General features: G+C 40.8%; 2 protein-coding genes across 2 annotated transcripts; one reads left to right on the forward strand and one right to left on the reverse strand.

Annotated features, from left to right (window-relative positions):
• Positions 1–17,893: 17,893 nt before the first annotated feature.
• Positions 17,894–38,097, reverse strand: fam120b (family with sequence similarity 120B). The gene is made up of 15 exons (XM_034680928.1): positions 37,965–38,097; positions 37,614–37,733; positions 35,847–36,037; positions 35,494–35,627; positions 35,174–35,296; positions 34,808–34,999; positions 34,417–34,681; positions 34,139–34,322; positions 33,736–33,837; positions 33,282–33,454; positions 30,911–31,003; positions 25,418–25,624; positions 25,183–25,330; positions 20,346–20,625; positions 17,894–19,913 (listed from the first exon to the last, which is right to left on the reverse strand). The coding sequence occupies exons 2-15, from the start codon at positions 37,729–37,731 to the stop codon at positions 19,883–19,885; spliced, it is 2,241 nt and encodes a 746-aa protein (XP_034536819.1). The 5' UTR covers positions 37,732–37,733; positions 37,965–38,097; the 3' UTR covers positions 17,894–19,882.
• Positions 38,098–47,679: 9,582 nt separating this feature from the next.
• On the forward strand, positions 47,680–56,183 carry dld (deltaD). Its single transcript, XM_034679567.1, has 12 exons — positions 47,680–48,147; positions 48,315–48,620; positions 49,349–49,409; positions 50,328–50,585; positions 52,025–52,085; positions 52,176–52,306; positions 52,414–52,583; positions 52,681–52,897; positions 53,008–53,181; positions 53,269–53,989; positions 54,095–54,446; positions 54,555–56,183. The coding sequence occupies exons 1-12, from the start codon at positions 48,094–48,096 to the stop codon at positions 54,558–54,560; spliced, it is 2,511 nt and encodes an 836-aa protein (XP_034535458.1). The 5' UTR covers positions 47,680–48,093; the 3' UTR covers positions 54,561–56,183.
• The last annotated feature ends 11,317 nt before the right edge of the window (positions 56,184–67,500 follow it).

Genomic DNA, 67,500 nt, shown 5'->3' on the forward strand with positions numbered 1-67,500 from the left:
AACTGTGGTGTGACAGACCTCTAAAGGTCAGTTTAATTACTGCTTCTCCAGTTTTTCCTTTTTTTTGTGATATGTTGTAGTTCTGTGACATTTGTGCCATTAATCAGTGTTCCCTCCGCAACCCAGCACACTGACAATGAAATCGTGATTACATAGAAATAATATAATGAGTTTTCTGTCATGGTTTGGACTCTTGTATGTACTGTTTTTTGGTTGTCTTTGGTAGTGTTTATGTTACAGTGCTGCAGTGGCTGGTGGAGATGTGGTGTGCAGGTGTGTCTCTCATCAGGGGCAATCAGCAGCTGCTCTTAAGTTCCTTTTCTTTCTTTCTTTCTTTCTTTAAACAGGTAAAAGACTCATTGAGATTTAAAACCCCTTTTTCAACAGTGACCTGGCCAAGACGGGAGCACAAAGTAGGTTACAACACACAACATGCACACAAAACAACACAAATAGAATAAGGTCACAGTTTCACATGGTTACATGATTACACAGTGCAATCACAAGATCCAATTGAGCTTTTTTCTCTGTCTTTTATGATTGACTTGAATTCCCCCAGAGTTACAAGATGTGTCAGTTTCAAGTCCTTCTGCACATCATTCCAGGTAAACTGGGCTGAAAATTTAAAAGCCGTTCCAGCCCTGGCTCATGTAAACTGCCAGTTTATACCTGCTTCTCTGTGTGCAATCCACGTACCCTCAGCACCTCCTCCACCGCTCTGCAGCTCACCTCTGTCTGACATTTTTTGTTCTCTAAATTCTCTAACAACATCTGCAATAAATCCCCATTTACCTCCTTTTGCCTTGTCTGTGCCTCGCTTTTGGGTCTTACTGAGTTACGTCATACTTTCTGTCATATGATAATCCAAAACTCTAAACTTAAACATGCTCACAAAGAGACTAACACAAGAGTTCAATGTGTACTGCATCCAGATAAAAACCTCACATATCTTATTCATAAGAAAATTACATGATGAAATGAGATTTTTGGTGTGCAATTGAGGTTAAAAAAAAGGCTCGAAAACACAAACATTGTATCTCCAGCATGTCTTCATTTTCTGTTTCATTAGCTTTATAGTATTCAATCTTAGTTCAATATTATATATGTAGTTAAATCTAAGTTATACATTTGAGCTGCATTTCCACAGCAGAAGCTTTTCTCTGGGTCAAGGGACTTTTGTATGACCTCTGTGTTCCACAGCAGAGAAGCAGAAACCAAATGCAGCCGTGTATACTTTATTGAAACCCTCTCTGACTTTAATTTGAACTTTGAGGTGGGCCTAAAAGTCCATGAAATGAATGAAAGGTTCTTTTGGTGGAGAAGAAGTTTTTGCTTACATTGTTGCACATTATTGCTGAAGACTTGTATGTCTTTTACTGAGTTGCACCTATTGAGTAGACACCACCTGTTGCTTTTCCTGATATTGCTGTAAATGCGAGTGACAGACAGATCTCTCATTCATAAAAAGAATAAATTATCAACTTTACCGATAGGTGTAGGACTGTATGCCTCTGGATGCTATAACCATTTATAGTAACCAGGAATGTGACTAATACCCTTTTCACACACGTGGTCCTGACATGTCTAGATATCCTCAGAACACTCAGAACAGATATTTTCAGGAACTTGCAGTTCAGATCTGACCTCACAGTGTCTGTCATACATTCTCACAACTCAAAATACTTCATTTGATTTAGCTCCAAAATAAAAACACAACCAGTTAAAAAAACACACTGACTACTGAGGCAAGCAGTACCGAGTACAGAGCACAGAAACTCTGCTTAGCTCAAAGGATGTGATCCCTCACACGCTTGGTGAATGTTCCTGTGTTAGAGCGGCTTTAGTGAGAATCTGCTGGGCGTGATGGATCTTTCCAACATCCAATCCATATGTTTCCACATATTAAACAGATGTTCAGCATGACAGTAGATCATCGGCTGTAGCGTTAACAATTAAACAACACAGAGGATTTTTATGTCTATGAATATGTATTAACAGGCCTTTGTCACCTGTTGAAGTAGTTGGTGGAAAGGTTGCAGATCAAAGCTCTTTACTGAAATAAACATCCCTCAGGGAGATGAATGTCCTCGCAATGAGCTCTGGGATTTCCATGTTATTGTGATCTATGAACTCAACCCCTCATCCTCACCTCCCAAACCTGCCTGCTTGTTAACCTGGTCGTCATGCATGTGACCCAGCAGCACTTCAGAGGAAGTCCCAACGCACAGTCATCTGTGGAGGGTTAAACCGTAGAGAGAGAGAAAGAGAGAGAGTTAGGGAAGAGAGAGAGAGAGAGAGAGAGAGAGAGAGAGAGAGAGAGAGAGAGAGAGATAGAGAGAGAGAGAGAGAGAGAGAATGATGTGAATGAGAGTGAGGAAGAGGAAGAAAGAGTAGTCAAAGTGTCATGATTCATGCATTAACACAGGAATGCCATTGAGCCGTGGAACAAGATTGTTTCCAGTGGAGGGAGGGTTGGTGGATGGGGGTCTTTGGTGGGCAAGCACACCAGTGATGATCCATTTAACGGAGAATCCATGGCAAAAATAAACACATATGTGCTGTAATTCCTCTGAAGCTCAAAAGATGCAAAAGAAAACAACCAAAGTTTAGTATGACACAACATAACTACTTTTATTTATTGCAACTTATGGAGCTTATTTAACTGATTGGACCATTATTTGTGGAAATGACAGCGCATACACAACACATAAAAGAAAGAGTGAAAGACTATCAAGTGCAACCCAAAAACACAATGCAAAATGCCAGTGAGTTAGTCACTTGAGGTGCCCAAGTATCTGATGTTACCTGGTAGTCTTAGGTTTAGTCTGATGGATATAGATAACATAAATTGATGAAAAAGATAAATTTCTACAGTGCTGTCAGTCCTTGCATTGTCTCACTTCAGGGCTCACAGCATCAAGAAGAAAAGCAATATGATTCAATCCTAAATTAAGAAAATAGAGGTCACTCGATACTTACGAATATCTAGCATGGATTCTGAGTTTTTTGTTTTAAAATCCACCTGAGCCAATGAGAAGCACACAAGACCACTATGTTGAGGCCCGGGTCACAAGAAAGGAGCAAGAAAACAGTGTCTGGTTTTCGAAACAGCCTGCTACATATACCTACTAATGAAGTAGGCAGTTGGTACTGCCTAATACTATGTTTGAATTTAGTCTGTAGTATGACTGTTCTGTTCGATCTGTGTTGCAGTACGCTGGGCCAGACGTCACTGAATTTCCGGTTTGGGAAAGTGGAAGTAAACAATCGCCAAACTGATAGAGAAACTGCTTCTTTAGCATCACTTATGATTTGAAAAGCTAGGAAGTGGTTTTATTTGGAATTTAATAATTTTCACAGCGCCTAAAATGGAGATTCCCCCGTCCAAAAAATAAGAGAAAAGAAAAAGTGTAACGAGCGCTGTGCATTGTGGGAGACACTGCACAAGGCAGACTGGTCCGATGCATACTGTGTTTAGCAGTTTTGACATACTGCAGATTTTGCTCTTGTTCACATTCTACTTACTACATACTGAGTTTTGGCCAAATCAATACGTACTGCTAGTAGGCAGTTTCGAAAACAGCCAATGTCTTAACAGCAAATTGTACCTGCTTGGTAGGGTCATTATCATGTGTGCTGCTGGCTTGCTAGCTATAGCATAGGTATTTGATATGGTTGTAATGTAAACATTAATTATGCATGTCATTTAAACTTTCTTTCATTACTTGCCCCTCCATATTAAGTCCTAACTGTCTTGTCCCCCTGTCTTGACCATCTCTGCCAGATGCTGTGAGATTGTTGTTGTACTGTCTGAATTCAGTAGAACTTGAATCCGTGGTTGGAATATCAGCTCTGACAACCAACCACAAAACAACTATACATTTCTGAGCTGGTAACAGTTTTGGTTTAGTGTTGAAAGTTTGCTAACTCAACAAAATGAATGAAGCTAACACCACTTCTGTTGCAGAGATGCGTACACATATTTTGGATGATGTTTGCTGTGAGTGTGTATAGCAGCTCTAAAGATCTCTAAGAGCTCTATCAGCTTATCACATGAACCCTTTTTCTTTAATTTACTAGCACCTTATACTCAGCGCTATACTGAAACTCACTGCCTCTGAGTTTAAAACATGGAATTCAGAGCATGATATTACAAATTAAGTTTTACATCTGAGCCATTTTCCCACTGTTGTCAAAAGACACATACACACCACATTTAGAAACTTTCTTAAAAATATTGCGGGTTATAACTGTGGAAGAAAATCCCACAGACATCTGTTCTGAGCATGGCTGTCTCACTGTCAAAGACAAAACAATGGGTGTTTCTATTTCATTATAAGGGTGAACACAAAGTAGCTGCAGATGGAAGCAGTGTGTAGACGCGTACACTGCACTCACACACTGCGGCTCCCTGTTTCAAGAATAACAGACTAATAAAGTAAATAGGTAAAAATGATGACAAAAAAACAAGCAGGCGAAAAAAAATGTGTATGTGTATGGTGTGTGTGTGTGTGTGTGTGTGTGTGTGTGTGTGTGTGTGTGTGTGTGTGTGTGTGTGTGTGTGTGTGTGTGTGTTTGCTTTGTAATTGTGAGTGTTGGTGGTTTTAAATGTTATAACATGTGTCTAAGACCTCATGGGATGTCAAATCAATAATATACTAAGAGACGGGCAGGTACACATAGACAAACATTCCTTTCTTGACCCTGATGGCCATAAATAATGTTAAAACTCTCTTCCAACCATAACTAAAGACTTTTATTTATAGCTGCAGGGAGGGAGGAGAGTTGTATGCACAGTTGTCAGGACAGTACAACTGCACTAAATGCCACAATAAAAGCTGCTTGATAAAAACAGAAGTGAACAGGAAAAAAAAGCTGGGGATGAATGGATTAAAAGAAAGATAGAAGAAGAAAATGATGAGACTGAACCGAGAAAAGAGAAAATAAAAGAAAGACCTCGAGAGAAAAAGACAGAAATAAAAAAAAGGTTGAAAGTGGTTTGAGGTTTATGAGTTTGCAGCTGAAAAGGTTCACAATCACACACACACACACACACACACACACACACACACACACACACACACACACACACACACACACACACACACACACACACACACACACACACACACACACACACACACACACACACACACACACACACTTCCAGATGTACCACACAACTTTACCATAGTTTACATGTGCACTTACAGAATGCAGAGAGACGTCTTGGTTAACCATAACTTGCTGTAGATGTTGTGGTCAGTAATGCTGTGTTTGCTGAATATTTTCTATCATTCAATTGTTGTTGCACAATATTAAACCCCCAGCATACAAAGAGCTATATTGTGCTCATCATCTGTCAGCAAAGATAACCTCACATCAGCTCAAGACAGAGCTGAAAAACAAGAAGCAGAAGCTTCAGAATAATAACCGTGGGATGAAAATGGGTGTGTACTGAGACTCTAAACAGGCAGCAGTCTACAGGAGGCATAAATAGGAAACAGTACAGCCAAGGAGACAACTTTTTAGATGAATTAAAATCTTACTTGGAGGTAAACCTGAAAGAGATTACACAGTTTAACACCTATAGTGATATATTACGTCCATTGTGAGTCCTAATGTCATAGGATAGGTCATTTGAATATCTCCCTAAATTTGAGCAATACAATGTGTTTCATGTCACTTTCACATACTTTCATTAAGTGCTTTTAAATTGTTAAAGAAAAAGACAGATCCATGGATTTTGTCTAGAGGCTCTGCAGCATAAGGAGTTGTCTTTCTCATAAATAAAGCTAGCTAAATGTCAGGCTGATACAGGACACACATCAAATATCATTACAACCTGGAAAATGATTGTTATTAATGTTATATCACTGATGCGAGACGAAAAACTAACTGACTGATTACAACGCCTAGTGTAAGCAAATTTTGGTAAATTGAGAAAGCAGATCTTTAAATGCTAACCAACAAGAAATATGTCTCTTCTGTGAATCATCCTCCAACTGCAAATGATTTTCTGGTTATTGTGCAAAATAAATCAATTTCAAACACTCCTTTAAACTCTCAAATCTAAACACAAAGCCATCTGACCACAAACACACACTTAAAACAGTCACACACCCACAGAAAATGTACACGACTGTCAAAACATTGATGTCGAACATGACGTTTGAATTTGAAACATCTATTTGTTTCTGTCTTTTATTGTGGATGAAACAGACTGAACTCTGTCTTCCTCTAAGTGTTTAGTCTCATTAATCAAGAAGCAGTTGTCTTGTGGTACGAATAATACACAACATGATTCTTTCAATAACCACCAACTAGCATTAACACTAATAACGACGCACTTCTGGAAAAATCAGCAGTACATATTCAGGGATTGTCTGATTGATCGTGGAGACAGTGGTGAGAGACTGACAAAATGGGAAAGAATTTGGGTGGTTGACATCAAACCAAGATCATAATTTTGGGTTCAAACACAAAACCCCACAACATGGAATGAGCCTCAGCTGCTAAGAACTACAACACTCCAGTAAGTCCCATATTGTTTGGTTGGAGGGGGACCCCCTGTTTTTTTTTTAATACCGTACCGCAAGTCTTCACGTCTGACAAATGTAACACAGTTTACAATACCACCATGTTGACATAATGAACGGAAATGATGCATTAAAACACTAAGCAAATATTCAGTAAGTAGCAGGCAGTGTTGGGCAAGTTACTTCTGAAATGTAATACATTATATATTACTAGTTACTGTCATTTGAAAGTAATTAGTTACATTACAATATTACAGTCTCTGAATTATAATGCGTTCCACTACTTGAGTTACTTTCACCAAAATAACCGCTGAAGCATTCTAAAATGCTAAAATCTAGTTTATTGCAGCTGATTATAAATCCAGTGAAGGGTGATGTGGTATAGCATGATGACTGTGTAGGCCCTAAGGCCACTAACAACTTAATATAATAGGCACAGTTAAGGCTCATGTCACAATACAATAAGTAACAATGACCGTCAGAATCACAAAAGCAGACAAAGTCAAAATCTGGTAAGTTGTGATGAAGATATCGTAAATATTTAAAGTCTAGGTCTAGTCATATGAAACACAATAGAGCTAGAGACCACTATAATGTAACCTATAGCCTTAACAAATTCCTTCTTCTTCTTGTAATTTTAGGGCGCAAATTTCAGAAACAGGAAATACTCTTATTCACTGTAATTTATTCTGTCAGCGGAACATCCTGCGGAGTCGTGGTGTTGATGAATTCTTAAAAAACAACACAAATCAGGTTAAAATGCGTTGTAACGTGTGTTACTGAGACTTGTAATGGGTATAATATTACCGAAAGTTTATTAGTAATGCATTATATTACTGTCTTGCAGCAAAATGTAATACATTACTGTAATTGCGTTACTTTTGTAGCGCGTTACTCCCAACACTGGCAGGCATCCATTCAACATGTAGTCTGAAGATCAGATCTTGGCCTCAGTGGCAGCAGTTAAACAACCAGCCCAGATGGTCCTCTCTTCAGCCACAGTGTGCAGCTCTTTGTAAAAGATGCAGAGGTGTTCTCAAGACAGATGGCAAATGATCTCTGGGTCACCATCTATTCTGAATACCATCACATGAAGACTTCTTCTTCTACTCTATTTTTTAAACCTGGACTTACGTACATCCTCAGTGATCAGATCACTAGTGGACAGACTCAAGAATTGGTTTTAACATACCCAGAATACACCGATGGGACATTGGGATTGGATCAATAAGGTTACATTCGTAGGTGGTCTGGAATACATTCTGTTAGGAGCACGTGCACACATGTCCTGACCAACACTGAAGGACCACCCACTCATCAAAGGTAATGATTTCGAGGAGACAGACTACTCCCCTTCTGTTGTGGAATTTTCATAGTCTTATATATGCTAGATTGATTTAACAGTGCTGTGTGAAGTATTTCACTGCATTTAGGAATACAGACTTGGTGGAAATTTAATTAAATATTCTCAATTATTTTCAAATTAGTGTATAATCACCTACATTTTAAAAAAGTTTGCTTTTTGTTTACTTAGAGGAAGGCTTTATAGCTACATACCAAGGAGTCCCCTTTCACAAAGGCAGCCATCTTGCACCGCCATGTTTCTACTGTAGCATAGAACAAACTAGTGACATATTGACATATGTGTTTTTGTATTTAGTGAGTGGCTGTGTGAAATTCACTGGTTGTAAGACAAAGAAGTTGTCGTTGTTGTTTTGCGCTGAAGAATTTATATTGATAGATAATTTTGAAGGTAGAAATTCAACAATTGGATGATCATATTTATATATATATAAAGCATCCCAGCAGTTTCTTGTCCTCGAAGGCCACCGTTGCTTTACAGATGGGAGCAATATTATGTGTCTGCAGAGCCCAAGGCTTCAGTTTCAGAACCCTTGTGTTGTTACCACAGTAACTTGGGGTTAGGGTTGGGGTTATGGTTAAACACTAAACATGGTTATGTTACACACTACAAATGGGGTCCTTGATTATACAATGCACAAGGGTCTTAGAATTGTGGACCCAGAAATGCAGGGCCACCACGTCAACAAACACTATTGTATGCATTACAGTGGACTATACAGGGAAATATGGAGCAAATCAAACCCACTTATGATTTCATAAAAGACAGAGCATGTAATATTTCAACAATGGACAACAGGAAACCCCACAGGTGGGGTAAGGGATGTGATGAGCAGAATTGTGCCTGGAGACAAGTGAGAGATGTGACCAATGAGCAGATTATCGTAGTTCACAATAATACAGGGCAGTGAGGATACAGATCATTTTCATTTTGAATGTAAGACATATTTTGGCTAGTGAGACAAACACTGAGTAAGATTTGAATCTGTGTATTTCTCTCTCTCTGTAGTTTTTTCCTACTTGAATTCCTCTGATGATGCAGGTGATGCAGGTGAACCGGTCTGGTGTGATGGATGAAAAGACACCAGAGTTATAGTGACAGGAGATGGGAAAAACATGAGAGGACACACACGTACAGACACAGACACACAGCTCAAACGTACATATACAAAAGAGGTGGAGGTCCCAGGAGAGGTGTCTCAGAGGAGATGGACTGACATATGGCCAGCAGACCAAGGCACTGGGTGGAGCAGGGTGTGTGTGTGTGTGTGAGAGAGAGAGAGAGAGAGAGAGAGAGAGAGAGAGAGAGAGAGAGAGAGAGAGAGAGAGAGAGAGAGAGAGAGAGAGTCTAACTGAGGGTGCTGATGAATGTACCAGTGTTTAGAGACCGTTGAAACTGAATGTTCATCTTCACTGTTACCGCGCATGTTTGTGTCTGTGTCAGTTTACAGTATAAACACAGAACTCGTGTCTGCCTTTTTTGCTAATGAACTAATTGCAAAGAGTTGAAAATAGATGGAAAGAAAAAGATGGAAATAAAACCAGACACACTCAGTATAAATTGTCTCTATTACTTTTTTTCTCTTTAACTTTCATGGATTCAAAATGAAAAAAATAATTTGTGTACATATAATACGATGTAATGATTTTTTAAAGCTCTCTTATACACCTTTGTGTTGACTAAATATGACAGTGTTTTCTTCAGTGTGTATAAATGGTCTTGTGGTGTTGTTACGTCTCTCAGAGACAATGTCGTCAGTCAGCTACAGTATTTCAAGAAACCTGTATGAACCTGGAGACCAAAGAACCAAGAGGAAAATGTAGGAGAGAGTTGTTGTGGAGGGTCAACCTCATTTCATTTCATCAACATGTGGGAATTCCTCCACACTGCTGGTTAATTCCTAAACATCAACACGTACACACACACACAAACACGTACACACACACACACACACACACACACACACACACACACACACACACACACACACACACACACACACACACACACACACACACACACACACACACACACAGCCAGGGGTTGTTTGATGGGCTATTTGACTGAATGGCCTATTGCCATGGCAACAGCAGCACTCCATCAGTCCATTCAAGGAACAGATGGCCGATGTGCAACAGGAGGCATATGTTTCAATGAACACACTCACACACACATTCTCACACACACAGTTGTATTCACACAGGGACAAACACACATACACACTAAAAACATTCTCTGTTGCACACATGCACCTACACACACACACACACACACACACACACACACACACACACACACACACACACACACACACACACACACACACACACACACATATGCATGGATGCAGCCTTGCACAGAGGGAGGGCATTGGACAACCAGCAGCATATGTTCCACTGGTCAGAGAGCATTCAATCAAAAAGTGTGTGTGAGAGAGAGAGAGGGGGGGGGTTGGGGGGGCTATAGAAGGAGGAGATGAAGATAGGGGAATGACAAGAGAATGAGAGAGGGATGGGGTGAAAGAAAAAGAAGGAGGAGAAAGGCAAGGGAGAGAGAGGTGATAGGAGGAGGGAAGTGAAGGAGAAGGAAGAAGTGAGGAAGCGCTTCTCGTCCTTGGTGAAGTCAAACATTCTCTGAGGGTAAATGTTGACCGGGTGATGAAGAAGACGTCCACACCTTTGTGTTTCAGTAATGCCTATTGGGGTTGAAGAGCTAAGATTTCTACATGCAAGTGATTAGGAAGTCTGCCTACAAGCAAATCAACATGAAGTGACCAGTAACAAATAAACAGTGCACTTAATACGGTGGCCCTGAGGAGCAAAACACAACGGCTTTACAGAAAACACAACAACATTCCACAAAACACAACACTTCACAAAATGCAACGACATTAGAGAAACAACAACAACTTTTGTTTTGTGAAATGTTGTGGTGTTTTGCCCTTCAGGGCCACTGTAAATTACAAATACTTGAGTTTATGATAAAATGATCTGACATGTACATCTTACACTAACAGTCACTTCTGGAGGTATGAAAGTATATTTTCAGAGTTTTCAAAAATCCTCTATTTAAAAAGAAACTCAAAATTTTAGGATATACACATAACAGCACCCAACTGTTGTTCATCAAGACAAAGTCATAGCATGAAACTTTCAACATGAATTGTCATTTTCACTCATCTGTTTGTTTTAGAGCTACTTGAAGTGGATTATACATTTTTGGCATGGAAACACTGCAAATCCATTTGAAGTTCATCTAAAACTGCACTCGTTTTTAGCATTACATTTTAATTCATGCTTATAGGACAGACAGAGATTCCTTCCTTTAAGTAGATTTAAGTTCCCTCTTCTGTTCCAACCAGAGAATAGACTGTTTATTAACATGGACGCCATATGAGCTCTTTTGCCTTGAGGCCAAAACATTTAGAGCTCTGTCTGCTGACTGGTTACAGTATAGGTCATAAACCCTGCCTCCATAATGTAAACAGATGGAAAAGAAGCCAAACCATAAAATGAAAAATACATATTAAACATTTTCTGTATTATTCTGTCACTTCTTCATATGCTGATTTATGTCTAAGTGCTTATTTTTCTTAGAAGTAGTTTGTATTGGTTGTTTTTCAGCTCTGTTGACTCCTGCAGTGTTCTGTGTTTGATTAGCAGAACAGAGGAGGAACAGTGAGAGAAAAACTAAGGGAACACTACCACAAAAGCAATTGAACTTCCTAAAGCCATAAGTGTCTCAAATCAACACAAGAATCTGCTCTGAACTGTTTCTTGGTATAAGTTTAATAGATTTTTTGGTCAGCGTTGCAGGTGTGCTGTCAGTGTTGCTAACATGACAGGTTGCAATATGTCAGCACCCATGGAAGGGGCCTTTTAGCTTCAGAACTCACAATGGGAAGAAATTAAGTGATGTTGTCCGTTCTATATACGGTCAGTGGTACAAAGATGGGGTTCTACTGCTGGTAGTCAGATTTATTTTTGTTGCCATGTTGGATATCAAAATAGCAGTAGGATGGTGCTGTGTCAGTGCCAAGATTGAAAAAGATAAAATGACACTGGGATCCTATCTCACCCCCCACCTCCCCATCACATGCTTTAACTTTCGCTGTCCCATTGAAAGTTACTAACCATAGATCTCTCTGGAGTCCCTGAGCTTCATTGTCTCGTAGGTTCCTCTGAGTCGTTGCCGTAAACGTCCTGCTGCTGTGGACGTTCCAGACTCCAGCTGATACAGACGTGCTGGACTCCAGCGCCAACAGCTACTAGTACTACTACTATTCATCTCATTACTATCATAGCTCTCCCTTACTCTTATTCTCCTCTCTCCCTCTTTCCAACCCCAACTCAGTTGAGACAGATGGCTGTCTAACATGAGTCTGGTTCTGCTCGAGGTTTCTGCCTCTTAAAAGGAAGTTTTTCCTTACCGCTGTAATTAGCTAAATACTGCGAGGTGCAATGCTCATGGTGGATTACGATGAGATAAGATCGAGTCCTGTCAGTAAAAAGGGACTGGATCATATACTGTTTTGGTGGTGGGTCTTTGTTAATACTTTGACATAGAATATGGTCTAGACCTCCTATGTTTGTAAAGAGATAACGTTTGTTGTGATTTGGCGCTGTACAAATAAAGATTGATTGAATGATTGATTAATAAATCTTTTATGTTAACATGAAATGTAAGTATTATAACAGAGTAGCCTCTTCCACAGAGAACATCAGTTTTTTTTGTTAGTTAGTTAGTTATCTAGTTAATTAGTTAGTTAGTAAGTAAGTATGTAAGTAAGTTAGTAAGTTAGTAAGTAAGTAAGTAAGTAAGTTAGTAAGTAAGTAAGTAAGTTATTAAGGAAGGAAGGAGGGAAATAGATTGCTAAATAAATAAATGAATGAATTAATGAATAAATAAAGAAACATAATAATTTAATTTGAATATTCAAAGTCAGCCAGATTTCTATTCTGAAATTGTGTTTGTTCAGTTCCTTCAGTTTTATAATGGCCTTATTTTTTTAGTAGTGCAGAGTGCACTCAGATCGGTTTCACACACACACACACACACACACACACACACACACACACACACACACACACACACACACACACACACACACACACACACACACACACACACACACACACACACACAGCGCTCTGGGAGTTGTTCCCTCTGTGTCTTGGCCTCAGTTAAAGAAAGCAGTTTATATTTATAGTCTCTGGTGTAAATACAGAAGGGTTATATTTGGTCACTATGGCTCTGTGTATTTTTGGACGTCTGTGTCACTTTGGTGCGTGCGTCTGTTAAATCAACGCAAAAACAACAAAATAACAGAGCTCTCTCTGTGGCCAGGATTCTTTTTTGTGTGTGCATAAATACACACACAAACACGGACACTCAACTATGAAGACAAACAGACCCTTGTCTTGCAGGTCTATCACGTTGTAACAACAGTCTGCATGAATAAAGATGCATCATTGTATGTTTATTCCTGTTTGTAAAATGTATTCTCAAAAATGGGATTTGTCATAAACTGTGTTTCACAGTTTTTTTTACTTCAATCATCTCACCATCCATGTAAGAAAGTGAAAACTGCAATTGTGAGGTTTTACATAGCAACACTTGAATCTAAAGGTACTTCTTAGCAGACTAACATGTGTTTAACACCATGTAATGATAACAATTATGTTCTGTAACAGCAGGCTCCCCAAGTGTTAACAATCAGTGTTGTGGTCAAAGTAAAATTGGAGTTCACCTTGAGTACTGTAATATAACGTCACTCTGAGTTTAAACAAACAAGGGAGCATCATGCAATTTGTCCATTTCACATCATTTTAACTTTTAACCAGTGCAGGTATATTTTCTGTGAGGCTGTACTGAAGCAGAGACGTGTTTTGAGCTAAGTTGTGAAATCAACATGCTAACAACGACAATGATAAGACACTGATGCTAAAGAAGTATAATGCTAGCAATGATAATCATCTTTATGTGGGTTGATGCTGATAAAAGTAGTTAGTCAGCCTTTGTCTTATTTCTTTATTTGACCCTTAACAGACATATCACTAAAGATGGAAAACAAGAGTTCATCCACTTCATTAAAAGACTTGACAAGCAGATTACCCAATGAATGTGACGCAGACCTTCACCACATGTAGATATTTAACCCTCCTGTTATGTTGCGGATCAAATTGACTCTTTTTAAAGTCCATTTTAGGCAATATATGCCTTCCAAACCAGCTAAATGCAGCATAAAAATCTGGGCAGCATTTGACAGAAGAGGTGTTGTGTTAATTTATTAACATCACTTCATTAAAAAAATAAATAAAATAAAATAAAATAAACAGCAATCTATGTCATGTAAAACTATTGTATTTACTTTTAATGGCTTTCCATCGTACATTAAAACAGTTTTAACATGAATTTTAATGAAAAACGAGTTATCCTCGTTGAACTATGATCTGTGAGAATTAAAGAACACCAATGGACCAAATCTTGATTTAAATGGTTAGTTATGGAGCTAAAAATTAGAATTAAAAAAAGTGTATTGGGGTTTTTGGGGTTCTGACACTTTTGGATAATTGAATATGCCCCAGGTCAAACTGACCCAGAAAGGGTTAAACCATGACTTAAAGTTCAGATTTAAAGTAACGGATCATCCATAGTCTTAACATTTTAAATCAATTTTAAAATGTGTGTTTTGAGAGGCAGGATAATGCAAAGTGTGAACCAGACAGAAATGTCCTCTTGTCATTGGATCACCCAGCAGGCAGGTTAATACAAGTTCTGAACAACCCGTGGTAGCTGATGAAACATCTAAGCATCACAAAAAAAAAAAAACATTACAGATAAATCATTAAAGCACCAAAGAAAGAGCAAAATCATTAGGATTCATCCACTGGGAACTGTCTGCAACAAGTTTCATTTAAAGCCATCCTTAACTGTTAAAACATCTGAATTTGTAATAATAGTGAGAGGACAGTTCTTAGCTTGCATGTACCAACTTCAAGATGGACTTTTGATCACTACTAGTGCTGTGGTAGACCCATTAAGGGGTTATGTGTATAATTAACACACCAAAGACTGTACAGTATGTTTCTACTGATTCTGTTTGTGATCAATAAAAGCTGTTTGCTCGAAAGCAGTTTAATTCACCAAATGTGTCTTTGACTTAAATAAGGGAGCACCAGTATAGCATCTAAAACACCTGTGACACATACAGCCATGTAACACCTGTACTGAGGTGAGTGTGGAATCACACAACTGCCTCACAGTGGATATTTTCTTTGTGTACAGTTTGTTGGAGTGGTTTGTGGTCAAGATGCGGTCCATTTAAGTGCAGCGCATTGTGGCCAGCACTGGACTTCACCAGGGTTTTAATCAGATGTAGGTCTAGGTAAGCTGACACAAATTGTTGCCTCCACTGATGAGTTCTTCAGGACGAAAACCTCAGAGAAGTTTAGATAAAACATAGAAGAAGTTTAGTACAAAATACATGCATTGAGTGACGAGAACGAGAAAAAGGAAAAGAGGAGGCCATGGAGGAGGCCTCCAGAGGGGGTTTGACTGCTGGAGCGACCTCGCCCAGACCTACACACACACACAGGAAGCTGATCTGTCAGGCAGCCAACAGGGTTTCCTGTGGTCGAAGCAAGACTACAAGCATCTCGTGTTTCTTAACCCTCATGTCTTCTCCTCTCCTTTAAATCGACCACCTCTCTTTTCACTGCTCTTCTCCTGTTTTCTGTTGTTTTCCTCTATTTTTAGACTTCCTTCATCTGGTTTATCTTCTCACTGTTTCTCTCCTCTCTCCTTTACTCTCCTTCATTTCTTTGTTCCACTTTGTTTCTTTCCTTCTTCCTCCCTTTTTAACCCTCCATCCCTTGCTTCCTCTTCACCACAGAAAACATCCCTCCTCCTGTTATTGTTTTTATGAAGAGGGGGCGAATAGACCCAAGTCATGTGTGTGTGTTGTGTGCCCCACCCTTGTTGCCCCTCCTCACATACACACCCACCCCACTTACCGCAGTTACTAACCCAAACACTGACACACACACACACAAACACACACACACACACACACACACACACACACACACACACACACACACACACACACACACACACACACACACACACACACACACACACACACACACAGGCTGTTCCCTCTGATCTGCAGCCTCTGGATGGAGGGAAAAGACAAGTGGTGGGTTCTTACATGTGACTCTAATAACCATTAAGCGGAATGTGTTGCCCTGTAACCCATACAAACTTGGACATATAAAAGCATGACATTTTTCCTTTGTATGTGAAATCAACCTATCATACGTATGAAAAGTAACCTCTTCCATTGTTTTCAGTTAACTTTGCTAACTTTGCTCCTTCCACCTTTATGGCTGAGCTCTTAGCTCTTAGTGGTTTGGTCTCACTCTGAAGGGTTTCCTCCACTATTAAAACCACTCACAGTACATTATTCTGTTTATTACATGACACCTTACTCAAGAAATCAATAGCTGTAGTATGAAAATATATTAGGAAAGGCCTGCTGATTAATAAATGATTGTTTCTTCCACTGAAAATACACTCATAGATGGAGCTGCATCCACAGTAAAGGTTAACTCTGAAGCTTTGGTGAACCTAGCTATTGTTACTCACATTAAACTGAACATTTCTACTGATGGAGTAAAATAAGGGGAACATGAATCACAACTCACCTGAGTGAAGTTTTCTGTCTTGTTGCTGTCAGAGTCTGTACTCTGTAAAAACCATAGACTATATAAAATACGGACAGAGTATCCGTGACGTCACCCATCTGTTTCTGAAGCGCTGTTTTGAGGCCAATCGGCGGCGGCAGCCATTTTGCTGCTGTCAAGCGATTGTGATGTAAAGAGGCGGGCTTTAAGCCTCTTAGCCAACAGCTACAGTGTTCACGCCTGTCAATCAAGTCAGCTGTGCCTCTCATTGGAAGACTCGTAATCTCAATATCTTCGAAATTGCTGCGTTAGAAAAAAATTCCCCCCCCCTACAGTGTGAGCCGATCAAATGAGCTATCCAGACTACACTGGTCTTTTGTACCAGGCTGTAAACATGTTTATTTCTGCTGTCAAGATCGGCTTCTTTGAATTGGTGTGTATGTGACTCTCTGTACTTCCGGAGCCAGCCTCAAGTGGATCCTAGATGAACTGCAGTTTTCAGCACTTCCGCATTGGACTCATTTTTTTAGACCGGAGGTTGCCTCTTGGTAAACACATTACACTGTTTTCAACAAACACTTTGAATGAAGCAATGATCAAAAGGTTTGGGTTGTTCTTAAACTTGTTATTCTGTCATTACTTCTCCGGGATCTTCATTGTCCCTGTTGGATTAAATCTAGTTGATAAGTATCTTCTACCCATGTGAGTCCAATAGATTGCCACAGTTTTAGGCCCAGTTTACAGACTGGATCACTGAAATTCATATCAGGAAATTGGAATAAAATGATGTCATTTTCTGCCCTGCAACACTAAACACTGTCATTTCTGTATCAACACTCTGATTTCCCCCCATTTAAGAAATTCACTCTCTTATCTGCTCTGCTCACACACACACACACACCCACGCACGTACGCACACGCATGGACGGACACGGACACGGACACGGACACACACACACACACACACACACACACACACACACACACACACACACACACACACACACACACACACACACACACACACACACACACACACACACGATAATGGAAACACTCAGTCTGTGGGACTTTCTCTGCATCCTTTTCCTCTCTGGAAGGTTTAACAACATTCACAGAGCTACAGGAAGATTGAAAATGTGGGCTATACATTCCTCATCAAACCTACACACACACACACCCTTTGATTCTCACACACTCACCACAGAGGTGAAAGTGAGCTTCAGGTGGTGTTTCAGATGTATTGTTTGGTCAAAGTTTGGGGTTACACTTTGGTATTTATGAGAAAATGAACATTAGTCATGTTAACTTGACTCATTTCTTTATTAAAGATGTCAAATGTAATCTTGTGCTCAGAAAGTGGTCCAAGCTCATTCAAGAAAAGAAAAACGTTGTTTCAGTCTTTGAGTTTACCAAAATTTACTAACATTGGATTACTGGGAAATATGGATTTGAAGAAATTATCAAAATGTTTGATTTGTTGTTGTGTTTTAACAGCAACATTACACACCTAGATATAAGATATAATGAATGAACAGAAACTTCAGGTTAAAAAAAAATTATGTGTTCATTTATCAAACACGGCTCGGAATCAAGACAATTCATCGACAAAAATGTATAAAACAGTGCAATGTATAAACCGTATACTCTAATTTTAGCCACTTAGATAACTCACAGTCTTCAGTCATTTCTGTCCCTGGTCACTTTTGTATTCAGTTTCTTATGGAGCAGTATTAGAGCTGGGAATGAGAGAAATGAAACTCAATAAAGTTCCCTGACATTAGCAAGAAGCTATTGGTTAATGCTATATGAGCTATGGCAAACACATGCTAGTTAGCAATGTATCATACACTGACATAAGTAACATTTGAGGTGTTAAACAATAATAATTATCCACATATTTAGAAATAACCTTAACATGAGCTGCAGTAAGATACACGGCTTTCATGTAAACCTGTCACAGATAGCAGAGTCTGAGCCCAGGACTTCTCTCTCTGCTGAGGTGATTCACTGCAATGCAGGTATTGTTAGCAACTATAGGAGTGGGGGGTTCTATTTCTTAGCGCACAGCTCAGTTTAGAAAAATGCTCTAAATTTTAAGACTGATCTAAAACAAAATTAAGAAGAAAGACTCAATGAGGGCAACTTTTTTTAACGTTTGTGAACAATTGATATTAGCCCAGATGGTATCAGCTAAGCTAAAATCTCATGCAACTTAAAACCTCTACAGACAGCGCAGGAATGGCATCTTGCCTTTCTAAATGCTTACAATGTGTTTGATGATTTTGAAGCGGCTAAGATTGAAAAGTGACGCTGAGACTAAGTTGGCTCATGTTTCTGACGCGTCTTGCCATAAATCAAAATCAAAGTCCATGGAAAGTTTTCTATTTATTAACAAAAGACTCAAAATAATTTAATATCTAAAAATATCTAAATAAACGATAATAATGGCAATGACGGTGGCGGTCAACAGAAAATATATAACCCCACTCACCCTCTGTGTATGCCTCTCGCCACACAACTGAACAGGTAGATAAGAGGTAAACCACACCCATGAATCCAAAACCAGAAATTAAGTCAACCATCAAAGGAAATAATCATGATTAACAAATAAGACATGAAAAGCAACATTATGGCTCCTTCAAATGTACTGAAGTGTATGATGAAATATAAAAACTCCTTCCATCGATTATTTTTCTCATCCCTGACCCTAATACGTCTCCGTAGTAACAGATCTATTACTGATGCCTTATTTCAGTCAATATTCGATACCAGCATTACTGCTTTTCTTCTTAAAATCACTCTCATGTAAAATGATTATGTTGCTTGAGCCACACCGCTTTCAAGATCTCTTCCCTTTTAATTACTAAGATAAGAGGTAAAAACAGGCTTGGGGATTAGCCATTAATCCACCTCTCTGTGTTTGATGAGGCTCATTCCTGTGTTTGTTCAGAGAGTCCTCATTCCTACGGTCACTGGTTACTCTCCCTGAGATAAACTGATGTTTTGGGTGACTGTCTTTAAAACTTTTCTACAGAGGATTCATTTGAGATGAAAAAAAGAAGCATAATTCAGTTAATACTGGAAAATTAAGTGACCTAATCTCTTCGTTCTCCCTCCTCTTGATCTTCATTCCTTCACTTACTGTATCCAGTAGGTAAACATTCCTCACAGATTATTAACTAATCAGTTTGTTCAGAGAAATGGGATTCCTTCACGCCTTTCATCACATCTTCTCCATCCTCTTAACTCCTCTAATCCTCCTCCTCTCTCCTCTGTAGTTCAGGCTGGAGTTAGGTTCCTGGACCATGAGGCTGAGACCATCTGAAGAGAACGAGAGGAGAGAGGAGAATATAGGATGATACACGACAGTATCAAACAGAAAAATCAGAAGAAAAGGAACATGTTTAGCTAGTCTGATACAGATACCACGATCAGAGAATGCCATTAAACCTGCAAAAAATTTGTCTGCATAAGTCTGCCTCTCTCAAATGCATTAATCTGGCAACTGAAACTGTTAAAACTGCCAAATTAAAAAATGAAGCCCCTCCAAAGCTTCTATCTTCAACAGATAGAAGCCATATAAATAATCAATATTTATTCCCAGATTTATTTGTTGTTTCTTAGTTTTGACTGTCAAAGAATAAAAGAAAGTTAGATTAGAGTATCAGATAAATATAAGTTTGAGTAACGATGCGTAAATTCATTTCTCATACAGAATAAAATGTTATAGGAAAACCTTAACTCTGATATTACCTCGGGGCCAGCTGGTATCTCCCTCTGCTGCTGTAAGATCCTCCTCTGGACTGATATGAACGATGGCTTGTGTTGCGGTGTCCTCCATCCTGAAAGTTAGGATAAGACTCAGGATGAGGGTGAAAATGTTGGCCTCCTCTCATCCCTCCTCTGTGTCCTCCTCTCTGCCACTCTCTGTTTCCATAACCACTTCTTCTTCCTCTCATCTCCTCCCTCTCCCTCCATCCTCCTGTGTTTTCTCCTCTCTGCCTCCAGTTCTCATCACTTTCTGAGGGCCCACCTGAAAGTAAGAGCAGGACATTGAAACATTTGAGCACAACAAACAATCTTTTTCAGCCAGAGTCCAAACAAACTGGACGGGAGTTTTCTGTGTTTTTGTCTCACTGCTCCAAAGCGTACTGGGCTCCTCCAACAGATGAGTGTGATGTCAGGTTAAAAGAATTAACCACTGGGAATATAAGATGGTTAAGAAAACACTCAAATGATGTAGCTAGAATGCAACTGGTAGGTGATTTCACATCTGGCTGCGTGCATCAGGCTGTTGTCCTGCAACCGCTCAGTGAGTGTGAAAGTGTGGAAAATAGGCACATGAAAGGATACTGTGCATGAGTGGATGTGTCATTCGGGCCACAAGCTTGTAAAAACTGTTTGAAGGTCTATTTATGTTGCCTGAGTGTCTGCTGTTTGCAGAAAGGTTAAAAAAACAACAGGAAGACAAATACAATCACAGTATGAGATTCTGCGGTCAGATCCTCATAATGACAATTAACAGAGAACAGTTAAGAGGAGGGAAGATCAGCTGATTTCATAACTGGTCAAATCATAAAGAAGTCAGCACAAGAATGTCAGAAAACTGTCAAGTCATGTCTATCCGACAGAGCATAAATTTAAATGATGGTTCATTTATTTTGGGCAGTCAGCTTCTTTCCCTGGTTAGTTTGATGCCTCTAAAGTTCAGTTCTTAGAGATGAAATAAGTGTTTCTGTTCTAGAGGACAAAGGGGCCAGATTGTGCGTGTAAGTGGTTCAGGACACCAGTTGAATAGGTCTGAAGAAGAACAACATCCACACTCTTAGCCAGAGTGAAATGTACTCTACATGAAGTGTGACCCGATCTGAGAGTGGGCTTGTTTTCATTTTCTCTCTGACAGAAATAAAGTGAGGAGAAGTGAGAAAGCAGCTCCACTGGATCCACTGTCAGAGTGTAATTGTGAGGGCAGGAGGCCAGAGGAGATATTTGCTGAGGAGACTAAACATCAGGCCTGATTCCAAACAAAAACCAAACCAGGCCCTCAACCGTACCACATAGCGCCACCACTACTCTCACGCACACACACACTCCACATCCCCACAGTTCTGAAGTAATGATTGGTGTCTGCGTCTAGCAGAAATGAAACACTGAGGTATAAAGAGTGAACAGCTTTCCATCTATAAAACCAGAAACATCCTCAAGAGACCCACAAGGGTTGACTTGGGCAAAAAGCAGACAGCTCGGCGCACAGAGGAACAATCCCAAAGGTTTAAAAGTCACAGAGTTGATTAAAAACTATGGGTTCACGTTTTGTTTCAACTGCTGCTGAGATGTCTTCTGAGACTGATCACCAAGCAGGACTCTCAACTACAGCTGAGGTTCTCTTCTGGCAGATAGTCTGCACACTGCAGTGAAAAGCACAAATTAAAGACTCTGCCATTTATGGAAACGACCCAAAGTGGGTGAAAACATGTGAAGATGTGAGTGTAACAAAGCCGATGAGGTGTCCGGGGACTGTGACAGCTCTGCACACAGCAGAACAACAGTGAGAAATAAGAACAAGAAACAGAGAAAGGATGAAGAAAACAAAAGGATACAGAGTAAGACAGACGGAGGGAAAAGACTGAGGGGAAGGGGAGCAGAGGGAGGGGGAGACAGAAGAGAGAAGTCTGTAATCAGATCGTCTTGTTGTGTGTCTTAAAATAGAGCTCTCCCAGCCTATAAACAGAAACCTACTATTACTAGTGCACTGACAAAGCAAGTCTTTTCGATGCAATCGTGCACACACACAGTGGTATGTGTTACGGCCGCAGCACACATGGAGCTCGTTACTGCATGGCCCTCTGGGTAATGTGGTTCTGAGGGGCACCAGAGAACTACAACCACAGATGAACTGTCAGATTAAAATGATGCATCTCTGCTTTCTTTCATCAGAATGCTGCATGTTTTTGCCACTGAGATCACTGGAGGCCTTTTCAGTCTTCTGTCTTTTATGCTGTAAGTAGAAACAAAGACAAGCTCTAAAACTTTAAAACTAAACTACTGGAGACTTTAAAATAATAAAGACATCAGAGCATTAATTTTATTTCACTGGTTTTGAGACTTTCTGCTTCTATTCACTGGAAAGTTTACAGTAACAAGGCAGGGAACATGAAGAGAGAGAGAGATATGACGTGCGACTGTGGCGACATGGTATGAATCTAAACCATCATACCGCAAGGGTGCCATAGAAACAACAAAACATTTCTTAATTCAGGTCAAAATGTTTTTCTCTCTCTTGCATTTAGTTAACCAGGGTGGTGAAAAACTGTTTTTACAAAGATTCCTGGACAAAACAGTAGCATAATTATCTTGCATGAATGACTACAGCAACAACATTTACAGGCAGAGTGGCTGTGGAGAGAGAGAAGAAGGGAGTAGAATACAAAGGCATTAAGCTAACTATAGAACACAACGCACCTCAACAAGTAAAGAGTTATTAAAACGACTGATGCTGATCTTGTCAGGACGAGAAAGGCGAGCAGAACCTTTTACTTTTGCTGATTTTGTTGGAAGACAATGCCGTATTTCTAATCTCTCTGCAGATCCTGTAATGTTTTCCTTGGTAGTGTTTTCTGTACAAAAGTCTAAGTTTTATTATCTACAATACACAATTATCAATTGGGTGTTGTAGATAATGAGGTTGTATTGTATTCTTGGTAATGCTGTTTAGCAATTCTGTGCCATTTTGTGTGCTTCATGGATCACATCCATATGGCTACATTCTACCATCACATTTGAAATTGGAGTACTTCTGTGGTACAATGTTTTTCACTGATATGATGCCTTTTTCAATTGCATGTACACACCTTTTTTGTGACTTATCTGACACTGATGTGACACCGCAAAGTTACTTTAGTTTGATGAAGAGCATGTCCACTTGAAATGTCACTAGCCTGATGAAATAAATTGTGTGGAACATTGGAGCCCTGCAGTATTCAAGCAGTATTTTCTAAAATATCTTCCTCTGGTTTAAACATGTTTATGCACAACTCACTGCAACACTTTGTTGGTAATGTAAACACACTTTCTCTCTGCAAGCTGAAAGTTATTATGTCCTAATCAAGCGGCAACCTCCGGTCTCAAACTATGAAGCCCATGTGGAAGTGTTATCAACTGCAATTCATCGAGAATCCGCTTGAGGCTGGCTGCAGAAACACCGGAAACCACATAGACACCGATTCAAAAAAGATGATCTTTGCAGCATTAATAAACATGTTTACAGCCTGGTTCAAAAAACGGCTTCAGTCTGAAGAGCTCATTTCTCTATCGGCACACACTGTACGGGGGTGAATTCTTTTCTAACGCGACGGTTCAGAAGATATTAAGATAATGAGTTTTTGCCAAAATAAGGACATGACTGACTTGACTCCCGGACGGGAACAGATAGCTGTTGGCTAAGAGGCTCAAACCCCGCCCCTTTACGTCACACTATGCCTGGTTGAGTTCCGCATTTCCAATATTCCAAAACAGCGTTCAGGAACAGATGGGGGACGTCATGGATACTGCGTCCATATTTTATACAGTCTATAGTCCTAATCAAGCGGCAACCTTCGGTCATGAGAATTAAAGCCAATGCGGAAGTGTTAAAAACTGCAGTTTCTCGAGTGTCCACTTGAGTCTGGCTCCAGAAATACCGGAAACCACATACACACAAATTCAAAAAGCTGATCTTTACAGCAGAAATAAACATGTTTACAGCCTGGTACAAAAAAAAGTGTAGTCTGGATAGCTCATTTCACTTTCGGCACACAATGTATGGAGGGTGATTTTTTTTCATGACGTGGCAATTTCAAAGATATTGAGATTACAAGTTTTCCATTATGTGAGGCACAGCTGACTTGACTGACAAGCAGGAACACTGTAGCTGCTGGCTAGGAGGCTCAAAGCCCGCCTCTTTACCTCACACTAGCTCAACAGAAGTTAGGTTGAGTTAAGCATTTCCAATATGGCTCCCACTGATGATTGGCTTTAAAACAGCCCTTCAGAAACAGATTGGTGATGTCAGGGATACTACGTCCATTATTTATACAGTCTACTGTCCTAATCAGAGTGCAGTAGAGTACTGTAGAGTACAGCAGAGACAGGTATGAAAAATAACTTAAAAATACTCAATTTTCATGTTGATCTACTACTAGCTTAATTCTGTAGGTTGTATAGAGACATTCGTATTAAACTCAGACTGTTTCATAACTGTCATCAACTCTTCATAGTACTTTAAAATGATGGTTTTGTGTTTTTCATCAACCACGACAAGGTGAGACTATGCAAAAAATGTTAAGTTTAAACATGCTTTTAAATTACTGTTATCTGTTATGGAGTATTCTGATCCTTCTTGTGTGTTTCGATTATATCTGTTGGTGATTGTGTTATTTTTGGATGATAGCAGCAACATCTTTAACAACAAGAGATTGATAAGTGCCCCATAGAAAGCACCAGGGATGGATCAACAACAGTTCCAAGTAGAAAAACAGAGTTTACTTTTACTGAGAAGAAAGCTGGCGATGTAAGTAAGAAGTGTTTGATGATAAAGGGAGTCAGATCGCACCTGAGTGTCTCTCTCTGTATCTGGGTCCTGGTGTGGTTTTATGACTTTGCTCTGGTGGTTTGGGTCTGGACTGAAGGACTCTGCCTCGATTCCTGCAAGTTTCTGTGAGTTTTTCTCTCAAGCGAAGAAACAGATTCAGACAGGATGACTGGAGGGAGAGAGAGAGAGAGAGAGAGAGAGAGATTGTCTATTGCTCATTCCTGTTTTCCCTTTTTGCTTCCCTGTCTCCACTCACATCGCTCTCCAGCAGCACAGTTTTCTCTGCGCCTCCGTGTGCCAGCAGGTACTTTGAGTGGAACAGACGTCCGTCAAAGCTGTTCCAAGGCATCAGGGCAGCGCTGGGCAGCGGGCAGCCACAGGCACAGTTAGCACCCAGCAGGTGTCCCAGTCCTCGGATGTACAGAGATCCCAGCTGCACCGCACGGCTGCAGAGGACGGGAAGCTGATAAGAGAAAGGTAGAGAAGAGGTTTGGCTGATTGTACATCTCAATCAGGAGGCTTGCACAGCTCATCCTCTGTCCCATTCTTGTACTTCACATTCCTCAATTACAAAACCACTTACACAGCGACAGGGACTGTATTTCAGCTGCCAGCATCCAAGTTCAGTTGTGTTTTGCATTGAACTTTGAATATATATGATTTTGCATTACTCACCTTCAATATAGACACAACCATTATGACTTATACCTTAAACAGCGAAAAATCACAGATATTCTCTGCTGCTGTTGCTTTAAACTGCTGTTTGTTTTTCTGTGTTCAGTTTCAGCATACCTCACAGATTTCCAACCAGTTTTACAAAAGTAAATAAATCATTGTTTGCACAACATTATCTCCTCTTACTTGTTACATTAATCACACAATAATATACAACTAGGACTAACTATTATTATCGTTACATCTTTCAGTAAGTCCATCTACTTGTATGATACTTTTCACAATAAGATACTAACCAAATCATAAATCTATGTGATGTTTTGAAGAGGTCTGACACTGTTTTGAAATGACATGATTCAAAAGAACATGAACTTTTGACTGATGAGGCACTGATGCTCAACGAGGAAACGTAAGGGACAAAACTTTAGGTAAAAGTCATAGCAGCAATCTTACAGGCACTAACAAATACGGCAGTCCTCTCATTTATTGTGGCCGAAAACATCTGTATCAACAAATGATCATGACTCAATGGCTTGTTATTCATGATTTTGCCCCAAATAAATAAGAGAAAGATTTCCTATCTGAGTGCTAGAGTTTTGTTTTGTACATGGTCTATGTAACCTTACACCTGCTCAACTTCAGAGCTGTAGGAGCTGTTCTTTTTTCACCAGGAAAAAATGAAATCAATGATTGTTGTTTTGTTTTTTAAATGGCTCAAGATGCAACAGTTTCAGTTAAGGGAGAAACAGGTGGGTGGTTGAGTTGTTTGCTGACACAAAGAGCAGAAAGAAAACTAGAACCTGGAGGACAATAAAGAAGGGAAGGTGAGGATGATGAAGAAGCAAGGAGCAAGCTAACAGTAACGACAGCAGGCAGATGTTCCGCGTGTGTGTTCTATCTACTCTCACCTGTCCCATGAGCAGATAGTGCTGATAACAGTGATTACGTGTACACACACACACACACGCACAGACACTCCCACTCACACACAGCCCTGCCTGCCACCTGCTTCCAGTCAAACACAGCTTCACCTTCTGAGCACAATGAACCACTGGACTGACACACAAAGCCTGAAGGCGCGCAGACACCCAAACCCACAGAAAGAGCAGAGACAAGAGAAACAAGAGAAAGAGCAACGAGAAGAGAAACAGACACAAGAGAAAGTGGTTGGGTGTAAAAGGAGAATATGAGAACACACAGGGTGAGAGAGACAATCGTGTGTGTGTGTGTGTGTGTGTGTGTGTGTGTGTGTGTGTGTGTGTGTGTGTGTGTGTGTGTGTGTGTGTGTGTGTGTGTGTGTGTGTGTGTGTGTGTGTGTGTGTCCAGTGGGGTGGAGGGTGCTTGGTGTAAATAGCTCTATGTGGTGAGCGTCTGCCAGGACAGACAGGCGGCTGTCGCCAGCCCAGTACTCTCTGTCACTCACACACACACGCACACATACACACACGCCATAATCACAGTCCCTTGAGGAGGAATGTTGCAACAAAACCAATGCATCCCAAAATCTACCCACAACCCCTTTTCCCCTAAACACACACGCATACTCAAGCACACGCACACACATACATGCAATATGACAGTGTGACTCATTTTCACTGAGTTGAAGACAAACATGTTCACAAAATATTTGTTTCTTATTCTTATTCTAGTCTCATGAAATCTGTAGCTTATTTTTCTGGGCTGACTCGTGAGGACATAAAGGGGCGCAATGTGTTGTGCAGCTGCAAGTGTGTATATCTGCAGCTTTCACACACATGCTAATGTCTTTACAATCTCATATTAAAAATCACCTTCAGAGTAGTTGACTTCTGACTGTGTGTCTGTGTGTGTAGTTAATCCTTACACTGTTTAAACAGTGAATCCCCCTCCCTGCTGCTCTGTACCTCCCCCAGTCAGCATATTCAAATCAACGCCCAGCCCTAATTATTGTGTAGGAAACAGACGAGCAGCAAAAATACAAATTACTAGATACAAGTATTGTAATTAAGCACTCGAAATAAATGGGGCTACAACAAGGCAGTGGAGAGCGTGTGTGGAAGAGCACAGCTGACTCTCTGATTCTCTGGTTGGTGAGGGCTCACATTGGGTTGACCCAGCTAAATGAAGACTCTGTAGCTGCTGTCAGTCTTGCATTTGGGAAAGTGCCTGGGAAAATTTACAGAAAATTTCAGGAGCCCAACTTTTCAGAAGTGGGACATTTCTGTATTTGAAATCCTTTTTTTTATTGATCCTCAGAAATATTCTAATAATTTCAGTGTGGATTTCTGATTTTAATGAGCTATAAGGCAAAATCATCAATGTTAAAGCCATAAAGGCTTGAATTAATTTACTTTACATCTATCCCTCTTTCCAACACCAACTCGGTAGAGGCAGATGGCTGTCTAGCATGAGTCTGGTTCTGCTCAAGGTTTCTGCCTGTTCAAAGGAAGTTTTTCTTTGCAGCTTTAACTATTTAAATACTGCGAGGTGCAATGCTCATGGTGGATTAAGATGAGATAGACTGAGTCTTATCCTGTCTTAGTGTTGGGTCTTTGTTAATAATTCAACATAGAGTATGATCTAGACCTGCTATGTTTGTAAAAGCGTCTTAAGCAACATTTTGTTGTGATTTGACACTATACAAATTAAAGTTGATTGGTTGACTGATCTAATAAGTGTAGGACATATTTATTGTTTTGAATGCACTTATGAACGTCAGCCCCCACTGCCCATTTTCCTGATTATTTCCAGCAGCTTACTCTGACTGGACACAGAAGTTTCACAGAGGGGCTGACAGGAAAATTTCCAGACGAAGTCTTAGCAAAAATTTTGGTTATTGCATTCTCACATGAAACGTATCTGGTAAAATTCATGAAGTTTTCGGGAGCTTTGTGCTTTTGAAAGCATCTTGTTAGAGGAGAGGAGAAACAATGCTCACTGTGTGGCTGGTTTCACTGACACGACAATAGGACTTCAAGTGTTGCCCTTTTTCCTGTGCTTATACAGTGGGGCAAAAAAGTATTTAGTCAGCCACTGATTTTGCAAGTTCTCCTACATAGAAAGATGAAAGAGGTCTGTAATTTTCATCGGAGGTACATTTCAGCTATAAGAGACCAAATGAGAAAAAAATCCAGGAAATCACATTGTAGGATTTTTAAAGAATTTATTTGTAAATTATGGTGGAAAATAAGTATTTGGTCACCCACAAACAAGCAAGATTTCTGGCTCTCACAGACCTGTAACTTCTTCTTTAAGAAGCTCTTCTGTCCTCCACTTTACCTGTATTAATGGCACCTGTTTGAACTCGTTATCTGTATAAAAGGACACCTGTCCACAGCCTCAAACAGTCAGACTCCAAACTCAACCATGGCAAAGACCAAAGAGCTGTCGAAGGACACCAGGAAGAAAATTGTGGACCTGCACCAGGCTGGGAAGAGTGAATCTACAATAGGCAAGCAGGTTGGTGTGAATAAATCAACTGTGGGAGCAATTGTAAGAAAATGGAAGACATACAAGACCATTGATAATCTCCCTCGATCTAGGGCCCCACGCAAGATCTCATCCCGTGGGGTCAAAATGATCATGAGAACGGGGAGCAAAAATCCTAGAACTACACGGAGGGACCTGATGAATGACCTGCAGGGAGCTGGGACCAAAGTAACAAAGGCTACCATCAGTAACACACTACGCCGTGAGGGACTCAAATCCTGCAGCGCCAGGCGTGTCCCCCTGCTTAAGCCAATACATGTCCAGGCCCGTCTGAAGTTTGCCAGAGAGCATATGGATGATCCAGAAGAGGATTGGGAGAATATCATGTGGTCAGATGAAACCAAAATAGAACTTTTTGGTAAAAACTCAACTCGTCGTGTTTGGAGGAAGAAGAATGCTGAGTTGCATCCCAAGAACACCATACCTACTGTGAAGCATGGGGGTGGAAACCTCATGCTTTGGGGCTGTTTTTCTGCAAAGGGGACAGGAGGACTGATCCGTGTTAAGGGAAGAATGAACGGGGCCATGTATCGTGAGATTTTAAGCCAAAATCTCCATCCATCAGTGAGAGCATTGAAGATGGAACGTGGCTGGGTCTTCCAGCATGACAAAGATCCCAAACACACCGCTCGGGCAACGAAGGAGTGGCTCCGTAAAAAGCATTTCAAGGACCTGGAGTGGCCTAGCCAGTCTCCAGACCTCAACCTCATAGAAAATTTGTGGAGGGAGTTGAAAACATCACTGCTCTAGAGGAGATCTGCATGGAGGAATGGGCCAAAATACCAGCTACAGTGTGTGCAAACCAGGTGAAGACTTACAGGAAACGTTTGATCTCTGTCATTGCCAACAAAGGTTATGCTACGTAGTATTGAGTTGAACTTTTGTTATTGACCAAATACTTATTTTCCACCATAATTTACAAATAAATTCTATAAAAATCCTACAATGGGATTTCCTGGATTTTTTTTCTCATTTTGTCTCTCATAGTTGAAGTGTACCTCTGATGAAAATTACAGACCTCTCTCGTCTTTCTAAGTGGGAGAACTTGCAAAATCAGTGGCTGACTAAATACTTTTTTGCCCCACTGTACTTTCAGGTGGTTTAACTTGACTTTAGATGAGATATTATTATAAACCATCTTCTTCAACATGATAATCGTTAAAGAAAATTGGTGGGGATGAAATGGTTTGACATTTGATTCTCAAACGTCTACATGATCTTAAAATGTTATAATTCTCTATCATCTAACATCAGCTTTGGAAGGATCTTGGAATAGTTTTTTCTATGGACTCTTGAGATTCGATCAGTTTCTTATTTTATATTTCTCTTCCCTTTTTCTTCTCACTTTCTATTACTGGAACAGTTTTATTATTTGTTTGCTACACGACAACTTGTTCACTATAAACCCCAGGGACATTGTCTTCTTGCAGCAGGAAACGACAACAACACAAGGGTGTGTGAGGACAAGAAAGTAGAGAGAAACATCAGAGAAAAGATAACTGATAACTGATGTTTTTGATCGGGGATCACATGAAAATTAAGACTTAACTTGAATAACCTGAATACAACATGTGTGCATGTGTGTGTGTGTGCATGTGCAACTGACCTTGATGTGTTGAAGCTCCTGAGTGGATTTTAATCTCACACACACAGCCTGACTCAGGTAAGCATCAACATCCTCTTGAGACAAAGTGTTTACCTGAAACACACACACACACACACACACACACACACACACACACACACACACACACACACACACACACACACACACACACACACACACACACACACACACACACACACACCAGTGCAGAACAAATTTTTATGGTTGACCAATTGAATCACATCCCAGAGTATCGTGTGTGTGGGTCGATTTGTTTTGTCTGCTTGCTTTGCAACAATTCAACAGACAAAGAAACAATGCTGAGTGCAGAAACAAGGCTGCCCGGTTGTGTGTACAAAACAAACAAACCCTGAAGCTGCTTAAATAGAAGAGTGACGAGGGAATGTGAATGCAGCAGCGATCAGACAACAACAGCTACTGTTGTCTGTCAGCCTGTCTGGGCAACTTTGATTGTCTGCCCCTCAAACAGTCTGTGTAACAAGCTGCTCCTCGGCCTGTCCGCCTGCTCGTCCTTTATCCATTTCAATTACTGACCCAGAGTGTCCTTCTGTCTTTCTGTACAAAAGTTGATCTTCATGAAAAGAAGTGTTCACCTCTGTCTGTGTGAGCACAGGATTTTCTAATCTAATCATGTTTTAAATGCAAATAAAATCCACTTAAATCCTTAACACCCTGACTGTCTCGTAAAAGCTTCACGTATCATTTGTTTGACTCTGTTTTGGAGTTCAAATGAACACAATCTGTTCAGATGTCAGTTTAAATTGAAGCTGCTGAGCTGAATCTTAATGACTCTGCAGTAAGCACCCTGGGTTCATTTTATTATAACATTGACTTAAAGAAATATGGACTGGAGAACATTTAATGCAAAAACAATAACAACTCCTTACATGTAAATATTGTTAACTTATTGTTATTGCTAACAAACAAACTGAAAATAAATGTGGGCATGACAGGCCAATATTAAAACAATGCTGTCATTTTAAAGGGAAAAATCTCAAGTGAATGGAATTGTGGGTATTGGTGGAGGCAGGTTTGGGAAGGACAGTAATAGGATATAATGTTGTAAAAAGGACATTATATGTCAGCTGGACTCTACTGCATTTTGCTTTCTGACTGTGGGTTCAATGACGTTGTAGTAACGCCAAATCAGTCAAGAGAACACAAGCCATGTTTCTTAACTGCTTTGCTTTGAAGACAAAATCCGAAGATTTAATGTCCTTTTAACACAACATTGAAATATGCAACAAAACATTAGGTCCACCTTCTTTGATTAGATTCCTTTGTTAGGAGGCATCAAAGCTCAATTGAAGCACTTTGTTACAGAGTTGGCAGATGAATCTACAGAATAATTTCTGTTTAGCTTTAGTAAAATGACGCAGGTACCTTTATCCTTGTGATGGGACGCATTAATCTCTGTTGTTTTGAAGCTCAATCAGATGACGTCAAGACCAACCAACAAACTAAAAGCACAAATCTCTGCTGCTTCACACACTTTGAAAAGTGATCACGGAATTGAAAGATTTCAAAACAAGGCTTTGCAACGAGATTACAAAAAGCAGAATTGTTTATAGTTTAACATTTGCAACCAAAACAAGAACACAATAGTTGTTAATGTGAAATAAGAAATGACTCTTAAGGTATTCAAGCCCCTTGGATGGTTATCAGAGCAGTTGTTGACGTAAGAAGCAGAGGTTCAAAGACCAGTGTCTTTGGTTAAACTGGGCACTCAGTGGTTGATAGAAGCTGCCATCAAGCCGCAACACAACAACTCAAGACAGACCATCAACAAGAAATGTTTAGCTTTAAATCAAGATTACAAAAGGGCTGAATAATTGCTGTATATGTTATAGACAAAATCCTCAATCAAAAGCTGGCTTGTGTGTTTAATACTCACTAAATACATTTGCTCTTTTATTGACTGTTTACACAAATCAGCAGGAGTATCTTTACCTACCACTCACAGCATTGTCTTGACTGAAATGCCTCAATGTAAGCTGTAAATTATATTGAGCTCAGCTGGTTGATTTAGCAGCTAAAATAATAAAACCAAGTAATTCAAGGAACAACACATACAGAGAAGGTTGTAGTGTATATAAATACCTGTATAATAATGGTCAAATCTCCTATAGTATCGTCAATTAGACAAATAAAACTAGATTTTGATTATTAGCAATTCATGTGATTGTATGGAGATATTATTGATTTGTATTTACTGCTTCTCTTCTATACGGTTTAAGCCATTTTTCGATACTCTCCCGAGCAGTGATTTCACTGTCCTGTTTCCTGTCTTGTGTTTAGTTGTCATTACTAAATAAAAACGTTCAAATAAACCAGAGAAAATTAAAATTACCTGGAGGGCTATGTAAGTGATGAGGCAGAGAGCAGCCAGGAGAGAGTCTTCAACTTCTCCATGCAAGTCTGAGAGCTGCTGGCAATCAAAAATTGATAAGAAGGAGTTGAGGCGGAGAGCAGAAACTTCAGGACCAGTGCCGAACCAGAGTAAGTCCAGACTGGGCTGATCACCTACAATAAAACAGAGAAAAGAAAAAGTTAAGAATAGCTTTGAATAGAAAAACCCTGCATGAAATGTGACAAATGTGTTAAATGTGTATGGTAGGAGACGGCCAAGTGAGTCTAGCTGATTGACAGTGCGTCAAAACAAAGGAAGAACTATATGCAAAAAAACGAATCTCTCCTTCTTATTTGCCCATAAGCTAGTTCAACTTCATTAAAACCAGAGTTTGACTTAATCCCAAGCCAAAGAATAGACAGTCCAATATAAAAAAAATGACCAGGTACAGTACCTGTGAGACTGATTGGGACAGGATGGACCATGTCAGGCTCCTGCAGAGGGTTTCCAGGGTAGACAAACCATTCCTTCATAGCTGGGAGGTTAACATTTGAACCTGAAAACAAATGAGCCACAGATACACTTGGACTGAGTTCACATCACTGTCCTGAAAGGTATTCTAGTCTCTGTATGTGAATCACAGAACACAACAAACATCAAAACGTCAAAGCACCAAGTCTATCACCAAGCATGTACGTCTCCTGAGATTCAAGCATTTGCTGATGTGTGTCTTCAGATGTGTGATTTTCTTACAGTTTGAACGGTGTTGCCAGAGAAGATGAGTGTGTGTGTTTGTTTTATGGGACCTAAAATGTGAATGTGTGTGTGTGACATATCTGAGAAGTTTACTTTCCTACCATCATGCCCATGCAGCAGCACCAGCCCATAGATGCGTTGTCTGCAGGCCTTAAGGACAAAGGCTTGAGGCAGCAGTTCAGTGTCCTCTTCATCCTCCAAAGTGTTGCTACATTCAATGACGCCCTCGCACACAATACTGTAAACCATGAAACCCTCTGCTGCTACATGCTTCTCCCTACAGGCCTGAGGAAAGACCACAGAGAAACAAAATCTGCTTTTTTTTCTGGCATTCGCTATTGTCAAAACATCAGAAAAGGAAAAGAAACATGGAACATACCTTCAATATTTCTGCACTAACATGTTTCTCAAATACAGCAGCAGAGGAAGCTGTAGAGAAATCACCCCACTGAAGAGCCTCCTGTCCAGGTAATATGTAGGAGCTCATTCCTCTCTGCAGCAGCTCTGTGAGAGGAGCTGACAGGTTCAGAGAAAGGAGCCCGGCCTCTTCCTCCTCTCTGTCCCACACTGAGCTCACAAGGTGGGATACAGCCAGCACCACTTGCCCCTGATTAGCACCAGAGTGTGGTGAAGGCTTGTTCATCCTGTAGAAATAACATTAATGTTATTTATTGTCTTCATCTGAACATTAACTAAGTTTGCTCACGGTCATAAAATATGAAAGGATGCATTCAATATTTCTGTATAAGTAAAAGTAGTTGACAAGACACCTGTAGGTTGCCATGGCGTTGTTTCTAATGTTCATCATCTTCTCCTCAGACACCACATCATTTCCTAGGAGACAGGCCAGCAGTGGTAGCTGATGAATAGCCAATCCAATGGTTTGGCAGAGCCTCTGTCTGTCATACAGGACTGTGGTGAGCGTGTCAATCCGCAGCTTTGCTACAGATAAGTATGGAGCACTTAAAAAGAAAAAAAAACACACACTAAAGTCAGTCACTTTTTTCACATTTTCCATAACTTGCCATTTAAATGAAATCCTACAATATTTGATTTTGTCGAGTAGTAACTGCAGTGCAAGTCTTTCGGTTTGAGTATGCCAAAACTATGAAAATGTGATAATAATTCAAGAAAACCTGTCGTATATGATAAAGTCTGAGTCCTGGCCCAGGATGCCCATACAGTTATGCTGAAGAGCATATCTGGCAATCTCATAGTCAGCCTCCCTCACTGAACAAAACACTTCCTGGCCAAGGGACCTGTGAGGAAAAATAAAACATTCAATAAGAAAACAAAAATGAACTAAATCTGAGCTGCCAACAGATATGAGAAGAAAACCCTCATGAAGAGTCAAGTATTAATTAATATGTTATTCTTAAACTGTGGTCTTAATAACATGTTTCCATGATAACTACAAGAGGGCTTGTGCATTATAATAAATCTTGTAAATACTGACCTGAGAGCAAAGCGTGTGAAAGATGCCGTACCAGAAGGCAAAACAAACAGCGCTCTACCAGGCTGCTCACCGTGCCCCTTCAGGTGACGAAATACTTTAGAAATCTCCCCGTTCACTCTGCGCCTCCTCTTCGCCTGAAGACAAAAGAGCGTGATGTTTACTGACTGTTGATTATGTGTTTTAAATAAGTGAAGATTATTAACCTCTGTATTGAAGCTATTAAAAAAAAACTCTCTGAAATTCAACTGTAACAAAGGAAAACAGTGGATCTACTGGAAAACTGCATGATGTGCTAAATTGGGTAGATTTGAACGAGTTTTCTAAAATAAACAATAGAGAATATGTTTCCTCACCCACTCCTTTCTTTTCTGCTCCTCCACCACTCCATCAAAGAAGAAGACTAATCTTATTCCTGCTGAGATGAAGGCCTCCACCCAGCTCTTCAGCAAATCCATGTACTCCCTCCACTGCCCTCCACATATCCAGTCCTGACATCTGTACCAGTGGCACAGACAGGCCATACCATCCACAACAAGTGTGGGGCCTAAAATAAGAGAGTCAAATCAAAATGTAATAGAGAGCAGACCTGCAGGCTAAGCAACTATTAAAAAACACAACCCAAATAACAAATAAGAAATGCCCAGTTTTCATTTTTGTACTATATACTACTACTTGCTTAAGTATTAAGCTCATCAGCACTATTTTTCTTGAATCTTGTTATTATGCTTATAGTTCTATCACTACCCTTGAGTCTGGCTGTCAGTCTTACCACTCTTTCTGTGCTCCTACAATCCTCCTCTAACTAAGTTTAAGCGTCAGCAATGCTAAAGCTGTATGCTATTAGGACCGACAGTCTGAGTGTTGCTACTGTAACTAACAATGTGCTATAAGAGAAATCAAATCATTATATGATCATAAATGCAGGTTTTAATGTATATTATCTAATCCTCCTCATTCCAAAGGAATCACCAAGTTTGTATCTAAAGAAGTTACAATTTTGATCATTCAGATTCACTGCTATAGTTTTTAGCTTGTCAACCTGACATTCAAGAGATTCAAGATTCAAAGCTTCAAAGGTTTTAATTGTCAGTTTTCACTATATATACGAAGACATACAGGAAAATCGAGATGCTGTTTCTCTCTTCCAACTCTTAAATAGCAAACATTTAAATATAAAATACAATAAAATTATAAGAAAATACAGTTAAAACAGCCTATGTACACAGTACAGGCAGTGCAGTGTCATGACAGTTCAAAAATTGACAATGTAAATAGATAATAGTGCAAATGATATTAAGGCTAAAGACAGTATTGGAGATAAGTAAAGGGTTTAATGTGCAAAAGCAGCTGAGGTGAGCTGAGGTGAGCAGCTGACCTGATTAGATGCAGATGTGTATACATATTGAGTCTGGTTCTGCCTGAGGTTTCTGCCTGTTAAATGGAAGTTTTTACTCGCCACTGTAACTAGCTAAATACTGCGATGTGCAATACTCATGATGGATTAAGGTGGGGTCAGACTGAGTCTTACCCTGTCTTGAAGTTGGGTCTCTGTTCATAATTTGACATAATTCTAGACCTCCTACGTTTGTAAAAGCGTCTTGAGATAACGTTTGTTGTGATTGGGCACTATACAAATAAAGATTGATTGATTGATTGATTGATTGATGATATTAATTGCATTATCTAAGTATCTGTACAGCTGTATAGCTATAATTATTTACAACAGCATCTGCTGCAATAATGTGAGTGGATGTATAGTCGCCACAACGTTAAGTGTTAGCATTAGAACATACCAGTAAAACAAGTGTGGTGGACAGGTGATATCTATTTTTATTGGTGGAGTAACTTGGCCACTCATTTTTTTACATTTCACTTCAGTATTCTACTTAGCATTTTACATAAGACATGGGTTTTATTTTATCATGTATGATTTTATGCTCAACTGTGGAGCACCTTATTGCTTTAGTCAAAAAGATGCCAAAGACATAAAGCTTAGTTACTGATTTAACATTGACACTTTAACAATATCGCCATTTCCATGTCTGACTTTACAAGAGAGAAGTTCTTCTCTGATACATCCACCACTGCTCACTCCACCTGCACACTGAATTAAACTCAACTGGAAGTGTTAGCTGGGGTTTGGGCAACATGTTGTCTGGCCATTTCTCTCAGGTCCACAGTCACACAGGTATCCGGACAGCAGCGCTCCATGAAAGACTGAAGACCTTTCACACCCATGTCTACAGATAAGAAACAGAAACACAGAGTGAGGGGGAATTCATGATTTATGATACCATGACCTACAGCTCGCTAAGTTCAGTCAGAATGGACCTGAATGCTAACAGTTAGCTTAGCTCATAGCCGATGGACTCACTCATTCTCTTCCATCATTAAAAACCAACTCAGCTTATACTGACTCGCGTCTGTACTTGTGTGTGCCTCTAGTATCGGTTCACACAGCACAAACTTACTTGTTACTCTTGGTGTACACGGGAAACATTTGTCTTGTTTACATGCTTTAGATTCCAGTTACTTCCTGTCTTCTGCGTGTGGCGTCATTACGTTGCAAAACAAAGCACACGTGCTCGGCACAAGGACCTCACTAAGGCTTCAATGAAATAGTAATGCTTGTTGTCTGTGGGATTAGTCAAAATCTGAACGACTATTTAGACACAGTTAGAAACTTAATAACTGAAGAATAGTTTTGGTTGCTCGTATAGATAGTTATAACTAAAAAAAAAAAGTTAAAAAAAAAAGTAAACATTTTGATGTGGCATGAAAGAGAATGGACCACTGAGGTTTTTGTGGGCTCAGTCCACCCATAATAACTCCCCAGGCATGGATCAGAGGCAGGCTAATTGCCCTTCGGGCTCTCCTGGAGAATAGGGGCTCTATTCTAGAGTCACAAGCTATTAGGTCTACCTTCTCCACACAAAGCCCCCGACCCTTCCACTCTATTGTCTGAGAGGAGCAAGGATAAAGAAAGGGACATATGCTGGATGTCACTCCAGCTGTCAGCATCTGTCGTTCCTCTGCCAGATGCTCTGTGGGTTGGGAGGACAATCCACCCCTCCCAGTCAACTGATCTTCCAGTAGGGAGGGGCTGTGTTGTAAATCCGAGCCCCCCATGGAGAGTTATGGCCAGTATTGAGGACCACATAGGCATTTTGTATTTAGACCAAACTTGACCAATGTTTTGTGTCTAATTCCCTAAACCCCCTAGTTCAATTTGAAGTTTTAACATCACCTTGAGCATGTATGAAGGGGCTCTATACCTGTACAGATGTTGAGCATTCACCTGCTTCACCTCTTCTCTTCAGATGTTTGCCTAGTTTCATGTTCATTCACATCTAGGCCTTCAGGGGATTGCTCCAATTAAGCTCCAAATTGGTGACCAGAAAAATCTGAGTGAGTTACTCCATTTATTTGCTAAATAAACAACAACACACAATACACAATGAAACACAAACATCAATACGAAACAAACACAGCGCTAGCAGGACAAATTAAATACAAGGGATATTCAGTGTACACAAGCACCATGTCAAGTCTAGCTCCCATCAGCTATTGGCATCCTGAAGAAGACTTGTTGAAAAGTTGTGCTGTAAATTTGCTGTAAATTTGCCGTGATTTTTCCCAAGAAGGGTTTCTGTACTTTGATCATCTAGCTTTATATTCAAAACTGGTTGGCATAATCTGGTTATCTAACATCAATTCCATCAATATTGTTTTAGCCTGATAAAAAGTGCAGAGCGTCATCCAGCTGTGAGATGGTTGAGAGAAGAAAGGTGCTGAGGCAGGAGCCCTGATAATAACCACTCAGTTTGAAGTGCATAACCATAAAGAAAATAAGTGCACACGGAAACAGACAGACAGATTGAATATAGAAACATGGATACATCCATCCATTATCTTGACTGCTTATCCCGTTAGGGGTCACGGAGGACTGGAGCCTATCCCAGCTGGCTTCGGGCGGAAGGCAGGGTACACTCTGGACAGGTCGCCAACCTATCACAGAACATGGATACAGTGATATAAAAGGATAAAAGTGAGAGATTAAATCTGAGTATGTTAAAATATACATCCATGAAAAGCATTAATACTTTGCATACACCCACTGTATCATCGCCCATGCATATATGATCTTCATCCATCTACATATGACCACAGAAGACAAAAAGTGAAAGGGGTTTTTATAATCCTTCATCACATATTCAGCAGTCACTGTTTGGGTTTGTTGGCTATTCATGTTGGCTCTTTTCAACTTCCTTCTCCTCCTACACAGACTCTTCCTTCACCTCTTCTTTTCCGCCCCCCTTTAAGTTCCTCCCCCTGTTGCATCCCCCCTCCTCCTCCCACCTCCTCTCTGCTTCTGACCAAAGCTTGACTCAAGAGAAACAGAGGCAGATGTTCCAGGAGCACACGACTGCCCTCAGCCCTGCCCCCCAACACCTCCCATTTGTACTGGATCAGCAGTTAACCCCCGGAAAGAATTGACCATACAAGTACACACACACACACACACACACACACACACACACACACACACACACACACACACACACACACACACACACACACACACACACACACAAAGAACACCGCTGCACAAATCTGTACAGGCTCAACAGTTGTCCAACTGAATGAACAATACACTCACACACTCACACATGCATACACACACAGAGACACACACAAACATTTCTACACACCAAATGCTGTCCAAATCCCCTCAGTGTCCCTGATAGTAGCCACCCTGGGGTCAGGCCTAGTGTCAGCGTCCAGGGCCTGGGGTCTCTGTGGGCAGCTGGTCTGGCTAATCCTGCTGCTGCTCGAGGCCACTGGTTCTCCAACCAAAGGCCAAGGACCCCCGGGGAGCCACAGGGCTGGGATCTCAGGGAGCAGGTTTGGACACAAAGCAGGAGTTTTGTTTGTTTGTGTGTTTGTTTAAAGTCTATTAAAGATTACATGTAAAAAATGTCAAGGCTTCAACTGTGTCAACAGTATCACATCTAAAATTCTGATTTAAAAAAAAGCCCCTAATGTTTTGATTAATGACAGGGACATGTTTTAAAGGGATGAACAAATCTTGAAGAAGATTTACAAATATGTTATGGTATAGACAAGAAAGTAGAAACATATTATTAGGAAATGTAGTTTTATTATTTTACTCATAGTTAAAGATCTGAATCTGCAGGGTAATGCAGTAAGTTTACTGGTTATTGTCTTGTTGAATTCAGGAACTCTTTAGTCTTCAAATTGTTTAGTGAGTTCATCAAACAATAGAAATGACAAATATTGAATTCGATATAAACTAAATGTGTTAATTACAGAAGTCAAAACACTGAATCATCATATTCAAGATACTAGAACTCTTTAATGTTTGTGCATACATTCAGAATTCAAATTCTTGTTATTTCATTTGTGGACGCATTTTTCCAACTGTACTCAATATTAACAAAGATATAGTTCGAGCAAAATAGCAAGCAGATGTGAAACATGCAGAGCTTGATGTCAAAATGGGAAAAAAAAGGTTTTGTCTAGTGTTAATGTTATTTAAGTTGATTTTAAGGGGGATGTTGAAAATGTCAATGTAAGTGGACGTCCTCTCTTGTGAAAGATAGTTAATTATAGATCAGACAGGGTAAGGAGAGAGTGTTGGTCACAGGTGTACTGCAAGTTTCTACTGTACATCCCAGACTGAGACAGCAAGTAGATAGCCTCACGTTTGTATGTCTGATGGGGAGGGGGCGCTGATGTATTTGCTATAAGTCCATCCATCCTTCTGTCCAGCCCTCTATCTTTCAATCCATCTGTTTACATTTTAAACATGATATCATTGAACAAATGTGAAATTAATGTAGTGAATCTGACCAATGACATAACACGCAGGCCTGGATTTGTGAATACTGGTCTCTTTTCTGCTGTTCTTACACCCTTTATACACCAGGTCACAAATTGAACACCTCAGTCAGCATGCCAGCTAATTACAGCCTGGTTTTGTCTCTTGAATGTGGGAACATAGCACAGAGGGAGTTTCATTTGTTGTGCCTCAAACTGCGTCCCTTAAGAGCTTTGATTTCTATAACTGACCACACCAAATGCAGTATGCTGTGTGCAACGGTGTGTGTTTGTGTGTGTTCATGTGTGTGCGGGTGTCGGTGTGATGGCAATATTGTGGAGGTTCCCACGATGGCACACACACACACGCACGTTCGCGCGCACACACACACACACACACACACACACACACACACACACACACACACACACACACACACACACACACACAAGCCATATGGCCAGCTCTACCCCTTGCATGCCTCCACTGTGCTTTGGCCCATCAAGCAACCAGTGGCTTCACCTAGAAAGGCATTTGGCCTGAAATGAGTGTATGGAGAGAGAGAGAAGAAGGAGGGGAAGCAGGATGAAGGAATGATAGAAGTGAGAATGAGAACTGAAGTTTTTAGGAGGGGGATGATGATATTAAAGACAAAGTAAAATTAGAGAGTTAGAGATGAGGGAAGCCATTTGGTAGTTGGTTGATGTTGTGGTGTTTGGTGAGCAGATGGCCGAGGCTCGCAAAGGGGCGTGTCTTGTCCTCGCGACCCTTCACAAATCACACGGTTTCTTCCCCGAGGGGCTCGCGACTCGCCGTTCAATAAGAATCAATGGGAATTACTTCGCGAGAGAAAGGGATGAATGGGCGGCGGGGCGCGAGACCTCTTCCTTTGTTGTTCCCCTGCGTGTCACAGAGCTCCTGGTATCACACACACACACACACATACACATACACACATACGGGGACAAACACACGCGCGCACACGAAGAAACAAGTACACACATTGACAATAGGAAAGCACTTCAGTTAAACAATCGACCTCCAGTTAAACAATTTTTTAACCTCACGCGCGTGCGTGCACACACACGTGCACACTCACACACATACACACACACACACACACACACACACACACACACACCAAAGGGGGGTCAGATGGGAGGAGTTCTTACTTTCTGCTGTTTCCTGAAGACACAATTAGAGAATCTCCTGGCATAAATTATGTTTTAGAGGAAAATGAACGAGAAGAGAAGGAAAAAGGTGGGGTGACTTTCTATCCCACCATGCTTTTCAGTCACGCTTTGCTGGGGTAATCGGCAAATGTGTGCCACGTCATGGTGATGAATGACTGATGGTATATTGGCCTAATACAGGGAGGGAGAGAAAGAGCACCGAGGACCTCTGAAAGTCGGGATGAGTGTAAATAAAAGGCCTCAAGAGAGGGATTTTACGCCACGCCACATAGGGGCATTGTACCCCTTTGAGGAGGGGGCTGAAATCAACTGGTTAAATGAAATGAGCAGCGTCCTATAGCTAAACACACACAAGCTATACGGGTATCTGGAAGGACTGTGGCAGGGCAATGATAATAGTTTTAAAGCTTAAGGTTAAAGGCCCTTCAATCAGCCTGGAAGGTTGTAAAGAGCACATCATGGACACGCAGCCACATTAGACATAGACGACACAGGCTACTCATATATCTGCTCACTGACCCTGAGGGAGTTACAGCTCGGCAGGGTCAACAAACTTATGCAATGATAGGATCACAGCAGCTCTACTGGCAGCCATGCATTAATACTGAATGTGTGGATTGGAGAGATGTGGTGAGTCAATACAGACAGGATCAGACCAAAATATAAATGAAATAGCTTCAGTAAGAGTTGTTTATGAAGACCCCCCTATATACCAACAATCACACCCCATGTGTGTGCATGAGTCAGTTCTCACATGGGCGAGTAAGGATCTATTCTAAAAATGTCTGATATGAAGCTGGGTGATACATTAAAGTCCTTTCAGCATTTACAGGACGAGTTTAATCTTCCTCACAAACACTTCAATCATTAACCTTCAAATGAGAAGTTACTTGAACTCAACCACATATTATTCAGCAGCAACGCTCAATAGGAACGTAATAACTTATATATATGAATGCTGTTTATGAATGATATGACTATTGTTAATATTAAACATAGCTGGGAAAAAGACTTTGGTGTTAAGCATGATGACCAGATGTTGCGCAAAGATTTTTACAGTGCAAAAATAAACAACTTGATCATATAAATCAAACTAAACACAATACAAGATCATTAAAAAAATACATGTGACTCCTGAAATACATTGTAAATGTGATGATCCATGTACTGCAACATGTTGCACATGTCAGAGAAAAGTTGGCACTTATTTTTGCTTAATGCGGTCTAGCGCTTTAATATCATCATTTCTGTCTTCTGTCCAGACAGAGATTGAGAAAGTTCTTGGCAGCAAAACAGAAATGGATCCAAAACTATTCTTGATGTTAGCTCCTCGTCTGGTCAAAAGGCTGAACTGCTCAGCATCATGTTGAACGCTGGTTTCATTTAAATCCTGCAAGTCTGCCTTGAAGCACATCCAAATTCTTTGCTTCATTACAGTTTTTCTCAGTTGCTTTGGTACATTTCTCAGATCAGAATTGAAATTCTCAGAACTACTTGTTTAATCTTACATCATTGCGTCACTTGTGCACATCAAAAAAGCAGTTTCTCATTTCTTTGAACAAGTTGCAAATGCTTTTGTACATCTATGAAAATTATTATGTACAAATCTCTGCTGTTTCTTACATTAGCAAGTGCTTATGTCATGTTGATCAACATGTATTATAATGGGTAAATGCTCCCAGGTGAATCTTGACTTTCTCTAATGAAGGCCCAACAGACAGGAACGTCAGGAGGTGTAGGAAGACTGCAATGCACTGTAATTCCTACAGCACTGCATGTACAGTTTTCCCTGTGTTCACATTTCTACTTTTTTTTTCTTTTTCTTTGTGCTATGCACATTATGTCTTTTTCATTCTGTATTGCAATGACATGGTCTTTCAACAAATTAAAGTAGTAAAAGCGTGAATGTAAATCTTGTCCAGTCTCTTGCAATCAATCTTCCACAAACACTAAGGTGTAACTTACAATTTACAATAACTGTCATCAAAACTTTAGCCATAGTTTACATCAGAACGTCCCTCCAGAGTACACTGTTATATTGACAACATGACTAAGTAATTTGACTGTCTTATCCGTATGCAATGACACAAGGACTTGTCATTCTGATGGCACTGACATGTTCATTGACACAGATATTTACTTTTGAGAGATGAACTAAGGATTTTGAGCAAAATACTGGCTTTTGCAGGTAATCCATGGTGTTTTGTTATTTGTACAAATTGTTTTGAGAAATGCACTTACTGTTTTGCAAATGTCGAGGATGATTCGAGAAATGTACCAAAGCAACTGAGAAAAACTGTAATGTTAGCTAGGAAATGGCTAAATGCTAGCATTAGCCATAGAGTTATCAAATATGTTAATTAACATGACTTATGTCCCTCCACATTAGATAAGCTAATTAATCAAGAAAAATGAAATTACAATGATTATCTTACACCTAGAATTTATAAAACTTATAGCCTGAATCACGGTGGTTGGCCTACTCATTAAAACAGCATTTGAGCTTCACTAAAGGAAGAAAATGGTGGACATGTAACTGTGAATTTATAAGACACTGCACCAAAATATTTGACACTGTGAAACTAAGTCATCCCTTTTCAAATTTAGAAAAAAAAACTTGCATTCACATGAAAATGCAAAAACGACTGTAAATGTATGTGAGTATGCCAGATGAGTAGTTGGAGGTATAACTTTATAACGAAACACCACTTAAGAACACCATGCCCCTGTGCATGAAGCATAGATTGTATATTACATGTAAATAGTCTCTGTGACATCACCCATTTGTTCATGAAGCAGAATTTGAAGTCCATCGTCTGCAGCTGCCATATTGGAAATGCTGACTCAACCTAACTTTTGTTCGACCAAGTATAGGACAAAGAGATGGAGGAGAGGCAGGCCCTTAGCCTCCTTGCTAACAGGTACAGGGTGCCCCCCTCTACATGATGTCAGCCATGCCCATTATTATGCAAAACGTGTATGTTTCATAACTTCAAATTTTTTATGTAGTACAAAATCAACAACTTAACATTCCCATGACACTCCCACAGAAGAATTAAACAAAGATAGCACTGCAGAGAAACATGAATCCTAATGATACCAAAGAAAACCCTAGTGGAGCTCAACACAGGCTTTTATCGTGGAATTATCACATCACTGAGCATCTTGTTGCTACTGTCAGTTCTGCCTCACCAACAAATAAACCCATTGACTGATTCTGACTGACTGACAATAGGACCAACACATCAAGATATTCAATACAACTTGGAGAAGCTATTAGGTTTTGATCATAAAGACACATCCAACAAAAGACTGCTGTAAGTATTTACAGTTGTGAATCTGCCTGTGTGCTAGAAAATTCGCAAAAACATGAAAAATTGCTCTTTCTTTGAGATGGGCAACAAAATGGTAGTAAACTGTTTTCTAAACCGCTCTAATGAATGAACAACCTCTGGGCCAAAGCAAAGGGAAAAAAATGTAAACTCTGGATTTTTTTCAAGATAGATAGATAGATAGATAGATAGATAGATAGATAGATAGATAGATAGATAGATAGATAGATAGATAGATAGATAGATCAACTTGACCAAGTGTAAAGGTTTAACATCAGTAATAATAAAGTACCTATTCTTCTCAGCCAGAGATGAGCTCATAGCCACACCCTGCCAACAAGTGCGAATTCTTCCCCACATTTTTCTGCGGATAAACACCGATATGCAAATGAGACAGTGTGTCCATGTGTGGAGTCAGAGTTTGTCCTAATACTAGCCTATAAAGAGTTTACTTCTAAAGAAATACATTCTGTCAACATTCCATTGTGCGTTATCTCTTGTGGTTGGAGGCAGGATATTTAACTATCAAACATATTGTAGGATTACTGTTTATAAAAACGGCTTTCTCTCTCTATCTCTCTCTCACTTGCTCTCTGGTGTTGCATTATTGTGGGAGAGCAGGTGCTGCTGCCCCAATTACCATACAGCTGAAAGCACAAAGAAAAAAAAACTTTACTCCCTCCATGCCTCCCCTCCTCCTCGTCCTCCTCCCCCTCCTTCCCCTCACAAAGTCCCTTAATGACAGCCACGCGAGTGACACACCACCAAGCCTTTTTTTACTGCCTCAACCAAAGAGACAGTGAGGGAAATAGAGTGGCGTGTGGTGGAAAAAAAGTTTGGGAGAGCCAAGGTGTGCGTAATTTGGTGCGTCTTTACGCACTCGGTTGCTTTTCTGACCACGAATGTTTTAACTGCAAGCACTTGAAGATGGGTAGTGTCCAAGCGTTTCAAATGTGATTTGGTAAATTAAGTATAAACTAAGACGAAATTTTGGGAACTGGTCACCTTACACATTTAGTTGAGTGTAAGGGGTGGATTGTAAATACATGCGCTTACGTTTGGTAGTAAGGTAGAATTTTCAACTTGCGTTTATTTGCTATTTATTAAGTGTATCATCAGGGAAATGTTCCAAATAAAACCAACATTTCAAAAGGAAAATGCCGTAATATTTGCGCACATGGTGTAAATCATATTTGACATGCTAGAAAAATGATGAAGTAAGACAAACAGATCGACTTTTTTGGGGATATAAGACCGTGAACACTACGGCAGGGGTAACACCATAGGAATGTGGCAGAGCAGATGGTCGCTGAAGCGCAGTTTGGGACGGCTGGCTGCCGGCTGGACATGCAGCCAGGGACAGGACCAGCCAAAGCCTTACCAAAAACCCCCAAAATATGAGAAGCCACGGGCGGACTGGCTGCTTTTTTCTCAAAACCACTTGATGATGCTGTGTGTAGGATTTCATGCAGAGGTTAAAGAATTTGTCGGTGTGTAAATAGGCCCTGTGTGCTATGTTGTGGAGGAGGGAGGCATCAGGGGAAGCGAGGGGTTGTTGCACATTTAACAGCTCACTAGCCATTTGGTCTGTCCCTTTGAGAGAAAGAGAGCACGGGGGTGTGGGGGGAGGGGGGTCGGTTTTGGAAAAGTTGTGTGCACCCCCCGCCCCCCCCCTTCTCTTTCTTTGTGATGGCCCCGGGGCGGACTTGTGGTGGTGGTGGAGGGAGGGGAAGAAGAGGAGCAGAGGGGCTCATTTGCATCTTATTACCCTTCGCCTGCTGGCCCGGTATAAAACCCTGAGCAGGGCAGAAGACCCATCAGAAACACACGCTGTTAAACCGAGAGAGGTAGTGAAAACGGAGTCTTGGAATCAGAATATCATTATCAATCAAGTGGGAAAATAAACAAGATCATCACGAGCTGCTTTAACGACTCATTGGAATTAACTCTCGTGTTTTTCCACCCGGGATTTCATTCACGCTTCTCCAGGAGGATCCTTCTGCTGCGGATTAATTTACACTGTAAAACTTTTTGATCGTCAGCAACTCGTGCCTCATATGGGAAAGTAGAGAGGCTGAAAGGACAAGTTTCTCTGCACCTTCCCTCGTGCGCGTCAACTCTTCACCTTGACTGTGACATAACGGAAGGCATTTCAAACTTTCTCCATGAGTGTTTGAGCCGGGCTACACAGACCTGTGGAGCTTTCACTGCTTGTTTAAGGGCTGTCAACACAATGGGACGCCTGTGTATGCTCCTGGTTGTCAGCCTCTCCCTGCTCACCTGCCAGGTAGGTCCGATCATGGAGCAGTATATTATGAAAGGGAATTAAACTCAGGCTTTATGAGTTAATTGTGTGGTTGTGGAGTTATGTGGCAATTGCTCATATTTCCAAAGACATCTTGAAGTCACCTGTCTTAGACACACTGAGCTTAATGGTGTGCGTATTTGTTTCAGGTTTCGTGCTCCGGAGTCTTTGAATTGAAGCTGCAGGAGTTTCTCAATAAGAAAGGTGTCGCTGGGAACGCAAACTGCTGCTCCGGAGGCTCCACACACTCGCAGGGTCAACATCAGCAGTGTGAGTGTAAGACTTTCTTTCGGGTGTGTCTGAAGCATTACCAGGCCAACGTCTCTCCTGAGCCTCCCTGCACCTACGGCGGGGCTGTGACGCCCGTCCTCGGCTCCAACTCCTTCCAGGTGCCGGAGACCAACGCGGATAGCTTCACCAATCCGATCCGCTTTCCATTTGGCTTCACATGGCCGGTACGTGTTACATTTTTGATACAGGCTTCATTTGTTTTGTAGTGGTAGCTACTACTGATTTAAGTACACATTTTTTACAAGATTGTGGTAGGATATTATTTCTGCATGCATTTCTTATAGTATTACATTTTTTCATTTGTAGTAGCAGTAGTTTTACTTATTTCATTTGGTCTATATTATGATCAGGGTCACATAGGACTACTGAAAACCACGGGCAGACTGTGAAGTTATTATAGTCTTATTCCATTGGGACACATTAGCTTTGAAGAGTGCAAAACGCAACAGATGCTCCCAAACTCCACACTTGTGGGGGTCTTTGTCAGCAGTGTGTGAGAGGGGCTATTGTAGTATTTCACTGCTCTTTGGTGGGATAAAACGGGGAGGGGAGGAGGGCGTGTGTGTAGAGAGGGGGGGTGGGCAGTGTTTTCACCAAACGCTCCTCTCCTCCGACCAGCCTTGGTGGGAAATTTAACATCCTCTGAGTTGGCACATCATTGGCATCGCAGCGTGAAATTCCGCCTCGTTTGGTTTTACGGCGGTGTCAGAGTGTGATAGTAGCAGGGGTGTGAAAAGGGAGCAGGTAGTAGCCCTTATTAGGCCCCTAATCAACACGGGAATTAGGCTGTGAAGTTTATTGGGAGGCCTCCTCATGTCCCTCTGCTGCTGTGCAGAGGGAGGGAGGGAGGCTGCAGGCCAAGCAGCTGTTGACTCTCTGTTTCTCTCCTCAGGGGACGTTTTCACTGATCATTGAAGCCCTGCACACCGACTCCCTGGACGACCTGGCAACAGGTGGGTGACAGCCAGTGAAGGCAGCAGTGTAACTCAAAGACAGGCCAGAAGGCTAATAGTGGCCTCTCAGTAGCATGTTTTTCACTGCAAGCACTCAGTCAGGAGTACCAAACAGGAAAACAAAGTGTATTGTGTTTTAGATTCTTGTCCTTTACAGCTTTGTGAAGTCCATCCACATGTACAGCTTCCTTACAAAAGAGAAAACATGTTTTTAATGGTATTTTTTTCTTCTGTGTTAGCAAATTAAACTGACATGTCACATGAAAATGTTGAACGTATCAGGCACAAACCCTGTAGATTAGGTGTTAACTTGAGTCATTTAACCTCAAGAGAACACTTGTGCACAGCTGGATGTTTATCTAACATAAATAAATGAAATGGCCACCCACAGTTTAGCAGATTGTTTGTTGTTATCTTTATGTCCTACTCTTATCACTGACTGAACTAATGATGACTAACTGATCACAGCACTAAGGTGAGGATGTCTGTGTTTAAGACAATGAATTACATCAGGCAGTCACCAGGTGCAACCTGTGCTTGGTTTCTTTAAGGGGAGTGCACAGTTTACTTTCCCACAGTAACAAAGTTAACTTACAAAGCAGCATTCAATGATTCCTTAGAGTAACCAACCTCCCTAACAACACAATGTTTAGTCATACATATTTAAAGAAGCACTTTGTGTGTAGAAATATACAAAATTACATATTCAAAATTAAGAGCAAAGCTCTAAAATATAAGAAAATGTAATAAATGTTTTCATTACAAATTATTTTGTATGAAAATGACAGGGTGTCACTCCTTCTCGTCATGTCTCAAAACACCTACCATGCACCTAAATCATGAAATCATACCCAAAAGTTCATGCTGTTTCCATTCAGTCATAACTCTGACAATAACAACAGTCCTTGTCTTTTGCAGACAACCCTGATCATCTGATCAGCAGGACCACTACTCAGCGTCACCTCACTGTTGGAGAGGAGTGGTCCAAGGACATGCAGACAGGCGGCAGAACTGAGCTGCGTTACTCTTACCGCTTCCTCTGTGATGAGCATTACTATGGCGAAGGCTGCTCTGTCTTCTGCCGCCCCAGAGACGATGCCTTCGGCCACTTTACCTGTGGAGAGCGTGGGGAGATCATATGCAACTCTGGCTGGAAGGGACAGTACTGCACTGAACGTGAGTGTGTTTGCTTATTAATCCAACAGTATCATTCAAGCTGTGTTTTGCAACAAGAGTTAAGGCCATTAAGGTCACAGTCAGCAGTGTCTCTTTGTATTGCACTTGTAAATATTACAATAAAGCTGCAGGTGCATGTCTGATCCCAAAATACTACTACAATACATAACCAATAATATTAAGACGTAGTGTTGATAGAAGCCTAGACAGGGCTTCAGCTTTGAAAATATATATCTAATTTTCTAAAAAGGGTCTGACTCAATTAAAAATGGCAAATCATTTCTTATACATTTAACAAAGATCACATTTAATAGTTAATTATTTGCCGGTTTTGATATTTTGGGGGATTGTTTTCCGCCTCCTAATGTGAGGCCCGTGTGCAACAGGCGTCAGTCAGTTATCCCATAGCACCAGAGGCCTCCATTCTAATGAGCCGCGGTGGCTCCTCAGTAATTCACACGCCGCGTGCCTTCCATTAGACCACTGGGGCCTCCTCGCCCCCAAACCTCCTCCCCGATTGGCCAAGTGGGGGTCCTGTATTGTTGCGGCCTGGGTTGGTGATTGGCCAAGCAGGGTTGTGTATTGTTGTGGAGGGGGCAGCTGCTCGGTGAGAGGAGACAATGGAGCAGCTGTCTGGTGGTTAGCTCCACACAGACCAGCTGGCCCTGGGGGGAGGAGGAGGACGAGAAGGGGAGTGAGGAGAGAGACAGACAGGAGGAAAGGAGGAGGGAAAAGAGTGGATGTAGAGGAGAGGAGAGGAGAGGAGGAAGAGAGGAGGAAAAGATGACTTGGGATAGATAGAGTGGTGGAAGAGGAGAGGAGGAAGTAGGAGGGCAGAGGGCGAAGAGGAGGAGAGGGGCCAAGGGTGAGAAAAGAGACTTCTGACCCACAGTCAAGGGGAGAAAAGAGGCTTTGTATGGGATGCTTTTGTATTGGAGAGTAACCCCGTTAAAGGAAAGCGATTGTTGGCTAGTTCCTCCGTTTGGAGACTCCCTTTGGGCCATACAGCTGAAAGGTGACATTTCCAGTAACTTTTGTAGTAAGTAAGAACAAGACAGTGTCAGAACTGACCTGATGACCCTGATTACTTCCAAAATGTTTTCTTTCTTAAGTTGTGTGGCTGACTTTAGTCCTGGAAGTCTTTAACCACTAACAGAAGCCACAGGCACCTTTCTGGTTTAAAAGCCTCTATGACAGAGGCTAGAAAGGAAAATAAAAGGGACTGTGGATCGACAGATAGACAGTTAGGCAGGTTAACCAATAGGAAAGACAGCCAGGCCAGCAAACAGGCTGAAAGGCTGGCAAACAGATAAGAAGGTCATGGCGCCAACCAGATAGCCAGGCAGCAGTTTGTGAATGGGAGACTGATGGAGGGCACACACGTTTCCAATTTTGGATTTCCCATGATTCACCTGTCATCATTTGTTTCCTCCTTGCAGCAATCTGTCTTCCTGGCTGTGATGAAGAACATGGGTTCTGTGATAAACCTGGAGAGTGCAAGTAAGTCATGAAAACAATGAAAAGTCATGTTCAGGTCACTGTTTCTATGTTTTTATTATGAACAGTGTTTAATGACTGTTGTGTTCACAGGTGTCGTGTGGGCTTCAGTGGACGTTACTGTGACGACTGTATCCGTTACCCAGGCTGCCTCCATGGCACCTGCCAGCAGCCCTGGCAGTGTAACTGCCAGGAGGGATGGGGCGGGCTCTTCTGCAACCAGGGTGAGTTTACCAAGAGATTAACTACTTCTTCCGGACTAAATCAGCCCCCATTGTTTCATATTTAAACTGTGTTGTTTCTAAATGCTGTTCCTTGTTGATGTCTCCAGATTTGAACTACTGTACGCACCATAAGCCCTGTCTTAATGGAGCCACCTGCACCAACACTGGCCAGGGCAGCTACACATGCTCTTGTCTGCCTGGGTACTCAGGAGCCAGCTGTGAGATCCAGGTCAACGAGTGCTCTGGAAACCCCTGTCGCAACGGAGGCAGCTGCACTGTGAGTATCAATCAACTCCAGTCACTTGTCAACGAAAACAAGCATAGTCAAGGAAAACAAGCCTTTATGTAACCACTGCTACTGTTTTCATATACAGGATGATGAGAACGGCTATAAATGCACCTGCCCACCTGGTTTCTATGGTAACAACTGCGAGTTGAGTGCCAATACCTGTGCAGATGGGCCTTGCTTCAATGGGGGGCGTTGCGCCGACAACCCAGAGGGAGGCTACTTTTGTCAATGCCCAATGGGATATGCTGGCTTCAACTGCGAAAAGAAAATCGACCACTGCTCCTCTAACCCCTGTTTAAATGGTACGCTACCCTCTGTGTGTCTATGTTTACCCATACCTGCAATAATCCAGACCGTCGTATGAAATTCCTGGAGACTAATCCATCATTTTTGTCCTAATACTTTTCCACAGATGCAGAATGTGTTGATCTAGTGAACTCCTACCTCTGTCAGTGTCCTGAAGGATTTTCAGGTCCTAACTGTGAGGACAGTGTCGGCATCTCTGGATACTGTCTGTCCTTTCCTTGTCGGAATGGTGGGACATGCCAGGAAGGAGCCAATGGCTACACCTGCACCTGCCCTCCAGGTACGACAGTGCTCAGTTGATTTGTCTTAATGTGATGTAACTTGCAATAGTTGTGTTCTAGACTCTAAACCTGTGCTTCTTCTGCAGGATATACTGGTGAAAATTGCAGTACCCCTGTCTCCCGCTGCCATCACAACCCATGCCACAATGGAGCCACCTGCCATGAACGTGGAGGTCGCTATGTGTGCGCGTGTGTACCTGGTTATGGTGGTCACAACTGTCAGTTCCTCTTACCAGAAGTTCCCAGAGGTCAGCCGGTGGTGGACGGACCAGACCGGAGATATTCCCCTGATGATATGGAGGACGATGATGATGACAGCACCGGATTCCCCTGGACGGCCGTGTGTGCTGGGGTCTTCCTCGTTCTTGTGATTCTGATTGGCTGCTCTGTGCTGGTGGTCTACATTAGGGTCAAACTACAGGAGCGGCACAGTCACCATGGTGAAAGTGTTCATAGCGACAGCCATGAGACCATGAACAACATAACCACCACCAACAACTGTCTCCGCAGCGACAAGGAACATGGCTCTCTGATGACAACATCAATTAAAAACACCAACAAGAAGGCAGATTACCACTCAGACCTTGCTGGGTCTCTGGGTGGTCTGAGCGGAATCAGTGGACTCAGTGGACCAGAGAAGAAGGGCTTCAAGACTCGCTACCCCAGTGTGGAGTACAACCTGGTCCATGAGCTGCGGCCTGAGGAGATGTTGCTGTGTAAAGAAGAGGGCCATGTAGAACCAGAGGTTAGATGTGACATGCTGGATGACTCAGACTCAGAGGAAGGATACAGGAAGAGACTAAACAGGTACATTGATGTCAAAAAAAGAACTAATTTCATACCGCGCATGCCTTCAACTCTGCAACCTTGTTATATTGTGTGACTGACAACTTGTTCCTCTCTGTTTCACAGTGACGCATCTGAAAAGAAACAGGTAGAAGAGTCACCGAGCTGCAGTGAGGCAAAATATCAGTCATCCTGCGATTTGAACTATCACACAGCAAGTGACCTTAAACACCAGTCAACCAGTGATGTCCAATACCAGTCAACAAGTGACGTCAACTACCAGTCAACAAGTGACGTCAACTACCAGTCAACAAGTGATGTCAAATACCCGTCAACAAGTGACGTCAAATACCAGTCAACCAGTGATGTTGACTATCACAGTCCCAATGACAGCAGGTACCATTGTACCACAGACACCAAATACCAGTCCATCTACGTCATGTCAGACCAAAAAGATGAATGTATCATTGCTACAGAGGTGAGTACAGAAAGATACAATTACCTGCATGGCAAATATACAGACGATTCATAACTTCACCAGCACACTCATTTAAAAACAAACTGACCTTATTTTTGTGTGTTACAGGTATGATACAAGTCCAGACCAGATCATACCAGATTCCTCTGGTTAATAGCGGTCCATTCAAATCAGCCCTGAGCAGTAGAGCTCAGCTTGTCTCCAGGAGGTTTTACTCCTGCTGTTTGCTGCTGTTCCCTGGGATTTACCGGAGGACTTGAGCCAAGATGCTACTGAGCCAGTGCAGAGTCAGTACCCACTTGGCAGGACTCAGTACTACAGTAGTACAATGGGTGAACACCAGACATTTACGACCCTGAAGGTCAGATGCAGACTCAGTTCTACAGATAAAGGACCAGAAGACACTGGTACAAAGTTTGTACAGAAACAGTGCTGAATGAGCTCTGTAATTGTATGGTGGCTGCCGAAGAACTGTTGCACAAGTGGGGAATTTACGGCTCATAAAAGGATGAACTCTACTTTCCTGATAAACTCTGGAGTATGGACTTGGAAGTTGACAGACGATATTGTAGTACCGTAGAGTACTGATTAAGTGAACATTGTAGTACCTTTGGTGTACTGAGAACTTTTAAAGTACTGTTGAAGTACTGTTATGTGCTGTGGTTTTACAATGCAGTGTAAAAGCTGTCGTAGATATTGGACAGTTCATGTTCTGTGCAGTGCCGCAGAGCAAAGGATAAAGTATTTGCAAAAACGAAGTCCCTTTCCATCAAAAGTACTGCAGATGCTGCTGAATTAAATTAATTAAGAATTAATATAAAGATAATCTTAATTGGAGCTTTCCAATCAACCACAGAAACAGCTGGACTTCTGGAATAATTGTACTAGGTCTTACGCTTTGCGGCACTGACAGTGACAGTGTCGGCTGAGCTGGTTCTCAGCAGGTAACAGAGAACTGAAGACTCCAGTAGTGACTGCACATTGATCCAACATGGATCCAGTTGGGCCATACTGGCCCCCTGACGTTTGTGATACACAGGGCAATGCTTTGGGCAAGGCAACTTAGGCAACACAACAGTCAGAATGGGAGAACATACAAAGGGAAAAGAGACTTTGAAACAAATCAGAAAAACTTAGCATAAATGTTGACCAGTTTTTACACAAAGTTACCAATAAAATACAAAAGTCTCCTGAGCTCTGGTGATGCTGTCGTGCTTTTAAGGAGGCCAAGCTATTAAGGACTAGTCTCAACTGCCATGAGCTCATTGCACTATGGAAGTGTGTGTGTTAATGTGTGTATGAATGTGTGTACAGAAGAGGTGATGACTGTATGTGGTGTCATATGTATGCACTGCCCACTCCCATCACTCCCAGTCTTCCACTATTAGCCAATTGAAGGACACCATCATCCTGCCTGTCGTTGGTTAGGATCATTTGTTTTTATTTTATTTGTTATGTAAAGAAAGATGTATTCTTTTAATTTAACTATGTAATTATTTGTGTTCAACCCTGTTGTGATTCTTTTGTTAAACCTGTTATAATTTAAGTTTTATTGTTTTTATTTGGCAGATAATGTATGTATGTAAGTATGTATGTATGCATGTATGTGTTAGGCACTTGAGACCCCTGTGACTGTGTTGTATTTAAGAGAAAAGTCGTATGTACAGAGCCTGTCATTTTTAATACTGGAAAACAGCGCAATATTTTTCCAAAATAAAAGAGAAATGAAATCATGAACATCTTCTGTTAAGTGTATGTTTTTATTTATGCATGCCTCTGAGAAACAAATGAAATTATCAAGATACACATTTCATTTCACAGATATAGATGTGAATTTTTAGTGTGTAAAACTAATCCTTTCCACCCCAGAAGAGTGGAGAGAGCTTTATATCAGCACAAAAGATGAAAACATTGACAGGATACTGCTCTCATACATAGACATTTTTTAATTTGCCACTGCCTTATGGCTAAATCCGACAAATTCAAGCTGAGGGAGAGATTTCTGAGCTAACTGATGGTGTTTTGGTATTTGAGTGTGTGTGTGTGTGTGTGTGTGTGTGTGTGTGTGTGTGTGTGTGTGTATTTGTCTGACACAGCAGAAGACTGTCTCCTTGTGGAACCACTAAATGAGACAAAGACACACCCCATAATCATAGACCGCTTAGCTAGCCTCCTCTGAGGCCAGAGCCATCTCTTTGTGTGTGACTATTTGTGTGTAAAAATATACGCGTGTGCATGTGAGAGAGACAGAAATAGAGAGAAACATAGATCTCGGGCATGTCCATGTGTTAATGGCAGTTCGTCTGTATTTGCTTAAAATGTGTTGTGTTTTCGAATGATTGTCTTTCTATGAGCTTTGTAAAATAGTTGTGTGTGTGTGTGTGTGTGTGTGTGTGTGGGTGTGTGTGTGTGGGTGTGTGTGTGTGTGTGTGTGTGTGTGTGTGTGTGTGTGTGTGTGTGTGTGTGTGTGTCTGTGTGTGTGTGAGTGTGTTTGTGTGTGTGTGCGTGTGTGTGTAAGTATGATCTTGTTTTAAGCAGAGGGGTATTTATAGCTGGGGAGAGAAACCACCAGTCTGGATTTAGTCCTGGTTGCCCCTGACTGACTACTGTGTGTTTGAGTGCGTGTGTGTTTGAGTGAGTGGTATGTGTTTGTGCGTGGTATGTGTGTGTGTGTGCGTGCGTGTGTGTGTGCGTGCGTGCGTGCGTGCGTGCGTGCGTGCAAGCGACCACTGGGAGTGTAGAAGTAGTCATCAAAGAAACTCATCTGGTTGGCAGTCGCATTTGAATTCTCACATGAGACGGTGAAATTGGTTGATAGATGATCACAAGTTAAAAAGTATACATGGAGCCGTATCAACACACACACACACACACACACACACACACTGCTGATATTAGAAGTCATTATAATTGGGGGATAAATGTGTACTAAAAATCATGGAATAATTGATGTATCGTCTCAGTCACAGTTATTGACTGACCCACATATTGTAGCAGTGACCTGCACTCTGGCTGTAGACACTGGGCCCATTCCCTTCCAATGACTGCAACTGTGACTGCTCAAAAAGTATTTGCTTGTATTACACAAGCTGCAGGCAGTTGTTAGCACATACCATGTTAAGCTTTTTAACTTAACTTTTTTCGATGCCACAATAGCTTTTCGCTGAGTTGGAAAATCACAGGAGACAGGCTCAAAGCTGGTCCTTTGTTGTTGTTAGGCTGTCCTCCGGCCCTGAACAGTCGCACACACTCACATCCTCCCCTCGCTGTATCTCTCTGGTGTCAATAGTCAGACAAAGACCTAGTTACTGGCTGCCATATGCTACCCTGCCGCCAAGAAAGAGCAGCACTCTTTGAACTTCTGCGGGACCAATCCAGACTTCTTCAATGATATACTTAATGTACAGAAGTGAGAACATGTTTTTTGCATGGACTGGTTATATCTTTTTCAGCTTGCTTCTGTTGTCTTGTGCATCACATACAGATTAATCAGCAGCTGAAAAGTATATGAACAGTGAAATCTGGAGGAACGGGGCTGTATTCAAAGACAAGACTACACTTTTAGCAACCACTTTGCGACCATCAGACAACAGGTAATGTTAGCATTTAGTCATCTCCTTACCAAAATGTGCCGTTACCTAACAGGTAACTCAATGCTAACATTACTAATAAATATTTTACAACAAAACAGGCAATAACAGACTTTATCTTTAATCACTCCCTCAGATCACAGTTAGTGTTAGCATTTTCAAAATGATATATCAGGTAATTCATTAGCTGCCATCAGATCACACTATTAGCATTCTGAGCCACCTCAGAGGGGAGCTGATTTCTAATATTACCTACTGAAAAGAGGAGAGGCATCTTTTGTATACGGGCGGGGGGGGCCTTCATATCTGTAGCTTGTTTTCTTTATAGATAAAAGTACCTATTGTTGCAATTTCCTCGGGTCTTTCTGCGTGGGCCAAAGCACCCACCATTGCAGTGCTGTCCTTATGTCACTATGTCCTAGCGTACTTTTCCCATTAATTGGTAAAAAAAAATACCACAAGTTTTGGTCGCATTTAGCATTGTGGGAAGCCAGCTCCGAGACGCAAACTAATGTAAGTGAGTTAACCTACCAACTAAATGAGTCGTGGGTTGAATTTGAGCAAGGAGAAGGTCAAACGCCTCATTAACATTTGGGGGGTGTCGCTCAGAAGAAAGTCCGACAGCAGTATGTAAAGGTATGAGACCAGCTTGGCAAAAGTGGAGCTTCCAGTAAAGGGGAGGATAAATTTGCTTGGTTCAACTAGCTTAACAAAATTCTCGGAAGTAAACCAGTTGCTGAACCAGTGCATGTTGCAGAGTCCTGAGATGTTTGTGCGCCGAGTACCTGCTCTTCTGCTGATGTTGAATTGAATGGACTGACTATCTCTGTTTTTATGCTATCACACACTACTGGAGACTGATGAGTCAAGCACTTCTTCGTTCTGGTACCTATCACGTCACAGCCTCATTTTCCCACTTGGTAACAAATGTGATTACTACTGGTCACCCTGTGCATAGTGGCAAGCCAGTGTTTCATTTTTAAGAGTGACCCTAGAATCTGGCGACTTTCAACCAGTTGTTGTAGTTAAAACACGGCAAGTGTCCTTGCAAATGCTGCTTATCTTTTATAATAATGTCCAAATACACTCATCAGATATGTCTGTCATGAAAAACTATGAGCAATTGTGTGTAACGCATTTGGCAGAAAGTCGCCACTTGACAGGGTCACCCTTTACACCATAACACCAGCTTCAAGTCGCTAACTATTAGCCAGACATAAATTGACTGATAAATAGTAAATGTTGGAAGCCACCAACAACAATACAGAAGCTTACAAAGACAGAGTATGAATGAGAGGGACTTTCACCACTCTGCTGAGAAAAGAGCTGTGTTAAAACTGTCATTATTTATAGACCCTTAAGACCAGCCTGAGAAGGACATTCATGTTTTTGCCACAGTGTCAACAAGCAGAGGGGATGTGCTGGAACTGCTCTTTTTGGGATTTTTTCTGATAAAAGCCAATGTCAGGACCAAACAGCTTTTGATTCTGCACTTAATACTGTATGTGGGATTAGAATTATGCCAAAGAGTTTTCAAAAATGTTTTTTTTAATTAAAATATTGCATGAAGTCGACCCCAAGTTTAAATGTCAATAGTGTTTTGAATTTTCAATCAGTCAGGCAATGGTGAACTGACAGCCACTGCCAACCTAAAGACACAGCAGTATGACAGCAGTATGACAACATCGAGGATATCTTCATTAACCCATGGGGACAATTTGTTTTACAGCCTGCAGTGCCACACAACCATCCACAAACAAAAGAAAGGAACAATATGAAAATTCCAGGACATATGCAAACACGCTAAAGTCATGATTGTAACAGAATCAGAGCTCCAATGTAAATCTCATATGTTCTCAAGATGTTTTGTCTTTAATTTGGTGCCAAAGAGCTTCTCACAGGGGCAGCCATATATGGACATGGTGAATGTTCTCCTGTTTTTGGTCACACATACATAGGTAACCTTTAATGCCAACAAAAAAATTGTAGACCGAAATGAAAAAGGATGCAAAGTCTTAAATGATAAATTACCCTGTGGTTCCTCCTTTCTCTTTCCATGCACACTCTCTCCCACACACACTTTTTCTTCTGACAGGGAGTAGGCAGGACCATAACTAATCCAGAGAACAGGCTGTTTAAGTGTGTCTGCTATAATCTTATTAATCTGTCCATTCATACGCTCCTCTCCTCTCACCGATCTGTTAGAGTGTTTATATGTGTGTGTGTGTGTGTGTGTGTGTGTGTGTGTGTGTGTGTGTGTGTGTGTGTGTGTGAGAGTGTGTGTGTGTGTGTGTGTGTGTGTGTGTGTGTGTGTGTGTGTGTGTGTGTGTGTGTGCGTGTGCGTGCGTGTGTGTGTGTCTGTCAGTGTCCATTGGCTTGTGTGTGTGAGAGTGAAAGAGAGAGATTGCTGGGAAGAGGGTGACAAGGGGGAAAGAAAAGAGCTCACACTTGGCCACTGACCCTCCTTTTGTTGACACACTGGTCACCTGTCATGCTCACGCACGCACACACACACACACACACACACACACACACACACACACACACACACACACACACACGTCTTTTCTGGAAGCTGTAGAAACTGGGGCACTTGTGTCCTATAGGGGGTTAAGGTGCAGGCCGCGGTTCACAGCCTTGCAGCTTTTAGTCATGCTATGGACCTTTGTGGCATGTCCTCTCAGTTTCTCTCCCAGACTCGTTTTACGTTAGCTACCTAACAAAGGCATAAAGGCTTGATGAAACCTAGTGCAGCTTTTGTTGTTTAGCTTAAAACTTCCCCTTTAATGTAAAGGCAGAAAGAAATCACTTGCTTCCTTATTTGTATAGAAACACTTAAGCTTTTTCAGCTTAAGTTTTCACCTATGAATTATTTTTCAAAAAAGCGTATTAATTACCACCTTAGATACATTTTTTATCTGGTGAAAGTTATCCAGCTATTATTAAATTTGCACAAAATGTTAAAAAAATAAATAAAGAAGCAAAAAATTTAACATGACATTCAAAAAAATCTAATATATGATTTATTGTTATCTTATCTAAGTGTCTCATTTCTACCTCGAATGTAACTGCGGGTCCTTTGATCCGTATAGATCTGCATTTCTTTTTGTAACGATAAACACCTGATAGAAATGACCTGTAGCCATTGGGAGAGGCTTACTTTGTCCATTTTTCGGGATCCAGTAGTTTGTAATGTACACTTTACATTACATTATTTAATATCACATTTATAAAGACCATCAGACCATATAATTTATCCATACTTAAGAAGAATAACATTATTTAGATTCATAGTGTGACAACTAGATAAACAAGTAATTTTTAACCTTGTAAACTTGCTTGACAATCAAAACATGCAACTGAATTAAAGGTAATTTTCTATAGTTGGTTGCCTGTTAGTCAAGCAAGCTCAATGTTATACTGTCGGTCCAAAAGCAACGCAGACAAAACTTTTTCAATGTACTTGAAGCAGATTTCTGGACCGAAACATTACGAAGGGGAGGAGTTTCACAGACAAACTAGACATCACAAAGGCTACTTTAGGAATGAATGAACCTCTGGTTGACTTGACTCTGAACACATAAATACGTGGAGACAATGCAGTGTCTTGTTATATTGTTGGGAACTTGATTATGAACACCTAGCGCTTCCTTTTTCCAATGGTTTGATGAATTTTCTATTGGCCTTTTGGCCATTATTCAAATAAAAAGATGTCCTTAAATTTCATGCGGTATAGATTAATGTTACAGAGGTCAAGTCAAGTCAAATTTTATTTATATAGCACATTTTGCCAATGACCTGCTGGAGGAGATCAGGCAAGCCACATCCTTGTCCTCTTTTAAATCTCTTTTAAAAACATACTTTTTTAAATGTGCTTCTATTTCTTAACTCATCCCTGACTTTTTAATTTCTGCATGGTTTTATTATTGTTTTTACTTAACTCATTATAGCTCTTCTTACCTTTGTCATGTGCTTTAGTGTTTTCACTCGCTGTCTTGCACTCTGTAAAGCACTTTGTTAACATGTTTTTAAAAGGTGCTATATAAATAAAATGTATTGTTATTATTATTATTATTATTATAAAACAACTGCCGTTGACCAGAGTGTTGTACAAGCCTAAAAACACAATCAATAAAAACAAATAGTTCAAAAGAAAACTATTAATAATTCAAAAGAGTAGCTATTAAAAAACAACATAGATAGTACAAGAAAAAAAAAAGAAAAAAAAGCCACAATAAATAAAAGCAAGATAAAATGTTGGATGTCTCGCTCAACAGGTGTTAAATGCAGAGAGGTTTGTTTTAAGTAACGATTTAAAGCTCTCAGTAGTCTGAGCAGTCCTGATATTCAGAGGCAGGCTGTTCCACAGTGTGGGAGCAGCCACCGTAGTTTTGAGCCTTGCTCTTGGGGTAATGTAGCCATTAAAAATACATCAAATCCTTCATGCACATTAAAACAACATGATTAAAAACTGAAATGTGTTAAGAAGCAGAACACGGCAAATCATCTCAATTCATCTGAACACTTATGTTATATAAAACGCTGACTGACATGTCAAGTTCTTTTCTCTTTCTGTCTTCACATGTGTTGCATATAGGTAGTTTAAATTATCACGACTTCTCTCCTCTCCCAGCTCTGTCCTGTTTTGGTGTTTCAATTTGTCACCAGGTCAAATCCCCACACATGCAGCGTCACCGACTACTGATTTTTTGGGGCTAAATCTTGTGGGAAAACAGAGATTTCTCTCTCAGCCATGCTCCATTGTTGAGTTTGAACAAACGAAGTGACCACAGCAGCCCGAGTCACACAATGACAGACAGCTTATTCAGCTACTTCATCTGTCGCAGCTCCCCAGGGACCACGCTCTGATCTTTTCCCAGAGCTCCATCTCTCTCTTTTACAAAATCTTTCTCCCCCTCTTCCTACCTGATTGTCTCTCCCTTCTGACTCTGTTAATATCAGCACAAGTGACTCCATTAAGTTTATTTTTTCCTATATATAGAAGTGTGTATTTCCTTTACTGACATCATAAGTCTTGTGTTGCAGTTGGAAGTCAAAGCACGTAAAGTAGAGAGTCCCTAGTTTTGTCGAGTAAAAGCATTGTTTTTGTTTTGATTTTGTTTACTGTCATTCGTCCCTAGGGGTTAGAAGACAAAGTCATTCCTTCAGAGACACCAGCTCCCATCAGCGCCTTCTGGTCATTACTAGTGCATCGTGGGAACAGCTTGGCGAGGACAATGATTGGCTAGAACAATGAAGCTAGGGGGCAACACAAAGGACACGCCCACTGCATGATGGGAAAGATCAGTGGAGGAAGCAGATGTTGCCACCGAGGACGCACAGGAGGGGAGAGAGAGAAAGAGAGTGAATGGATGTATCTCTCTCTCTTTGATGGTTTGTATTCAGCTCTTTAACAGCAGGTAAGACAGGACATCAGATCACCTTCTTTGGGCAGAGTGATGATGCTGCTTTGTCTAGCGAGAGACTTTTGCACTTCTCTGCTGTTTGCCTTTCTGTTCTCTTTATGTACTGAAAAAGTGACTTCAACACTTTTTAATCTATAACTTCCCAATCAAATAACACTTCATGAGAAAAAAAAATGAAAAAGAGGTGACTGATTGCATTAAAGGCAAAGTCTGATTAAGGGATTGGAGAAACATTAAAGAGGCTAATGATAATGTTTATATGAAGGGTGTGAGGGCTCATTGACTAAGAATGACATTGTTGAAAATCACATGCTTTTTCATCCTTCCTTGTGCACTCTGTATCTGCACACTCCTGCACTCGTCTATAGTTATCTGATGAATACAAAGAGATAATTATTTGAACTCTGGGCAGCATGTTGTATGGCTGAACCTGCAAATCGACAGCAATAAACGTCTTTTTTACGATTTTATAAATGCTGGTCTGCTGTTCAACTTATCCTGCATCTTGAATTGTTTTTTTATGCGTACATTTTTGGACTTAATGCCTTTATTTGGAGACAGGACAGAGGATAGAGTGGGAAACAGGGGAGAGAAGGTGGGACATGACATGCAGTAAAGGCAAGGCAAGGCAAGGCAGCTTTATTTGTATAGCACATTTCATACACAAGGGCAAGTCAATGTGCTTTACATTAAAACATTAAAAGCATTGGAAAAATTAAAAATTAAAATGGCAAATTTAATAAAACAGAAAAGTAAAGAAAAATTACAAATATATTAAAAAATAGAATTAAAATTTGCATTTAAAGTGAGTTGAAATAAGTTAAGATAGGAAGGCAGTGTCAACTAAAAAAGTCTTAGTCTTTGATTTAAAAGAGGTGAGAGTTGGAGCGGACCTACAGCTTTCAGAGAGTTTCTTAATGACTAAACGCTCCTTCACCATGTTTCGTTCTGACTCGAGGGTAAAGGACTGCTGGTTGGAATCAAACCCAAACTATCTGCTTCAAGGACTAGAGTCTCTGTTCATGGAGCACACAATTAAAACGCTGAGCTAGTACCATTGTTTTGTATTGTTTTCAACCAACAACAGAGCCAACGGTGAAACTAACCTGCTAGCAAGGACGATGTAAGGTTGTTAGAATGTTCAGCATTATATCTTCAGATAGGGCTTGCCATAATGATTGGGTAAAGAGGAGAGAGCAGTTCAAACAATGTTTTGGACATCAAATGGAGGTGTGTTGTGGGGCAGCATACAACCTATACCCACTTCCTGAAGCTGAGGAGCACTTAAGACTGTGGCTGAAAGTACTGAAACTCAAGTGCCCCTATGGCTGTTTGTTTCATTCCCGAAACAAACAGATGAGCATCCTTAGAAATGGCTGGGCTGTGATGCTCCACTAAAGAAGAATTAGTTCATGGCTGACTTGACTGAAAGGCAGGCATACTGTAGCTGTTGATGAGGAGGCGCAATAAAGCCCCCCTCAACCTCTAACTCTTTAGTTAGGTTGCCTTCAGCATTTTCAATATGGCAACCGCTGATGATGCTTTACAATTCCACTTCAGAAATAAATGGCGATGTCACAGAGACAACTTCAATGTACTATACAGTCTATTACAGTCAAGTCTGAAAATAAGAGTGCCTCTTCTTGATAAGTAGACATGGTAACACTCTTCTGTGGCACCTGCAGAATGAAATGTAGTTTATGGCACTTTAGCACTCTTTTAACTTCTTCTGTCAGTCATCTGTGTTACTTTTTATATGTACTACCATCAGTAACTTTTCCTTATTTAAAGGGATGCTGCCATCACTAGCTACATGTAACATTGATCTACGCTTAATATCTTACACTACCAGTCAAACATTTGGCAACATCTTCTCATTTAACAGTATTTATTTATTTTAATGATTTGAAACACTGTACATTAATACCAAAGACATCAAAACTATGAAAGAACATATATGGAATTATTTCATTAAAAAAAGCGTTAAATAAACCAGAATATGTTTTATATTTTAGATTCTGTAAAGTAGCCCCCTTTTACTTTATGACAGCTTTGCACACTCTTGGTATTCTCTCAGTCTGCTTCATGAAGTGGTCTCCTGGAATGATTTCTAATTAACATGAGCCTTGTCAAGAGTTCATTTGTAGAATGACTTACCTTCTTAATGTGTTTGAGACTATCAGCTGTGTTGTTCAGAGGTAGGGTTAGTACTCAATGGATAGCCCTATTTGACTACTGTTGTAATCCATATTATGGCAAAACCAGATTATTTCATAGTTTTGATGTCTTCAGTATTAATCTACAATGTTGAAAATAATTAAAACAAATAAAAACCATTGAATGAGAAGGTGTGTCCAAACTGTTGACTGGTAGTGTACATCCACATGCCCTCCTTTTCTTGTGAGCTGCTTTAAAAGTAGAAATATTGGCCCTAGTTGTTGTTTGAAATATTTTTCATAGACAAAATATATCTGAGTAAGATTGTTGTTAGAATTTGATAAATAAAATAGAAGTCAGGAGTCGAAAGGAAACTCCTGACAAGCTTTGCAAGAGAAACAAAGAAGCTTAATTGTTATAAAAGAGAAGTTAAAAGAGAATTCGTTTTTTTCAATACTTCTATAATCTCTTGGTTCAACCACTACATTTCCTGAGTTCATGCAAAGGCAACAACTACAATTTAAAAAGGTTTTCTTCAATCTCTATTTTAATCTTTCTTCTGCAGCTTATAGACTTCAGAGGATGAGATGTGAGGCCTTTAATTTACTACAGCACAGAATCTTAGAGCCAATTTGTTCTCCAAAATATGACAGTAATTTGGTTTATGTTTGCGGCTCTCCTTTACACACAACTCAATTTAACACAAAGTGGTCTGCTCGTAGGAATACACCATCAATGTGGCCATTCATGGCAGCTACCCAAATTAGACAACAAACTCACACAATAGTTCTTGCACATTCATCCCATGAAAATAAAAAGAGGAGGACAGCTGATGGGAACAAGTCTCCCTGTGTTCTCTGACACCGCCACAAGGGAACAGCCATCACTTAAAGTACAGAAGAAATTAAGACGTCACTGGGTTGCCATATTTTAGCGGACAAACCTCTGGGTTGCCAGGTCCGATCCTCTGAGACGAGAGGTGTGGTTGAAATCCACTAAAGTGTGCTCTGGGATGTTTCTGTGATTAGGCGCCATGTCTGTGTGTGTGTATGCTCTTTGTTTTCATCTGTGTGGTGTGTATGTGTGGGAATGGACCCTGGTCTGACTTGTTGATTAATGGCCAGTGTGTGTATGTGTGAAAACGCTCCGAGTCCTGTTTCCATGCTAATGAGGAGCAGCAGATGGGAGAGAGGAGGTCGGACCAACAATGAACAAACACACCAGCGGCTGTACAACTAGAAAGAACACACACACACACACACACACACACACACACACACACACACACACACACACACACACACACACACACTACCCTTGAGTATGTTCCCTTACACACAAATACTCTTAAAATTATGACTGCTCTTTTGTTGCCTGTAAAGATGAAACAGTACACTTGGATGTCTATCTTGCAGGGATGGTGAATTATAAACTCTACTGTTAACTTGTTGTGGAGTTAATTATTGTGGAGTTTCCATGTCCACTCTCTTTATACATTTTTAGAATGAATCTGTCCTGTATGAGCCTCTGTAATCCACTGGATCTCACAACAACACTGTCCAATCAAGCTGCCTGGTCTTGTGTTCACAAAGGGTTTTCTGATCTAATGTAATTCAAATGATGTTTGGATTTACAGTCACCAAGCTTAACATTCACACTCAATTTGTCTTGCCACATATAAAATGCATTTGTAACAATGGAAGTGTAGGAGTGAGTGAGTTGAGTAGCGGATCTGAAAGTGGTGCATTCAAGTTTTCTGGAATACATTTTTGCTTTTACATTGTGTAAGGTTAGAAATCTCATCACATTATTTTTTTCTACAGCTAGTCCTTGATGCTCGATTTCCTTCATTTGTATCTTTAGTCAAATCCGAACAACAAT

Source organism: Notolabrus celidotus, chromosome 3, assembly GCF_009762535.1.
Source record: "Notolabrus celidotus isolate fNotCel1 chromosome 3, fNotCel1.pri, whole genome shotgun sequence".
NCBI classification, from domain to species: domain Eukaryota; kingdom Metazoa; phylum Chordata; class Actinopteri; order Labriformes; family Labridae; genus Notolabrus; species Notolabrus celidotus.

Bases quoted from the DNA above. Each gene is read 5' to 3' on its own strand.
- fam120b (XM_034680928.1), bottom strand. From the start codon at position 37,731: ATGGGTGTGAAAGGTCTTCAGTCTTTCATGGAGCGCTGCTGTCCGGAT. The intron at 31,004-33,281 runs GTAATTTTAATT...TGTGTGTTTCAG, and splicing joins TCACTTACATAGCCCTCCAG to GTAAACACTTTGTCTCAAGA. The intron at 25,625-30,910 runs GTCAGTTGCACA...TTCTCTTATCAG, and splicing joins AGGAGCTTCAACACATCAAG to CTTCCCGTCCTCTGCAGCCG.
- dld (XM_034679567.1), top strand. From the start codon at position 48,094: ATGGGACGCCTGTGTATGCTCCTGGTTGTCAGCCTCTCCCTGCTCACC. The intron at 52,307-52,413 runs GTGAGTTTACCA...TGATGTCTCCAG, and splicing joins CGGGCTCTTCTGCAACCAGG to ATTTGAACTACTGTACGCAC. The intron at 53,182-53,268 runs GTACGACAGTGC...CTTCTTCTGCAG, and splicing joins CACCTGCACCTGCCCTCCAG to GATATACTGGTGAAAATTGC.